The sequence below is a fragment of the Eucalyptus grandis genome, chromosome 3 (genome assembly GCF_016545825.1).
Source record: "Eucalyptus grandis isolate ANBG69807.140 chromosome 3, ASM1654582v1, whole genome shotgun sequence".
NCBI classification, from domain to species: Eukaryota; Viridiplantae; Streptophyta; class Magnoliopsida; order Myrtales; family Myrtaceae; genus Eucalyptus; species Eucalyptus grandis.
The window spans coordinates 56,974,100-57,046,188 of NC_052614.1; the positions used below are offsets into that span (position 1 = coordinate 56,974,100).

General features: G+C 39.4%; 3 protein-coding genes across 5 annotated transcripts; all 3 read left to right on the forward strand.

Annotated features, from left to right (window-relative positions):
- The first annotated feature begins 12,820 nt into the window (after positions 1 to 12,820).
- LOC104440094 (wall-associated receptor kinase-like 1) lies at positions 12,821 to 17,535 on the forward strand. The gene is made up of 4 exons (XM_039309823.1): positions 12,821 to 13,716; positions 14,049 to 14,946; positions 15,300 to 15,398; positions 16,047 to 17,535. Exons 1-4 carry the CDS (start codon positions 12,844 to 12,846, stop codon positions 17,228 to 17,230), a joined length of 3,054 nt encoding a protein of 1,017 aa, XP_039165757.1. The 5' UTR covers positions 12,821 to 12,843; the 3' UTR covers positions 17,231 to 17,535.
- A 25,200-nt stretch (positions 17,536 to 42,735) lies between these two features.
- LOC104437901 (disease resistance protein RUN1-like) lies at positions 42,736 to 48,590 on the forward strand. Of its 3 annotated transcripts, XR_005549357.1 has the most exons (4): positions 42,736 to 43,422; positions 46,189 to 47,757; positions 47,844 to 48,220; positions 48,346 to 48,590. XR_005549357.1 is itself a non-coding variant. In XM_039308609.1 (2 exons), the coding sequence occupies exons 1-2, from the start codon at positions 42,920 to 42,922 to the stop codon at positions 47,345 to 47,347; spliced, it is 1,662 nt and encodes a 553-aa protein (XP_039164543.1). In that variant the 5' UTR covers positions 42,736 to 42,919; the 3' UTR covers positions 47,348 to 48,590. The 3 variants fall into 3 exon arrangements, 1 of the variants encoding a protein (XP_039164543.1); XR_005549356.1 differs by having other exon boundaries at positions 47,844 to 48,590; XM_039308609.1 differs by having other exon boundaries at positions 46,189 to 48,590.
- Positions 48,591 to 50,002: 1,412 nt separating this feature from the next.
- LOC120291086 (heavy metal-associated isoprenylated plant protein 41-like) lies at positions 50,003 to 50,973 on the forward strand. Its single transcript, XM_039308008.1, has 3 exons — positions 50,003 to 50,233; positions 50,411 to 50,486; positions 50,619 to 50,973. Exons 1-3 carry the CDS (start codon positions 50,027 to 50,029, stop codon positions 50,738 to 50,740), a joined length of 405 nt encoding a protein of 134 aa, XP_039163942.1. The 5' UTR covers positions 50,003 to 50,026; the 3' UTR covers positions 50,741 to 50,973.
- The last annotated feature ends 21,116 nt before the right edge of the window (positions 50,974 to 72,089 follow it).

The window sequence follows — 72,089 nt, forward strand, 5'->3', positions numbered from 1 at the left end:
GAGGACGTACCTTGGATATTCATGAAGGTCTCTCACCTCCTAGTAATTGGGAATATTGAGGACGTGCCTCGCATATTCATGAAGGTCTCTCACCTCCTGGTAATTGGGAATATTGAGGACGTGCCTCGCATATTCATGAAGGTCTCTCACCTCCTGGTAATATAAACTTGAATGTAGCACGAGGCTTACCTGGATGGCCACAGGCACTTAAAAGGGGTGGAACACCTGGATAGCCACAGGTGTACAAAGTACTGGGATACTTGGATGAACAAAAGTATTTAATGATACAACCTGGGACCACTCAGTTGGGTCCAAGTATCATGATGATAAGAGAGCATACCTGGGTAACCGCAAGTGCACAACGCAGTGGAGTACTTGAACAACTGTTATATTATTTGGGGACAACTCAAGCCAGTTGAGTGTCGTGAAAAGGGAGTACCTGAACGACGGTGGGTATTTGATGATATGGGGATACCTAGACAGCAGTAGGTATTCCAAGAGATACTTGGTCAGTCGCAAGTATCAATACTCTGGAGACAACTCGAACAGGTCGAGTGTCAGGAAAAGGGAGTATCCGAACGGTGGCCGGTATTTAAAGACAAAGGATACCTAGACAGCAGTAGTAGGTATTCAACGATAAAGGATACTTGGTCGGAGTATCAATACTCTACAAGTATCAATACTGGGGAAAAGGACAACTCGAATAGGTCGAGTGTCGGAAAGAGGACAACTCGAATCCGGACGGTGGCCGCACTCAAAGACAATGGGATGCTAAGACAGTTGCAAGCATCGAAACTCAAGGGACAATTCGAATAGGTCGAGTGTCAAGAAGAGAGTACCTAGACAGTGGTAGGTACTTTAAGACAAATGGGGACATGGATATGCTTACCTGGCAATATCTCTGATCTCTAAAAGTATGTCTGCTATTTGCACAATATGCACACATGATTGTATATGTAGTAAATTCATGAGTTTAAATGGGATTCATGCATGACAATTTTGTCAGTTTTGGCATCATCCAAATTCCACTGGGGAAAATTTGAAAGACAACCTTCATTCCAAATGTAGATGTCTTGAGCATGCCAAATGAGGGACTTTCGATCCAAAGGACTTTCCACTCTCTCTCATGGAAAAGGCTATCCCGACCATTGATGCAGGATTTATAAGGACCGCACTTCTCACTTTGTCATCATGTCAACGGGGTCAGTATTCTCGTAAGTGGTACGACTTTACCAATGTGAGAGGTCTTTGTTGAAATTGTGATGAAGACTTAGTCAATGCTCATCAAATGGGACCATCGAGGTCAAGGCTCATGAACGAAGTGCCGCACGATCATCTCCGGGTTTGCAAGTCGAGAATCCTGCGAAAAGAGATAGAGTAATCTTGCTCGTACTTCTTCGAGCGATGCTTATGCACATATGAAATCCTACATTAATTGAAGTGCCCCTAGTCTGAAGAGACTTTTACAATGGGATGCAATGTAGACTTGATTCATGTGTAAAAGGTGAGAGCTGGTGATTGTCTTGGCATTTGTCACCGTCTTTCTTCTCACTTTGTCAAATGGAGGTTCTATGGACCACAACAGCAACATTTTCTTGGTTGCATTTTTGATTGGGGACATTGGCCTTGCTTTTACCGGCACACTACTTTTTCATGCCCCTTATTTTTATTCCAGTTTTTTCATTTATGGGCATTGACCTTGCTTTTACCAGGTACACTGCTTTTTTATGCCCATGTTTTTTCATTCTTGTTGCTTGAGAGTTGATCTTGACAAGTTCAAGCAAATGCCTTTGTTAGACTATTGAGTCTTCATTTTTTTGCCGGCACTTCTGATTATGCTGCTCAAATGGCAGTAGCTTCTGCTTTGCCTCCACGTGAGGGTGAATTTACAGATTCAATTGGGTTGTACAATGAATACAAGTGCATAGAGAAAGAATTGCTCTTCGTCATTCTAGGGCACTTAAATTAACGTGAGTGTTCATATGCAATAAGAACACCCGAAGATTGATGCAAGTGCGAGCAAGAAAATTTCTATTTCTCTTCTCACCTTGTGATGCTGACTTGCCTCCGATCTTGCCCCAATGTGGGGTGGTTCTTGATGGGGTATGGGAGAAACTTCACCAGTGTAAGGAGCTCAAAGGGGTGAGCAATGAAATGCCTCTCACTGTTTTGGTTATCGTACCATTCGCGAGAGAACTCTTTACCCTGCAGTCATGGAATCTTCTGCACTCATCTCACAAGTGTATAGATGGGAGGATTGTGTGTAGGATATGGCTTGCCTTTTATCATCCTGACGCGCCTCATCCAGCATGCTCAATCAATCTTGTATTCTTCACTTAGCTGTCTATTCTAATAATCCTCAGTGGAATCAGTGACTTAGACAAGCATAAAATCATCATGCAGAAATTCATCCGGAAGTGACATGCAACATTTTGAATATGATGGAGTTTGAACTCTTCAAAACAAGTGAATGGTTTTGACTCAAAAAAGACCCTATTGACAACTTTAGGAATTAACATAATGGTGTTTCCAAATATGTTAAATTTTGAACATCAAAAGGGTTATTCGCAAATGGGTGTCGATAGTTGTCCCTATTGATTAGGGATATGACACATGAATGATCGGTCGGGGGGTTGGGAATCGATCGGGCATCTCTGCTTTTGCCCCCGCGAAAGAGAAGATGTACAAGTAGATCAATTAGTCTGGCCAAAATCAAATGTGAGTTGAGGCTTGAAGATTTTCTATCATTTGCTTTGGCGATTACTCGGATGCCATTTCGCTTAGGAGAGTTTGTCATGCCTCTCATTGATTTATTATCTTTGTTTTTGATAGTCGAGATAATCCCGCAACAAACAAGACATTCTTCTCATTGATTCGTTATCCTTGCTTTTGATAGTCAGGTGATCCTGCAACAAACAAGAGGGAATGTGTTAGTCATGAACTCTTTCAAGAGTCGAATAACTGGAAGCGATACAACTTTACCCTTCACTAGTTTGCAGATGATTGGATGGACCTGAAGTGAGGTGGGGACACAAAGTCCTATGTCCCTTGCTTTGTTAGGTCACCTGTTCTCTCGTAATTTTGCAAGTGCAAGAGAAGCAAAAAAAAATTATTATTTTTTTTTTACCAAGTGGCTAAGCTGCCGCGTCGGGGATTCGAACCCCGACTTCGGACCTTTTGCTTCTTCCCGAGATACCACTCGGCTAGAGGCGCCAATGGTGTCCATAGGGCACTTCTTTTTTATTTAACCAAACCAGCTCTGGACGACACGTCCTTTCATACCAAGTTAGGTAAATCGATATGGACATTTGATTTGTCCAAATTAACTATTAAGCTTGCTTCTTGAATCCTATGCTTCCTGTCAATAGAAGAAAATATGTCAAAAGTGAGTTCAGATCCTGGGAGTATTGGAAACGATACCAAATTACTCTTCTCCAAAGTTTGTATTTGCTGACTCCTAGGGATATTTGAATATCAATGACAGCCTTTTCATCTTGGCATAGTTTGACATTTCTTTCGATTGGCCTTCCTCACTTGTGACCATGTATGCATGATTGCTGGTTGTTGATTCATCTTCAACGCCTTCCTTCTGGAATTTTCTTATGTCTTTAACTATAGCATCATTGGGCAAAAGTCATGTACCTCAAGCTTCTATGGAATCTGAGATCAAAACCTCAAATTCTTTCGATGGCAATTACTCCTCGGAAGAATCGCGTCCGGAGTGAAGTTTCTAGATTCCAACATCATTTTGAATAGGGTGGGGCTATAGATCGCTTTGACTGTCTAGATTTTCTCCTGTTGACAATAAATCACTTTAAAGGAAGAGAAAAATCCTTCTTTGTGCTTCTTGGGCTCGTTGAAGTTGGAAGTCCTTGACAAAACCACAAACATGTGGACAAAGGATCTCGCTTGTGAGCTATCATGCTATGCATGCTTCAAGTTTGATAATATGCAACCGTGCCCACTACATCCCATCCTTTGTTTCCTAGATGGAAGAGAGAGGATGTCATTTTCGAAATTATGTTCGGGAATAGACTTACCATTTTTGAAACGTGATGCTTCTTTCTGTTTGCCCCGGCTTTCTTAAAAGGTGTTCTCGAGTTTGGTCTGTTCACCGATGTGGTAGTTTCAAATGCCCCTGCCACACTAAATCAAAAGGGGATGCTATGAAGTGAGAAAGTTAAAGAGACAAACATGCTCAAATTCATCATCTTATTTTGACAAAAGCTTTTGGTGATGAAATATTTTTCATTTTCAAAATATATTTTTTTTGGGGAGAAAAAAAAAAAAAGCATAAGGAAGCCCGGCCCTCAGTATTTCTCCTTGGATGATGTTTTCTTTTCATGGTTGGATAGCATCACCGGGCTGGTTTGGAGTACCGCCTCATGCTCTCAAAATATTTTCAACTTTATTTACTAGATGGATTTACATTTTGGAAAAGTGTTTTCAAAAGTTAGTTCCTCAAGCGGAACCGATGTTGAAAATAAAAACAAGCCAGACTTAAGAAAGAGGTACAAGTTCCCACGTAGGGGAATACGAAAGAAATTAAAAAGGGTTCTACTTGAGCGGGCCTGCACCCATTTCCCCTTACGATCCTTCATTGATGGTGTCCATGAAAAGGTCTCCAAACATGGTGGTCATGTCATCTGGCCCTTCTTTCTCTTTTGCTAAGGGTGGCACTTCATTGCCTGAATAATACCCGGCCTTCACCAGCCCTTGATGAATGTCAGCAGTATGCGCTTCGACATTTCTGCTCTGACTGTCTTCAAAACTGAATACCGCATTTACTTTGTCGGTGTCATCAGGGAGCGAATTGCTCTGGAATGAGAAAGCTTTAGTGTCTAACGGGTTACGGGATTCGACTCTTGAGGGCGAAACACTCATCAGTCGAATGCCCCACTTCTTCCATGTGATAGTCGCATATCTTTGACGGGTCATAGTTGGAAAAACTTTCAGCGTTGGGTCGCTTTGGCTCAATTGAAAGGAGGTTCTTCTTCCGGAGGATTGCCAGTACTTGTGACGGAGATCCAAGAAGAGGAGTAAATTGTCTCTTGTTCTTTGTAATCTTGGGATGGGCGACGGCTGGTGGTCTGTTGTTGTCTTGCACTTGTCTGAATTGTTGGAGAATGATTGTAGGTCGCATTGACATCTACCAAGGGTTCTTTATCTTTCTTCATGCTGAACCTGCCCGTGGATGTAGGTTCAGTGAACCAACCATCCCTCAACCCTATCTCGATTTGCTCCCCTACTGGAATGAGTTGATTAAATGATTCGGTGATTGTGGTTACCATTCGATTGCGGTACTCGTAAGGGAGGGTTTTGATAAACATCTTTCTCAGCTCAAAATCGGTTGGTTCAGGACTGATTTGGGCTGCCAGATTTCTCCATCGGATAGTATATTCTTTGAACGATTCATGCTTTTTCTTTTCGGTTCGCTCAAGGTCCTCACGAAGAAGGGGTAATATCCATTATGAACTTATACTTTGCTTGAGGAATGCCTCACTCACTTCGCTCCATGTTTCGAGGAGATTCATGTTCTTTGTAATGTACCACCTCAGGGTAGGGCCTATTAGACTTGATTGGAACAACTGGATCATTAATGGTGCATTATTAACGTATTGGGTCATTCGAACCAAGTACATTTGCAAATGACCCCTAGGGCAAGTCGTGCCATCATACTTCTCAAACTCGGGCATTTTGAATTTTTCCGGCATTTTGACATTGTAATAAATGGAGAGGTCCGTCAAAGTAGGATCTTGGAGGCCTTGCAATTGTTTCAACTTCTCCTCAAGCTTTTCGAGGCGTTTGTCATGCTCAGTTTTAGACAAACTGTCTGGCCTAGCTTTCTCGATCATGGTTATGTGCAGATTATCCTTCAATTCGGGCATGTTATCTTCGATATCTCCACCTTGATCACCCCTAGTAGATGATTGTGGCAACAATACCTCGATTGAGGCCGGGGCGAGAGTGAGTTTGCCTTGGATGGAGTCTCTCTGCTTTGAAAGTTGTTGAAGCACATTAAAGACTTGCTTCATTTCACTTTCCATGACCGCAATACGGCTTGGTACATTTTCTTCAGCCATTCTTGCTCTTGCTTTTGAACGAGTCTGGATCGGCGAATGTTGACGTTCCGTGATTACCTAGTCATGAGTAAACAAGCGTGTGTGAATACAAGGCGTAAATAGGGAGTCAATCCATGATGACAACCTAATTCTACTATTTTTGTTTATTCATGAAAAGGTAGAGATTCCCTAAACATAGATTGAAAAGGGCACGTGGCATGTTAACATGAGCTAAAAAGATATTCAATTTGAAAGGCAACAAAGCATGAGTTGCAACAAATTTTGAAAAATGTTCCTATCCCTTTTTTTTTTTTAGGCAAATGAAAATTCTTGCGGAAAAGAATTTTGTAACATGCTTGAGAATAAAAACATCAATTGAAAATAATTTTTTTAGCAAAAGTTTTTTTTTTTTTTTTTTTGTTTTGTTTAAAACTTTATAACAATTACTTTCAAATTTAAATGGCCGTGATATTAAATCCTAGACTAATCATGGACCACTCAATATATACGGGAAGGTAAGTAAATTACACAAAATAAAAACTTACTTCACATGAGAAAATTGATGGCAATCACATAGACATGCGCATGATATGTGCGGCTCGATTTCTAACTCAGAAGGTTTGATGAAATTAAAAGAGTATTCGCCCGTCGCAGTCTTGCGTTAGCAGCATACCCCCTTAACCTCGACTAAGAAATTCGGGGAAAAGAAAGGCAACCTCTACATCGTAGTCTCGCGTTCGAGGTCGTATCTTTCTTAACACCATCCTAAAATCCTATGGCGGCCCAGGTCCGGCGGCCGGGTTGTGTGTGCCATGTGTAGTGCTAAAACATTTAAGGATGCACAGCAGTTTATAATCACAAAACAATTTATTTTAACAGAATAAAAAAACTTTAAGCTATTACCCTGCACAAAAGAAAAAAATCAAGTTAGCAAAGTATTTAAACAAAGATAAAATGGCCTAAGTCCTCAAAGTCCCCGCGAGTCACCAAGCTGTCGCGACCTCTCTTTTTTTTCGGCGCCCGCAATCGGGTACGAGCGCCTAAGGAGGCTAATGGCTCGGCTGAAATTAGTTAAGCCCGGACTCTCCCAAGTCCACCAATTCACGACTTAATAGTCCAAGTTTTTAACCTGTAAATCAATTTTAAAATGGAGTCGCCACTAATCGATTTGGGGTGGGTTGATTAGAAACCCAAGCGAAATATCGGGAGAAATACTCTCTGCGTAACCGAGAGAAATTAGGATCGGGGACTTGATTACACTAGTTAATCACTAATGCCCTTTCGGTACCTAATCTTGTTTAAACCTAAAGCTTTTTGGATTTTTGAGGGATTTTCCATGCATTTTGGTAGGAAAAACATTTTTTAGTCTTTTTCTAATTTTTTGGACATAAAATGCATTTTTTGGATTTTTTTTTTTGGATCTTTTTCTGAAAATATAAATCATTTTTTTTGGCTTTTTCTGACTTTTTAGGCTTTTTTTTTCTGGAAAATATGGATATTTTCGATTTTTTTTTTTTTTGGAAAATAAAATATTTTTTTTATTAAAATATTATTTTAGATTAAAATAATAAAAGCGAACCGGGTCGGATCCGCGGGTTGGGTCCGACCGGCCAACGACCCAAACGCAGACGGGCCCGCGTTGCGGGCCCGACTCGGATTTTTCTTGTCTTTTTTCTTTTAAATGTAAAACCTAAAAGCCCAAACCCACTTTGACACTTTAAAAGAAACTCAGCCCAAAGACTACCCGGCCCACGCGCACAACCCGGCCCCAGCGGAACCCTCCCCGGTTCAAACCCATGCCCGACCCACTCTCGACCCGGTTCCACGACCCGCTCCGGCTCGCAACCCGGTTCCTTCGAACCCTACCCGACCGGATCCGGCACACGACCCGACTTGCAGCCGCCCCCGGAGCGCAAACCCTACCCGATTTTCCGGGTCCGGATCCGCTTCGCGACCCGGAAAATCGCAAACCGTAGGGTTTGCGAATCCGCGGCGCCGGGGAGGAGACCGAAGCGATACGACGGCGACCATGGCCACGGCGGTGACGGCGACGATGATGGGAACCACCACGACGGCGACGCCGATAGAATGAGGTTGCGATGGGCGGCGACGGCGACGGCTTTTACCTTTTCTTGAACGGAGGCGATGACGGCGACGACAGGAGCAGATCTACGACAGTGGCGGCCACGGCGAGGGCAGACTGATGGCGATGACCGCGGCGGACGACGACGGCGTCAGTGGGTCCTGGACGGTCAGATCCGACTAGATCCGGCGCCGAGTTATCTTCTCTCTCCCTCGGGCTCGCCCTTCGAGCTCCCCGAAGTCTCTCGGGGACCCCTCCGAGCTCACCACGCCACGGCCGGCCGGAACTCGAGCTCCCCGAAGTCTCTCAGGGGACCCCAAGCCTCGGCTGGCCTCTCTCTCTCTACCTCTGCCTTCGGATCTGGGCTTGCTCGTCCTCGGCTCCCCTTCTGAAGTCTCTCAGCAGGAAGCTCGAAGCTTTGCAGCCTTCGATCGTTCTCGGCGTGCCCTTTGCCGTCGTCGGGGAAGCTCTATTTATAGGCGAGGAGGCGGCCGGTCGATGGAGCTTCGACCGCCGGTCTTCGCACGCGGAACGGCCTCCGCCGGCCGAACCGGCGTCCCATCCGAGCTCCTCCAACAAGGCGTGCTCGGCATTGAAGGAAGCTGATGATGGCGCTTGAGATCTGTCTCTTCCGGCCGACGTCGGCCTACACTCCTCGGCCGTAGGTTGTCTTCGCGCGCGTGAGTTGCAGAGGCGGAGGGGAAGAAGAGGGAAGAAGGAAGAAGAAGAAGAGAGAGGGGGCCGGGCTGGAGGAGAAGGAGGCTGGGCTTGGGCCAGCGAAAAGGAGAGAAAAAGGAGGGGCTAGGCCGGCTACCAATTTTTGTTTTCTTTTGTTTTTATTGATTTTTTTGTTGTTTTTGTTATTTATTATTTATTATCTAAAAAATAAAAGAAATTAAGACCTAATTAAACCTAATCAAAATTTTAGGTGTCAACACCCGATAACAGACATCATGTTAATCACTTCCGAAAATACAAAGAAATGTGCCTATTCAAACATATTACTTCAAAAAAGGTGTCTAGATCTAAATAATTTAAAAAGATGTTTGCCTAAACTACTTCTAGAAATGTGAAGGATGTTTCTGTACAAATGTATCGTTTCTAAGAGAGGTGTCCACTCTTGCAACTAATAAGAACATATTATTTAAAAGAAACATATCATCTAAACAATTTCAAAGAAACATGTTTTGTCATGTAATAATAATAGGAAAGACACCATGATTGTCGGAGCTATTTGTCTTAGACCCGAGGACCAAGAAATTTGAGAGTAGCATAACAAATTTTCTGTTTTAGGAAACATATATAAGCTAAACTACTATTTCATTCGAAGAGATACACCTATTTACAGCTTAAACATATTATTTTGAAATGAGATGTTAGTCCGATGAATAAACGATTCAAAACATGCGTATAATTTCAATCAAATAAACTCCAATCAATCATGTTATTTCTCCGTAGGAGTTTTCAAAGTTTAGGGTTATTTCTTTTCCCTTTAATTGAAAATACAAATTCAGATGCCAAAATTTTGCATTTTGTTAATAATCAATTTATTTTCCGTATATAGGGAAAAACGCTTTTGAGCCTCCTTTTGACAAAAAAAAAAAAAGAATAGGAAAAAACACGATAGACCGTTAACATAGAATAATATAATAAGCTAGGATTTTGTCCTGAAATCGAAGATTGATTTGGGTCAAATCTGTCATAAAAAAACATAGAGACCAATATCGAATAGTACGATAGTACAGGTACAGGACCATTTTGTAATTTGGTCAAATTATCCATTAGCGTTGAAGCCCATTTTCTAAACTCCAAAATTACATCAGCAAAACCACGTTCAAAGAATAACGTAATCCTCTACCATGGGCAAGTGGAAAGATACAAAAAAATCATGATAAAGAGACTCCATAAAAAATGTACCATAATATATACAAAAAAGAGGAGATTTGTGTTTTTTTTTTTTGTACTGTCTCGAAGAGAAGCATATGTTCGTGGAAATATTCATTGTGTTAGAATAAGTAATACTATATGTTGCAAAGAAGAATTTCATACAAATGAATGAAAGACGTAAAAAAGATTCATTGTTAAGGACATTTGCTTGCACTCTAAATTTTCCTTTGCACGTGCTTTAACCTTCTTCTTTTATTCTTCTGCACATGATCACGTTCACCTTTGCTCTGCCCCATGATAAGGAAGAATCATCCAGCAAAGCGAGTCAGAAAAGCTCGATGAAGAACGCCAATTTTAAACCCACTCGAGAGTACGAAAGTCTGCAAAAACTGGCTGGCATTTTGTCACGTTAGAGGCAGATTAATTAATGAACAGGTAAAATCCAGCTATGCTTTCTCTTCATCCCAAGCGCGCTTCACCCGAAGTCCAAAACAGAATAAAGAAATCCGCTATACTGCACACTGTTTTAATTATTCAATCCTCTCAGAATTGGGTTCCTCTTCTCCACCATTTTAAGCTACAAGAACCATATAAGAAAGACAAATCCATCTTACTGAAACGATCAGAAAAGAGACAAACAACTACCGACCTCTTGTCAGGCGTTGCCCAAAACTACATGTCAAAAATGAAAAGGAAACTTTAAGAGCGAGTTGAAGTGCTAGGAATATATATTTTAAAGATGGGTTCTTTTTGGAGAGCTTAAATTGCTACGTGTGAGGGCCCAATATGATTAGGGTTGCTGTCGCAAAATGACTAGGAGTATTGGGACCATGCACATGCATATTGGCCTTCTTTTTTCCCGTTTGTTTTCCCTGTTTCCCCTTGCTCTGTTCTAGAAGAATTGAAGACTAATCGTTACTCATTATTTGTGGCACATTCTTTCTTCTTCTTTTTTCTTTTCTTTTTCCTCCTACATTATATAGAAGCGTGGAGGAAGAAGAGACAGATGGAGTGACCCCATGTGATTGCAAAAAGTTATAATGAGGCAGGCTTATCCAGTTTGGTTCTTTGCATATGTACAACTCTTGATAAAATATTTAGTGTTTACAATATATTTGTTGTAAGGTGTCTTACTTACAACAATTAATGGTGTTAAAGTAGTCATTAAAGCTTCAAAGCTTTAGAAAATATCATTTTAAAAAAAAATTCTTGATAATACCGTGCAATTGGCCGTGTGGAAGTTGATCAAGGAGCCTCATCATATATGCACACAAAAAAGACAGAAAGGTAAAGTTACGAGGAATCTCAATTGCTCAATGTTTAATTAGGCTCATCAACTATTGTTGGTATCACAATCATCGATCGAACAAACAAGGAGCCGTGCTGACAAAGATGGCGACACAGACTGATGATGCAGGGGGATGATCTTGATTGGGCAAGAGTGAAGCATGGAGAAGGACCTTTAGGGAGTGAGGGGAGAGCCTATGGAGGCATACTTTCGGCGAGATAAACTTGCCAAATCATGATAAGATTGAGAATCAACATGCAATATACAATAACTATATTTACCATAAAAACCATAGGCTATGTTTAGCAACCATGATGCACTCTTCTTTGTTTAAGAAGAACGAATCTCCCCCAGGAAGCTGAGAAAATATGAGAATTTCTGCCGTGGATGAAGGCTTCCAAGAAATTTTCTCTTGGTCGACTAAACCACGTAAAACCTTGTTCATCTTTCATTCTCTGTCTCTTTCATCTTTGTATTAATGCACTGTATGGTATCAGAGCACACAAGATCGATATCAAGCTCCTTCTCTCTCTGCTACTTCATTGGTTGTTGCTCATTGTCTGTATAATCAGTTAAGTTCTCTTGTTCTTGTTCATTTTGCACAATGACAAGCACTTTTGTTACAACCGAATTGGATCGTTCTAGCTCGAATGAAATGAGCACTCGACTCACATCTATCCTTTTCAATGGTCGCAATTATCTCCCTTGGCCTCTGGAGGTTACAATCACTCTTGAAGGCAAATCAAAGTTGGGGCATATTAATGGCTTGATTACCAGTGATCCTAAATATGCTGAATGGCAAGCTGTTGACAATCTTGTCATGTCATGGATTTTTAAATCCATGGATCCTCAGATCTACGAGATTTTTGCATATTCTAAGACTGCGAAGATCCTATGGGACTCTCTTCGTGATATGTATGGACATCAAGACAATGCTTCCCGAATTTTTGAATTGCAACAAGAGATTGCTCATATTGAGCAAGCCTCCAGTCAATCTTTTACTGAACATCTTGGCAATCTCAAGCGGAAATGGGACAAACTCCGACAGTTATCATCCTCTAGTTCAATCAATTGATATGCATACTCAACGAGAAGAACAAGGTCGCATATTTCAGTTGCTCGCTAGTATTCGACCTGAATATGTCACTCAAAAAGTGTTCAATATAATTTTAGAATTTAATTGCATTTTTCAATAAAGGTAGAGGAATTAATTTAATCAGTTGAAAGGTAAAGTACTTAAATTGCATTGTTTACTAAAGATTTAGGACTTGATCGAAACAATTTAAAAGTTTAGGATTGAATTACATCCACATAAGATTTAGGACATTTAAGACCTGTAATGCATTTTTTTTCCCCAAGGGAAACATCTGAGAGATATTAAGAAGTAACAGATGGAATAAAGTTATGCGTACGGTACACGAGAATTTTCTCTTTTTCCACTTCAACAAGAATATAAAGGGACTCCGCCCATACCAGCTTTCTCCATTAATTGTTGGTCCATGCACTTACGAAAGTTGAAAATCATGTCGACCTCAGTGTTTCAAATTCTTCTGCTTCTGGTTTCCCTCAAGTTGCAAGCATCAGGTGCTGCACCTGGACTTGCGAAGCCTAACTGTGCTGAAAAATGCGGGAACGTCACCGTTCCCTTCCCCTTCGGAATAGGAGCCGGGTGTTTCTTGGATGAATGGTACCAGATCGTCTGCCAACAAAACAACACGGTTCCCATTCTGAAGAAGATTGGATTGCGAGTTCTCGACATTTCACTCCCTGATCGATACGAAAATGGCATGATTGACATTAGCCTTCCTGTAATTTACTCAAATGCAAACTGCGGGGGTGACGGACGTGCTGCGAGGGTAAGCTTGGAAGGAAGTCAATTTGTCTTCTCCCAGACAAGGAATGTCTTTACATTAGTCGGTTGCAACACCCTGGCCACAGTGAATACCACACAATCAGCTTTTGTCGGTTGCAGGTCGAGATGTGCTGGAACCAACACCAGCATTAGCTGGAATAGTTCTTGTTCCGGGAGGGATGGCTGCTGCGAGACTATGCTCCCCCTTAACCTTCAGGGCTTTAGTGTGGATTTCAAAGAAGAAAGTGGACATCAGGGGTGCAAGTACGCTTTCTTGAGGTCTGACTTTACAGGTTTCTATGATTTGAAAGTGAATGAGACGGTTCCAGTGGTGCTGGAATGGGGGATTGCGAACGATACTGACTATGGACGCAAGCTTATGTCAGAGACTTCTTATCCTTCCGTATGTCGCACATACAGCGTTGACAACAGTGAAGTGCTATTTACACAGTGCTATTGCACACGGGAGTATGGTGGTAACCCATATCTTATGGAAGGATGCAAAGGTAACCCATTCCATGCTATCACGTTCCGTATTTTTTATTATGATATTTAATAGGGAATGTGCTTTCACATTCCGTATTTAGGGGCATCATATAGTGAAGTGATTTGTTCATTTCCAGATTTTTCTTAGAAGAACGCATTCACGCTGTATAATGATTGTATACATGCTTTTCTACCTTCTTTTTGTTAGTTTTTTCGCCCAAGATTACACAAAGTGAACGCACTTTCAAACAAAATTGATCAAATTACATTGATAATAATTTACTGGAATTACAGGGGAACAGGACAGTCGTTTAGTTACAAGCACAGTATTTTAGCCATGGAATTAACAATTTATGAGGAAATGTGACCTACTAGTTTCCGTAATTTTACTCAAGGAGATCGGTTTCGCTGCTAATATATTTGCTTCTGGTTTCACAACCATCAGGAACTGCACCTCGACCACCTCGACCTCGAAGCCTTGACTGTGCTGAAACATGCGGGAGCGTCACCATTCCCTTCCCCTTCGGAATAAGAGCCGGGTGTTTCTTGGATGACTGGTACCAGATCGCCTGCAAACAAAACAACACGGTTCCCATTTTGAAGAGGATTGGATTGCGAGTTCTCAACATTTCACTCCCTGATGAAGACGTGGATGGCATGATTAACGTTAGGCTTCCTGTAATTTGCTCAAATGCAAGCTGTGGGGGTGACGGACGTGGTGCAATGGCAAGCTTAAAAGGAAGTCCATTTGTCATCTCCCAGACAAGGAACATCTTTACAGTAGTCGGTTGCAACGCTCAAGTGACAGTAAATAGTACAGAATCAGCTGTTTTCGGATGCCGGTCGAAATGTGTCGGAGCCAACTTCACCAGTAGCAACTATAGTGCTTGTTCCGAGAGTGAAGGATGCTGCCAGAGTTCGCTCCCCTTTAACCTCCAGGACTTTGGTGTGGATTGCGAAGAAGAAAGCGGAGATGAGGGGTGCAAGTACGCTTTCTTGGCGTCTGATTCAGGTGTTTATGATTTGAGATTGAGTGATACGGTTCCAGGGGTGTTGGAGTGGGGGATTGCAAACAATACCACGTATGCACTTGACCTTATCGAGAAAGGATACTATCGCGTAAGTAAATCTTTCACCTGTACAAGATTTAAAAGTTTGAGCAGTGAAGGAGAAGGAATTACATATAGATATAGAAGCTACAGCGTCGACAGTGGTGAAATACTATCTGCGCAGTGCCGTTGCCGTACGGGGTATCATGGTAATGCCTATCTTATTGGAGGATGCAAAGGTAACATATTTCATGCTATCACATTGGGAATTTAAGTGCACCATACACCGAAGTGGCCTATTCATTCCCAGATATTTCTCTGAGAAGAATTCATACACGCTGTTTAATGATCACATGTATAATTTTTTTTTTTTTTTGGCCCAAGAATGCACAAAGTGATGCACTTTTAAACAAAATTGAACTTATTATATTGATAAAAATTTACTGGAAATAAAGGGGAACAGGACAGTCCTTTTGTTACAAGCACGATATTTTAGCCCTGGAATTAGCAATTTTGACCTACTAGCCTCCTTAATTTTACTCAGGAAGATGGGTTTTTCTGCTAATATATTTATGATATCATTTGTCATCAGGTATTGACGAATGTAATTCATGGTGCCCCGGGATTTGTGTGGACACAGGGGCCTCCTTTCGCTGCGTCAGTGGTGGAAAGACCAAGTTCATTCTTATTGGTAAGCAGATCTTTTAACCTAGAATTTTAGACCGCTTCATGCTGGCGAATTGCTAGAAAAAGAACAGCATAGCATAAATTATGTTCAGAAAAGGTACATAAATAAGATTTACATTACCCTTCGTTCTAAAATGATTGTCCATTTGCTTGGTGATGATTATAGATAAGTTTCCATCAATAGAACCTATCAAGACAACCTCAAAACTTTCTTCGTGCATGAATACTTATATTTGATAGCTAAGACAGCACTTAGAACTTTTCTAATGTTGCCGCTTCAGATCTATCAAAAGATGACCAAGGTTCCTACTTACTCTTGTCGTATTTGAATTGGAATTATTACGATCATAATCAAGATGAATGCTGGTAGGAATTTTTTCACTTTCATCAATGGTTTTCTCATTTCCTAGTAAGGGAGATTATTTGTACAATCCATATGTATGTATAAAAATATCACCTGATGGAACTTAGCAGGAGACAAATTAATTATTCAAGGTTGTTAAGAAAAATCCACATGAAAGGAGCTCAGGTTAATTACTCTTATATAATTTCCTCTTAATCAGATTCACTAAAATATTTTATGATAAGACTTTATAGATACAAGAAGGGTGCATTTTTTGGACTTTTGCCCTTTAATTTTTTTGTAATGCAGGAACTGGGGCAGGCCTTGGGGCACTACTTTTATGTCTTGCCTTATGGGGGCTGTACAAATACATCAAGAAGAGAAAAGAAATCAAGCTCAAAGAGAAGTACTTCATTGGTCTTTTGCTGGAAAGTGAGCTATCTTCGGCCAAAGGCCATGTTGAGAAAAACAAATTGTTCAACTCCAAGAATCTAGAGAAGGCTACTGACAATTTCAACAAGGATAGAATACTTGGGCAAGGTGGACAAGGTACTGTTTACAAAGGAATGTTAACAGATGGCAAAATAGTTGCTATTAAGAAACCGAAAGCAATAGATGAGGGCAAAGTCAAACAATTTATAAATGAAGTCGTCATTCTCTCACGGATCAACCATAGAAATATCGTTAAGTTATTGGGGTGTTGCTTGGAGACAAAAGTCCCACTTTTAGTATACGAGTTTATACCAAATGGGACTCTATACCAATATTTGCACGACTCAAATGAGAAGTTTCATGTATCATGGGACACACGCCTACGAATTGCAGCTGAAATTGCAGGAGCAATATTCTACTTGCACTCAGCAACCTCAATTCCCATTTATCATCGAGACATCAAGTCCACCAATATCCTCCTGGATGAAAAATATCGAGCAAAAGTGGCAGATTTCGGTACTTCCAAGTTTATTTCCCTCGATCAAACTCATGTAACCACGTTGGTGCAAGGGACTATTGGCTACCTAGATCCCGAGTATTTCCAAACAGGTCAATTTACAGACAAAAGCAATGTGTATAGTTTTGGAGTTGTTCTTGTTGAACTATTAACGGGACAAAAGCCAATCTCGTTGCTGAGGGAACAAGAAGGCAGAAGCCTTGCGACCTATTTCATAATTTCAATGGAAGAAAATCGGCTGTTCGACATTGTGGATGCTCAAGTTTTGAAAGAAGATAAGAAGGAAGAGATTGCATTAGTTGCTAACCTTGCGAAAAGATGCTTGAACTCGAATGGGAGGAGCCGGCCCACAATGAAAGAAGTGGCAATGGAGTTAGAGGTGATGAGAAAGTTCCCAAATCCTTTGGGTATTCAGCAAAATCAAGAGGACCAGGAGGCAACTGAATCTTATGTTGCTGCATGTAAATCCAGCAAGTCAAACATCAATGTGGATGTCACTACATTTTCGGATGTGCAACCATTCTTACCTAGTGAGACGTGGTGAAGATATGTTTTGCCTCTTATACTTAAGATTTATATCGCTGCGTTTGTCATGGAAATCAGTTTTCAGAGCAAAAGATAGAGAAAAGAGGGAAGGGAGGAAAGCTTGTTAGTTTACTAATAGGAGGATTTTGGTTAGTTATTTATTGTTAATGAACTTATTCTCAGTGTTTGGGATCAATGAACTATTAAGTCATGCAAATCCCAAGTTTATTCTAGTCCTGTAATTAGCATAATGCTGTGATTTCAGTTCATCTTGAGATCTTTGAATACTTGCTATCAATTCGATTGTTACAAAACTTACGTCAATCATGCAATGGCCCAACCTTTGCGATTCAATTAGATTTGTACTTGCTAGGAAGCAACAACAAGAAAGGCATTTCCCTTCCGGGAAAGAAGGCAAACTTGCATCTGCCTACCTTGTCCAGCTCTTCCTTGAAGATCACACTGAATTGACGATGGCATAGGGGGATTGTCGCCAGCTGTTGAAGCTCCGGCTGCTTAGACCTCACTACGTGATGGATCAAACTCACCACCCAAACTACATATATCAACATCAGAGAACCCCACTAGTTGCAAAATTATCTTTCCCGATCTTAGCCAATATTTCTTGACTGAAGATTGCATGACGAGAGTGAAGGTTTAGTTTCATAGGGAACGGTGATGGATGCACACAGCACAATCAACAAACACATCAGCTTGAACAACTAAGATAAGACTAAGGTTGGTTTTGTGAGATAGTAGTGTTTGATTAAATGCCCTTAAGGAACGTAAGTAATGTTGTTTGTAGAATAAAATTCATAGGGATCATAAATTAGTTTTTTATCTTCACCATTGATGTTGACACTCAAATTTTTCTAGACATTTTAAATATCCATATATTTTGCAAAAATATAAAAATTTATAAAAAGATAAAAAAGCAAAAATAGAAATCATAAGATGATGATGATGATGATGATGTAACAGTGATAAAAAAATGCATGAGTGGGAAAAAAATGATGAAAAAAATGAATGGGAAAAGTCGAGTAAGCTGGTGTAGCACGGCCCATTCTTTTATTATTTTTGAGCCCACCCTTTTATTTTTCTTCCAGCCCATTATTTTGGCCCATCCGAAATTAAATAAAAGAGAGGCCCAGCCCATCATCCTTTTTCTCTCATTTGCGCGCAAGTGCACACACACGTACATGCACACGCAGCGGCAACTAAGAAGTATCGACATTCTCTGGGAGCTTTTGTGTCGTGTTAGACATTCTAATATGTGTCCGAGACTCTCAAACATTATCCAATACTCAGTCAATATGTGTCGAAAAATCTAATATATGATCAACTTTCTTGACACTCAAGTCGAAATTCCAATATGCGAGTTTTCAACACGTGATTCAAACATGCAAGGTTAATTCTAAAAATTTTCAATAAATGCATATCAATATATATATATCTGTGTGTGTGTGAAAATAAAAATAGAGAAAAAAGCAAAATTCTAGTTTTCTCTTTTCTTACTCTCACTTCTCGTGATAAATAATTCGCCCAAGTTTTTGTCTCTTCTCTCTCGACAAATTTGACATGCGAATCCAAAATATGAATTGCTTTTTTTCCCTTTCAAACTTTATGAATTATTGAAGTGGAGTTGAATTTGTCCAATTGAAATAAAGAATGATATTAATAAATGATGGGTTAATGTTTTTAGTATAAATTTATTCTAAGTTTTTTTTTTTAACTTGTGAGGTTGAATTAAATTAATTTAAAATGATAGTTTGTTAATTTCAACATGTCTCAATATATCATAATTTTTTTAATAAAAATAATGCATCAGCATGTCATGTCTTATTGCATGTCATGTGCTCACGTCAGTATTGCTTAGGTGGCAATGGTGCCAGTCTAGTGACCCCCGGCAGAAGAATATTCCAACTGTCATAAGAGGAGTGGAGGAAGGCGGCAGCGAGAGGGGGGTGAGCGTGGGGGGCGTTGCGCGAGGCAGAAAAAGAGGAGAGAAGGGCTCAGTTTGTGGGGGGCTGGACAGAGGAAAAAAGAAAAAACACGCAAGGGAGCCTTTCTTTCGGGGAGAGAGAAGAGAACGAGAGAGAGGGGGAGGAAAGGCTGAGGAGAGAACGTTTTTGGTTTTATTTCTAGAGTGACAAAAGCGAGGTCGCCGGAGCTCATTCCAAAGCCGATCAAAGGTCCATCCGGCGTTGTCCTTCATCATTTCAATTTTTCTTCTGTAGCCGTGGAGTGGCTTTAGCCAGAACTCTCTCGCCATCGCCGACCGAGGTCTCGACTCGTCTGATATATCAGGTAAGATTCCCCTTTCCCGAACCCCTGTCTCGTCCCGGTTTTTGGCAAAAAAAAAAAAAAAGAACCGCTGGGTTGATTCATGCTCTCGGCGAAATCTTGTTAAACCGGAGTAATTTCATGTCGAGCTTTAATGCTTTGAAAGTTAATGCGTCATGTTTATACCGATAGATGCTTCGGATGTGAACTCAGAATGCAAGTTCATTAATGAACACCAACTACTCGATGTCTTGCTTAAATGAAACGCAGAATGTTTGAGAAGCCCGAACTCGAATGGAGAATTTTAAGTGATTCGTGATAGACTGAGATGGGTTTAACATGAAAATGTGTTGATTCCAGCCTTTATGCATCATGTTAAGTCCGTAGGTTGCGATAAATTTCGCCCCACAATGCATGCTTCAAATCGCATATCAGCCGTTTGATAAAATGCCTGATAGAATGCCGAATATTGATTCATCATTGAATCCCGAGATAGATCCGCTCGTGTTCGTTTTGCGGGTTGGTTGAATCTGCTCTGATATTCTTTTTTTCTCTGTCTGGTTATGTGATTCTATGGGAACGATCGATCGCCGGCGAGCGAGCCGAGAGATCCCCTTTGGCCCAAGCTCTCACTCCACATCGGCGAATCCCGCTGTCCAGGGTAGGGGTGAGCATGGTCCGGGTTGGTCCGGGCCACCCCCTAACCCTAGGACCAACCCGTGCGTGTCGGTCCTCAATTTTTAGGACCGAGGACCGACCCTGCGAGCACGGACCAAGGACCGGACCGACCCAATGGGTTCGGTCCGGTTCCTGTGGTCAACCCGGACCGATCGATAATTTATTTTGTCTTGTTTTTATACTCCCTAAAAAAGTAAACCTACAAATTCAAATTACACATCCATCGACAATGTGGTATTGTGCAACTAAACTATAAATACCAATACAAGATCTCAAATGAAGCACAAAGTAGATATCGAAAGCAAGGGCAAGCTGAGCATTAGGGTTTCTAATTAGGGCTTCTTCTTTTTTCCTTTTGATTTACTCGGCGATAAGTGAGGCGACCGGCCTGAGTGGCGAGCGCAAGCGTCAAGTGTTGAGTGGGGTGAGCGTCAACTGGCAAGCGGCAAGCGGCAAGCGTTTAGTGATGCCAGCGGCAAGTGACGAGCGTTGAGCGAGACTAGCAGCGAGTGGTGAGTGGTGAGCGTTTAGCGAGGCTAGCGACGACAGCAAAGGGCGAGTGGTGAGTGGCGAGCGGCACAAGCAGCGCGCACGGTCAAATGTGAGCGACGCGGGCAACCAGAGGCGAGCGGGATGTTGCTACTTTTGATTTTGGTAAATTGAAGAACAAAGAAGACAAAATGGAAGAGAACGTACTTTAGGGAAGAAAGCCGTGAGGAGATTTACGGCATAAACTTCGCGCCATTTTGGACATTGCGAGTCCATGACTATGAGGAGTCCTTGGTCCTCACGGTGAAGAATGTACTCTGGAGTCTAGACTATGGAGGAGGAGGCCGTGAAGACCTTTACAACGTAAACTTCATGCCTTTTGGAATTGGATGCCATCTGTCTATGACTGTGAGCATGAGGAATCAACAACTTTAACATCATTTACTTAGGTTTGAATATATAAAAGAATTATATATAATATAATATAACATAAATTTTACTTAAGTTTGAATATATAAAAGAATTATAAATAATATAATATAATATACATGGTTGGTCCAGGGTTGGACCGACCCAAAACTCTCAGGACCGAGGACCAACCCGCACAGTGTTGGTCCCGAATTTCAGGACCAAGGACCGACCAGTCCCCTTGGGAACCGGACCAAGACCGGGGGGTTGGGCCGGTCAGGGGCTCGGTCTAGGGTCGACCCTAAACCGCTGCTCACCCCTAGTCCAGGCTACTCTAGTTAGCCATTCTCTCCATATTCGTGTATTTATGTTCGCTTGTAATTCTGATTTGCTGATTTTAGAACCCATGGTTCGCGTAGTTTTTGTTTCGCTGAATTTGTTTTGGGTCGCCGGAGTAGACGGCCGGTGATGGCGACGGCGGTAAGGGGTGGACGATAGGCCGGCGAGTGGTGGCCCGAGTGGACGACCATGGAGGTTAAGGGCTCGGCTGCGGCCTGAGGTTTGGTCGAGGTCCCCTGGCTCGGTGAAGATGAATTTGCAGGCGGTGAAGGAGATGCTCGCGGTCCGCGAAGAAGAATGAAGGTGCAGGAGAAGAAGACAAAATAGGGAAGAAGACAAAAGAATTAAAAAGAATTTAAAAAGGAAAATCAATAAAAATTCCAAAATCTAAAAATACATTAAAAAATCCTTTTATAATCCGACGCCGGTCGGATCCGGATAGACGGGTCGGGACAATGGGTCGGATCAACTAAACCCGGTCCGAACCCGTTGCCTAAATATAATAATAATAATAAAATATTAAAATTACTAAAAATTGTAAAAATCATTATAAATTTCAAAAAATTTGAAAATATTAAAAAACTCGGTAATTTTTTAAAAATTTAAAAACTCAGAAAATCCCTAAAAATTAATAAAATATTTTTAAATTTGTAAAAAATATATAAATCAGAAAAATCATTAAAAATCAGAAAAATATATAAATCATTATATATTACTTAATTAGAAAATCAAAATTTGATTTAGAAAATTCAGATAAATCTAAAAATCATAAAAAAAATTTAAAATTCTAAAAACCAGAATATTCATAAAATTTTAGAAAATTCAGAAAATCATGCAAATTTCGGAAAATTCAAAAAATCAATAAAATATTAAATATATTTTTAATAATTCACAAAATTCACAAAAAAATCAGGAAAATTTTCAGAAAAATACAAAAACTATGAAAATTGGAAAAATGTTAAAAAGTGAAAATCCAAAATTGGACAAATTTTTAGGACTTTATAATAGGGTTCTTTGTTTTGAGTTGTTTTCTCTTTTTAGATACCATTTAGGATATTTATGTTTTTTTCTTTGCGTTATACTTGGTTGTGCTTCTTTGATACCTTGGATGTTATTTTCTTTGTTTTAAAATGGTTAGGATGAAACCTAGAATTCTCCAATAGATTGCCATGACATTAGTTAGCATTCAATCAAGTTAGGCACTGGAAGGACATTAGTCTTACGATTAGTGTAATCAAGTTCTCGAATTTAGAATCTTCGATTGCATAAATTGTAAGATAGCCTCCCATGTTTTATTTGATTTCTAGCCAACCAAAAAAGATTAGTAGCGGGTCTTATGTCAAAATTTATATAGGATTAATTGATAAAAAAAATGAACGTCCGATGTCACACAAGATATGAGCTTTGAGAATCCATGTTTATGATTGATGAATCATTTGTGGTGTTAACAATTGAATGGTCCGTCTGTGGTCATCATTTATATGGACCATTTGATTCATCTCATAAGCAAGTATCTTAAACCTAATTTTACCCCGTTGGAAGGGGTCAATGGCAGCATCTTGAATTATAAATTGAGCATAAAATCGTGGAATTTACACTATGGATTTTTTTGTAGTTCGAACGATCCGAGACACTGCCTTTCGACAACATATGCTCCTTGGGTTGTCTACTTTTCTATTAAGATGAAGGTATTGGAATATCAATTTGGAAGAAATGATGGAAGCAGGAGTTCATTTTGGTGATTTTATTTTGACATGTGCATTAGATCTGTTCCATGAAAACCATCAAAAACTGTGGTTTTTCAAAATTTTATCTACTTTTCTATTCAATTGATTATGGATTCTATGTTTATTTGATAATCATCTTCAAAACTACAAGTAAGAAAGAGGGATCATGACCAATATTGGCTTCTCTTTTTTTCGATGTTTTTTTCTTTTTTAACTCTGGCATATGTTTTTTCTGTGTGAATACTTTATTTTTTCAAAAGGTTGGTTTATAAATGGAAAGTTTATGAAATGGTCTCACAGCTCGTAGTATACTTCTCTGAAACCCAAATCTTCTTCTGAAAACGTTCAATATCCATTTAATTGGACCTCTCTTGCAGCCAGGCCCCCTTAAGTCCAAATCCATTCACCGGGCGTAGAAACGACAATGAAACAGAATTGGCAAAGCGTGGCCGACCAACGGGCATAATTAGGAATCGAAATCTTAAATTGGAATACGAATTGTCCACGGTCATACTTCTCTCTCTCTCTGTTTTTTTTTTTTTTTTTTTATCCTCAAGTGCGTTTGGTTTAGTATTTTGAAAAGCCAATTAGGAAAATACAAAGCAGCACAACCTGAAGGATTTTTGGTAAATGTAAATGATGTTTGATAAACTACACTTTAAAAAGCTATTTAGTAGAAAATATATTTGAAAAGCCCTTTGAGTGATTCTTTGAGTGATTCATATTAGTTTTAAAATTTTTATTTTTTTAAAATTGAATATATATATATATATATATGCAACTTTTTAAACATAAAAATTGAGAATAATACTAAAAAAAATCAAATATATACAATTAAAAAAAAAGGACCGAGCTTTCGCCGAACGATTGTTGGTGAGATGATATGGCGACAGCGACCACCGGAGGTCGCTTGACCTCAAGCGACCCTTGGCAAGGGTCACGCGACCAAGCAATGTGCGACCTAGGCAACCTCGCTTAGGTCTCTCAAGTGTCACTCGACTAACGGCTTAGGTCGCATATCGCCTAGGTCATGCAACCTTGGTGCGACCCTCGCCAAGGTCGGGTAATGGGCAACCTCAACTGATGGCAGCCGTAGCCAAATCTAGTTCGTCGACGGCCATAGCCCTTCACCAATTTAGCGAAGGGTTTGGTCCTTTTTCAAAAAAAATAAAAATAAATAGATAACAAGGGACAAAATCGAAATTTTCAAGAATGGTTGAGAGTAATTTTGGAAGGAAAAATGAGTTTCAATATTTACTCAAATGTTGAAAGCCCAATGCTAGTTCTACTAGCATTGGGCTTTCAACATTTTCAATATTGACCTTCACTTGAAAGCTCCTTAAAAATAATTGTCAAGTGGTTCAATATTTCTCTAACAGGCTGGCCAGTGAGTTAAGAATGCTGAACCAAACACACTTTCCGAAAAAAAAAAGGATATTCCAAGAGGCCTAAGTGGGTCTTTGTGATCTCCTGAGGAAGAGAATTTTCTGGCCTTTCAAACCGGTTTGAATTAGCGGACTTCAAATTGGCTAGCAGCACCTTGCGATCATCGTCAACAGGATATAGGGCCCACGGGCTTTCTAGTTTTCCGGCTTAGGAGCTCCGCCTCAAATCTGCGGGTCTCTATCTCTACAAAAAGATGATCCGCTTTCTCCTTCTTTAAGTACAGAAGTGCTCGGAAGGCAGCTACGGTTTCATTGGTCAACGCCGTATCGAGTTGAAACGTCGAAGAAGATGGACGGACCCGTCGGACGCGATGCGGTTATCAATCTGCCCGACTCGGTACTCCTCCATATTCTGTCCTTCCTGCCCACGAGAGACGCAGTCAGGACAGTGATGGTCTCGGGGTTCCGTCACCCCTAGACTTCTACCCGCCACTTGTCTTTTGATCATTGTCCTTACCACGACTGCAAAAAAGTTGGAGACTGCTTTTGAAGTGGACAACAAATTCGTGAATTTTACCGACCACGTGTTGACTCTGCACGAGAGCCCCACGATCGATTCGTTCCGTCTTAATTTAAACTGTGCGTCTGAGATGCACCCCTATGATCCTGAAAATGAGGACTATGTAACTCCAGAGAGGAGAGAACGTGGAACAAACTGGATACATGGATTCATTTTGCAGCGAGGAGAAAGGTTAAGTTCCCCGATTTAGACTTCTTGCGGTGTGCTAGGGAGGAGTTCCCACATATTGTTTATTTCCCACTTACTCTTTACGCGCTGCCTAGCATTGTTCTTAGGCGTAGAGCTGAAGCTGGCTTCCTGTGTGGTCAGACCGGTGGCGGGACTGGTCCGACTAAGGTCGCTTAGAAGATTGCTTATGAACAAATTTGACTTAGCTGAAAACAAAATGGCTAACATCCTATCTGGTAGCCCGCTGCTGAAAGAATTGTCTCTTGATTCCTTGAAGATTGTTACGGCCTCCACGAGCCCAAATGCTGTTGTGGCCCATCTATTGAACAGTCAAATTTGGAAAGATGCGCCGGTCTTGAATAGCTTGATCTTACACGATCAGATATCAAACATTTAATGATTGATCACTATGGGGATCTAGAGCTAGTTTGTCACAATGTGAAGATTCTTGATATTGCTGGGTGTCTAGATTATGTCAAGGTGACTGATATGTTATCACTGGTTGATACATCCCTCTGCTTCAGTGATTATAAAATATATCCGCCTGAAGAATATTGTGAGTTCAGACTGCTGCTGGAAAAGCTCAGCTGTAGTACTTATTTTATGCCATGCGATTGGTGCATACTGGTATGGTTTCTCTGCTGTTGCTCTGACCTATTTTGTCTTGCTTTGAGGTACTTTTGAATGATTTGGGTGCTGATCCTTCAGGTAAGGAGTATTACTATGTCACGACCTCCCCGAAGCGGGTTGGACCACCTAAGGGTTCGGCTAATGGATTGCTAAGCCTAGACTTAGCTCGAGCTCTCCCAAGCCCATACCAATTCGCGACTTAGGTTCAAGTTCTTAACATGCAATTGATTTTCAATTAGGAATCGCCACTAATCTATTTTTGATGGGTAGATTAGAAACCCAAGTAAAGTAATGGGAGAATTGCTTCACTCCTACGAACCAGAGATTGTGAGTTCGAGGACTTAGTTACACTAGATTTCTCTAATGCCCTTTTGGTACCATTCTTTTTTATTTTAAAAAATATTTTTGCAAGCAGCTTGAATTGATTTTAATTTATCTCCCTAACATGTGAGGTGATCATGCGGGTGCGCAAACCACCAATTTAACACCCGATCAAGCAAATGAATAAATGGCAGGACTTACCTCATAGCAACGAAAGCATCTCGCAATGTTAAATCGAATTCATATCAAAATCTAAATATGATTTTTAATTAACACACAATTTCTTTTTTTTTTTTTCATTTATTCAATGAGAATCGTGCTTTATGCAATGCATGCTACTAATTTAACATGACATGACATGGTGGCATAGCCTAAACTATATGACATGCACATGACTTTTTTTCCTTTTTTCTTAAAAAATGCAATTTATCCTAGAAAATAAAACTAATTTATTCTAAGACATTTTTTGTATTTTTTCATGAAATTCGGATTAAAAAATGTGAAAATTACCTAGCTAAATTAAAATTCCATCCAATTTAAACTTAGGATTAAGTCATGCTAAATCCTAATTTAAACTAAGACGTTATTTTAATCTAGCAATTTCTAACCTAAGATGCAAATTGATCTAAAGTTAAAATGAGACATGCAATTCTATTCTAAAATGCATGATGATTTTTTTTTAATGAAAATTCATAATCAAAAACACTAAAAAAACTAGTAGGGTGAAAATTAAAGAGACATGTTATCTCTTCTAAAACATGCATTTTAAAAACCTACTATGCAACCTACAATAACTAGCATCCAAAATTAATTAATTTTCCTTGGGATTTTTTTGTTGTAAAATTTAAAATAAAAATCCCATGACGCGCACAATTCTTACAAAAACTAATATTCTGAATGCATTTTTTTGGATTTTTTTGTTTTTTTAAAAGCGAAATAACTAAATACGCTAACCCTAGCCCTAATCTAACTTGCATTTTTTTTGAATTTTTTTCTTATGCAAAACAAAAGTTAATTCAAATAACCCGATATCCAATCCAATCAAGATAAGATTAATACCCAAAATTGACGAACCATATCTCGCGCATGAGATCGGATTGGTCAATTTCAAATTAAATCGCAAATCGAATCTCGGGCATGGATTGGATTGTTGAATTTTGTAAGAGATCATGAGTCGGATTTCGGACGTGAAAATCGAACTCCTAATCCCTAATTTGAGGGATTATTTCACATTGGAACTTCAATCATGCATTAATGAATAATCACGCTAAAAAAAACTATATAAAAACAAACTATAAACTATATAAAATAAAGATAAAATAATAATAAAAAACTACCTAATGTTGCCCTTTTGTTTTTTTTATCTTTTCCTTTCCCACGCACAGCTTTGTCGTGGGTCTCCGAAGGGAAGCAGGTCGTCAGTCCGGAGGGACAACTCCGGCGAAGGTGAACCGGCAGCGACTGGTGGACTGACGGCGAAGGGGGGTGGCACCCGGCGTCGGGCTTCACGGACGGCGAGCGAAAACGAGATCTGGCGTCAACAGCGGAGCGGGGTAGCAGCGAGTCGTTGCTGGTGCAGTGGGTGGCAGCAGCTCGGGCGCAGCAACTCAGGAGGGAGAGCTGGTGGACTCGGCGGACTGACGGCAAAGGAGCGGGCAGCAGCAGCTTCCGGCAACGGTCGCGGCGAGAACGGCTTCTGGCGTTGCGGAAGGCTCGGGCGCAGCTGCTGGTGTCGAGCAGAGATGGCGGAGTTGCCGCAGGTGTCGAGGACGGGCAGGGGCGCGGGATTGCAACGGCAGCTGCGTCTGGAACTCGCCGGAAGGAGGAAGGTAGCGGCGGGGGTTATTGCAGTGTCGACACTCGGAGCTCACTAGCAGGAGGGAGATGATGGCGCGATGACGGTAGTGCAGGCGGGGCAGGGCGTCGAGCTGAGGCGTTGGGCGGTGAGCAGGATGGAGCTCGGGGGTTGCTGGTGCGGGCGGTCAGAGGCGCGACTGTGGGTGTGGGCTGGAAGGTGCTCGCGGCGTCAATAGGAGGTGCAGGTGATGGCTGCGGGTGCAGGCGATGATCTTCAGATCTGATTCGGGCTCGGCTCAGATGGGGCTCAGCGCGGATTGGCACGGCTCAGTGCAGTAGCGACGAACAGGACTTGGCGGTCCGACAGCGGGCGCAGCGACGAGCAGGACTCAGTGACGGGTGCTACAGCTTACGGGCGTCACTCGTGACTTCGAGCGGTGGGTGCAGAGGCGCGATGGAGCGGCGAGGCAGCAGCCGCAGGTGGAGAAGGAGCAGCGTCGGGTCGTCGGGGGTCGGTACGCACAGCAGGCGAGGCGGCGCGCGGCGGAGGTGGAGTTGGTGGTGCGGCGGTGCGATCGAGGCGGCGCGGGCGCGGACGCGGGCAGCCGGCGAGGCTGGGCGCTGCGGTGGTTGGCGGCTCCGCGGCTTCTTCTTTTTTTTAGACGGGGAGGAGGCTGGCGGAGGCGCGAGCTCGCGGGCGATGGAGGCGCGGCGCGGAGGTGCGGCGCCGAAGCTCGGGCAGCAGGGGTCGACAGCAGAAGAACTTGCAAGGAAGAAGATGAACAGTGTTCTTTTCTTTTCCTTTCTGTTCTGCCGCACGTCCCCTCTCTGACTTCACTTTTTCTCTCTGACAGACTCTTAATCTCTTTTTTGAACGAAGGAGAAGCTCCCCTCCCGATGAAATTTTTTTCTTTTTTCCTCTCCTGACCGAAGGAGAAGCCCCTCACAATGAAATTTTTTCTCTTTTCGCCTCTCCCCCTTTTTGACGCGGCTTCTTGTGATCTTATTTATAGGCCGTCCATTGCCTCTTGAAGATAGCCAACTTTATTGTGACAAGATGCAGCCGCAGCTTTTCCAGAATTTAAGCTGAACTTTGCCCCTTTTTTATTCTTCTGCAGACCTTTCTTTCGGCCACCATTCTGCTCTTCAGCAAGAAAATCTTCTTGTAGGCGCCTGTAGGATTTTTACGCCCCCCATTTCGTGCGTGTATGTGCATGCATTAATGAGGAGGTTTCTTCTTCAGCGAATTTTCGTTGCGTCACCAAAGCTGACATATTATATAATATTATGGGCATATTATAATAATACAATATGGGCATATTATATAATATATCATGACTGCTTTTGCTTCTTTGAAGATTTCTCTCGAATCCGCACGTCCATCGAATTTGTGCATGCATGTGCATGCATTAATGAGGAATAGACAATGGACGTGCGAGAACTTCTTTCCTCATTTTTTTTTTTTACGTGTTCAGACCAGCGAAAGAGGGACCATCCTTTTATGCATGCAATCGACCGCGAGTCCCTGCTTCTTGTTGTCCTCTTAGTACCAATGCAAATGCGACTACATGAAATGTAATTTTATTATTTTTTTAAAGGAGTTAAAGATTAATCGTTAATTTTTTATGCAATTAATTACTAAATGATTAGTCAAAATTTAGGTGTCAACATACTATTTGTTTGATAATATATTATCACCTTTCAACTGTTCTAAATTTGTATAATAGAAGTTGGGTAAACTGATTTTGGATGGGCCTTGAAATGGACAGTGGCTGTGCCGTTTCTCTGCTTTGGCTTCTTTGTTCTGTTGCTTTTTTTTTGGTAACGGTTCTGTTGCTTATTTTATGCTTCAGCTCATCGGGAAATGTCCAAGATGAAGAGTAAAAGAAAATATTATTTACTCAGGCTGGGTTCTTTTATTTATGCCCACCTAAACTTTTATAAGGTGGCCTTTCTTGCATCTGCTGGCCTATGAACTTTGAGCAATTGTAACCTATTATTATCCACAACCCACTGATGTAACCAAAAACTACAGTTTATTAGGTGTCTGTCTTCCTCGTGTCCCTGTTTGTTTTCAATTTTAATGTGACATCTATCACTTTTTTAAATGTGCATGTCCATGCTATTGCCATTTGTCTTTCTAATATTCTACATAATCTAATGAATTTCCTGGCGAGACTCTGAATCCAATGGTATCATACTAATTCATTTCAGTCAGTCCATACATACTCATGCTCTTGAGCATCCACAATGAATGTCCTGTACTAATTTTCATTTAATGTCGGTCCAGTTAATTCTTTTTAAATTAGGTATTGACTATGTGGGAGTTGACAAATCAACCATGCCCATCTTTGGCCTGGAAACATGTGACACTACAAATGCATCTGAGAAGGCAGTACGTCCCTGGCATTTGTAGCTTGTTGAGGAACTCCGATTTTCTTGAGACACTCACTAATCCTGGAAGAGATGACAATACAGCCAAGGTATAAATGCTTGAACTGTAAAATTTTGTTGGAACTTTCAAATTTGGAAGTGATGGAGATTATGAAGTTTCTTTAAATTATAGCTTACCGAAGCAGGGTGGAAGCTTGCATTTGAGTTCAATGGCTATAGTTATTGGAGTTCAGTGGACCGCACGTCCGTTGACACGTACGGTGCCGTTTGGATTCACATATTTATTTTGTTGATAAACAATGAAATCAATCGTCTTGTTTATTGTCTTCACCTTGATAGGTGAAGACAATGGGGTAAGGATTCATATATGGCTTGCTTCGGGTATGTATCAGAGCTGCTTGCTATTTTATCTTGAATTGAACAGACCCAAAAGCAATTTATAGAAGTCCATCCCCGGCAATTTGTCTCTACTGACTCTTGAGAAGTGAACTTTGTGCGTACATGCGTGTATATGAATATGTGAATATTACTGGCTAAGGGATGTTGACATCAGTGATCATTATCGATGGATCTTAGACTAATTTGATTTCTAAAAATGTTTCCTGATCATCTATTCCTAAATTGGTGAACTATTGATTGAGCTATCTAGGTGTTGCCACTAATTTGCTCATGAAACATTTCCTCTTTTCATTAGTTGCCTCAGTTCTTGTTGTGGCATTGGTGCAATGTAAAACTTAGGCTCTTAATATGAACCGTGGACCATATCACCTAATTAGAAATAACACCATAGTGGTTATACACATATAAGAAATGATTGATTGACATTCTTTAATTTACTGTGAGAATAATAATTTGTTCTTTGTTAAATTTTATAATACCACCGTCAACTGTTCTAAAAACTTAAGCTCTTAAATAAATGAGTGGTTTAATATTTTAATTATGTTAATACTCCCTCTCACACTTAGTCTGGTTTTTTGGACATTTAATTGAGGAGGTAAATGAAGTCTGGAAAGATTTGAACTTAGAACTTCAAGCTCGATACCATACGGGAATTTAGTAGAAATACAGCCGACTATTCTAAAAGTTTAAGTTGTTAGATGAATGCATGTTTTATGATTTTAATTACGCTAACAAACACCTCATGCTTTGATAGCAAATGGGATTTTGTACGACCACTGTTAGCTGTTTAAAAGTTAAACTATTATATGAATGTGTATTGTAATATTTAAATATTCTAATAATATAGAGCTTGTTGGTCAAAGAGAACCCATCAAGATTGAATTTTTTTTTTTTCCTAGTTGAACATCAAGAAAGAAATGACTTGGTCGTTATTCTGGACAAGTAGTAAATTACCAAGCATAGCTTGAGAGGTCAAACACGTATTCAAATTCAATTTTATATGGACAATTTCTTCTCGTAAAATTTTGGTTAGAAAAACTGAACTTAAGGTTCGCTAAACTTCATCGTCCTAAATTGAAATCAGATAGGAAGTTTAGGAGATGACTCTCAATGGCCAGTATCGAACACTTCTGGTAGAATTGGAAGGATAAAACAAACTTGCAAAGAAACATGCGGTGTGAAAGTGTTTATACAAAAAAATAACGGACTCTTTGTTATCGATAAATGATGGGACATGATCAGTTAATTAAAAGTTATACAAGAGCATATTTGAAGGACTTGAGTTAATCAACACCTACACCAAAGGGTAATCGATAACGAGCAGGGAATGATCGATGATTGAGAGAGGAGAAAAGAAAAGTTAAAGTACACTACCCTCGACTCTTCCTTCTACTCCCTCTTTGAACCTCGTTCTTTGGCTTTGATATCCTCTCTTGTACCATGGCTTAGCTACAAAGCAAAAGTGGTAACGCGTCATGAATTTTACCATATGTTGGGCAAAGAGAATACACAAGAGTGCACGTTTAAGTAAAATGTCGAATGACGATGCCAGCATCAAGTGGCAGTTATCTCAGTGAGATGGAACAATATATTTTGCTTATGGATATAGGTTATTTGGTATGGAAATAGAGACTAAAAAATCAGAGAACGCAATTGTAGTTATTATTGGGGATAGTAACCGCTTATAAGTAACCATTACTTTGTAGATTATAAATAAATACCCATTATATGTATTGTAATATCTCTCTCCGAACACCCTAACACCAAGTCAATTAAGGTTATTCGTTTGTTCTCAGCAATTCCGTTTTGTTCTTCATGCATTTACTTTTTCTGCACCTTAAATTCATCTGCTCTAAAATTTCACGCCTACTAATTCCTTGTTCAAGATTGACACGAAATCCATTTCACAAAAAATCAAGATCAATTTTTCAATGAAAGATATTTCGCTTCTCAGGTGAATTCCCATTCTCGGTGAAACAGGAAGTATTGCCTTTTAAGGCCCGGGAATATGAACTCTCCCTGGGGGATTTTAGCGCTTACTTTGATTTTTCACGAAAATATCTGGATATAGGTTTAGTTTTAATTTTTTTTAGCAAAAATAAAAAGAATAAAAAGTGCGGCGTGTCTCCTCCCAGTACTTTATCCTTCTCTCGATTTCATTCCCAGCGCATTCGCATGCTCAAAGCATTTGCGTCTTTTGTTCTTGCTTTTCCCGAATAGATTTCCTAATTTCGTTCCCCGGTGGAGGATTCGGGCGAACTTTCGAACTGCACATGGGCGGATCGGGTCTGAAATGCCTGTCGCTGCGTTCGGTGTGCGGGGTATGCTTTAATGGGGAACGCTGGCGATCTATTGATTGAAGGACATTCTCGTGGAATGCATATATATGCCGCGGTTGATTCTGTTTTTGCCCGTTCCGTGCTCTCCCCGTGGCATTTGTTCATCGATTTGATCAGAATCGGCCACGAGAGATTTAGAAGGAAATGGCGGGAGGGAAGCTCCATACATGGGAGGTTCTACAATGAGTGCTCTCAGGCCGGGATCATCAGGACAGGCGTGATGAGGCAACAGACATTCAGCTTTGCATCGAGAAAGTATGGGCGATGTTGGCTGTTGTTTTTCGCTGCAGTTCGATTTTTGGGTCGACAGTTAAAATTTATTTCCATGTCTTCGTGGATGAGATGGGTTATTGCCATCGAAGAATCCCACTAAGGCTGATGCTGAAGAAGCACCATTAGTCGAGTTTTAACCAGCTTTCTATTGCTATAGGACTCAAGCTGCATATTTACTGCTTGTCCCGGCGAATGATGATTGGGTTTCCGTTAATAACTTCTCAGCTCGGTTCAATAACAATTAGAGCATGCGAATTCAGCCAATGGCGAGGGGTGCATATTTCTCTGGTGGTGTTCTACGAATCTCCAAATGGGGTGCCTCCAAAAAGACCATCTAGTTTGCTGCGACTGCTGAATGAGATACAGGTTGATTTTGTATGCTATGAATTGATTTTCAAGCGTAGAATGGACTTTAGAAAGAAAGCATCTCTCCACGTGATTTGTCAATTAATAGTGTGATGGGGATGGTCTATGATTTTCTTCTTGATATCTATTTATCTGTCATAGCCAATTCCAAGTTCCAGATTTTGCTTCTAACTCTTGATTGTTTCTATGAGTGTCGAGCAATAGACTGAATCAAAAGCCATAAGAAGAAGCAGGAAGTAATAAGGACAGGGTAGCGAAATGAGCGTTGTATGTAATGTCACGTAGTGCATAATAGCGCTAATACTTGAAAGAAGCATTTGGCGACATTACTTAGAACTTCTGTCTAACACTTAACGTAACAGTATTTGCTTGTCATTTGGGTTTTTGAAATCTAAGTTTGGCTCAACCATCAACGAATTCTTTGCCAGGGTCTTCACTTATGCTTTGATTTGGAGTTTCATAAGAGGGAAAATACTGACAAAATGGAGATGAGATGGATGATCTTCTGATATTGGTTGTCTTGGAGGTGTGGCTTGACAAGTACTCAATCCAAGGAAACCAAGAATGGGTAGTGAAGCTCAATTCTTCAACTGAAGGTAGCTGACTTTGTATCTCGCTACTTCTATTAACTATCATTGCATCAGTAGTCACAGGTGGTGTATGCAATACACACTCACATATTATGAGCTTCATCTTTATGCCGTTGGATATCTTGACATAAATTTTTGTAGACACCCCCATCAAGTGAAGGCTGTCTTTTTTTTTTCACGGCGCCTTCCAGCTACAAATTTCCATTGTTCCTCTTGAGATCTTTCACATTTGATGCGAGAGAACTGTGTTAGGTTTGTAGAAGAAAAGCAGCTTTAAATGAGCTCTCTGACACTTGGGTGTTCCATCTTTGTTTGAGTAGTGACTTACCTCAACATTTCGCTTTTGAGGCATATTGCACTTAAAAGCAATTATGACTTACCTTACGGCATCTTCTCCATTGATGATTTTCATTCAGAGCTAGGCAATGCTGAATGTTTTGAGGCCATGGGAAATGGGAGGCAAATAAGGGACAAAAGGATTGGGAACTATGGCAGTGTTGATGAAGGGACAACGATGAGTATGGAAAATAGGAACAATGACAAGGATGAGATTGGAGAATCTGCTGACCAAAATGATGTTGTCTGGTTTTGTTCCCTAAGCAACATGACTATTAGCATGGAAGGGGCAGGGACTCTACTTCAGGAAAGGGCACAATGGTGAGTTCAGGAAGGGGCATGACTAGAATGGGCACGAGTTTAAGATAAGGGAAAAACAAAGGTTTAAATTTGGCCAAGGCTGAGCCTCAAACATCGAGGTCATTAGAAGAACAATAAGACAAGCATGAACAAGCACAGAAGCAAGCGGTAGATCTAAGGTAATATAACATATTTAGTGGATGTGCACGTTCTTCGTTCTTTGTATGTGCTCACCCCACAGGCAATGCAAGGTTGCAAACTCCACTTTTTTGGGGAGATTCGAGACCAATATGTCATAGTAGAACCCTATTTTCCTTTCATTTCTCTTAAGGAGATCCAAATCCAACAAATAGTGACAGGACGCGGATCATCTGTCTCCTTCCATGGAAAAATCTTGTCTCCAAATCTGCTGTCTCCATACTGTTATAGGTGTTTCCGGTTCTTCTTTTCTGACCTCTTCCCTAGTTTAACTTTCCATTCTGTTAAGTAGCAGGTTTAATCCATTATTCTTTCTTGCCACTCGTCATTTTATGGTGATGTTGCAGTGTTCTCTCCTAGTTTTAATCTAACCACAGGAGGATTGGATCTTTGGGGTTGCATGTAATTGTCTAAATAATTTTCTACGCATTTTACTTCCTTGTTTTACTCTATGTAGAATTTCAGATTTACTTTCTTTTTGTTATTTCTAGATATGATTCTTCTTGGCAAAACTTCATTTCACATGGAGTGTATATTTCTGCAGGCTATTTTATTTGGTTTTCATTTTCTTTTGAAAGGAAATCTTCTTTTAAGGTGTTGCGATCTATTTTAAAGGAAGTGCTAATAAGTTTATTTGGAAATCTAAAAACGTGAGGGAGGTTGTCCTCGGGTACCGTACATTTGTTGGGATGAATAGTCGCTTTCTCTGGCAATTTAGGATCATCCTATAAGCAGCAGATATTATAGACTCTACTGCTCAATTTTATCGATCTACATTTGTTAAATCTAATTTCTGTTTTTCCTTCTTTATATTTACTATAAAAAAATCTTAAAATATATCTATTGTAACACAAATACTTTCAAAAAAAAAAAAAAAAATGCACTACAAACCCCAATCTTATATCCGCGTAACACATGATTCTGTCACTATGACTTATGTGGACAACATAATGCAGACAGCTTGAGAGAGACCTGGGCTTCATTATTAGACATATATCTTGCCAGAAGATGGCCATGAAAGTTATATTCTGATTTCGAAATTAAATATTAGCTCCCTTTATAAGATATCTCATTAAGTTGACATAGGAAATCCATTAAATTTGTGGAACACTGTAAATCATTGATTAATGAGTTGCCGTTCAGTAGTCGGTGATTCTCAGAGCTGCATGAGTTAAAGTAAACTCCTTTAAAATTCTGTAAGAGCCACTTCATATAACCATAAGACTAGAATCTGAAATAATTCGAATGGTACACTCATAATGAAGGCAGAATTTGCCATCTGAGGAAGTCAATCAAGACGTGGATTAAATTATCTGCAGAACCTATGCATAGTCTCTGTTTAGAATTTAAATAATTAATCAAAAACACACATCACCGATATGACGAAATAAAGTCTATGGTTTTTCTTCATAAGTCACGGCGTAAATCTCATCCTACTTTGTATAACACTGGACCTTCATAGCTCCTTTTTGGCTATTGCTGTCGTATCTTCGTACTTCAGTCAACATACTAGAGCGATTTGGAAGATCATTGGCGTGGAAAAGTTGCATTGCTGTCTCTAGTCACTAGGTGATCAAAACCAGATGAATAAGATATGTGAAGACTATATATAAACCTGCTACCATGAAAGTTCCCATAGATAGGCCTAAACCTAGATAGACCTTGCCTCCAAACTTATATTTGTAACGTTGACAATAGTTGTTAAGTCAAGTCTCCAAACTTATATTTGTACAATTAATCCTCCCAAGGCTCTTCACTTCATGTGGAAGTCCGATTGTTATAATTTTCCTGTCCGCTTGTTTTTTGGGGAGCTTCTTATGTGGGCTTGGATTCCAATCTTGGGCTTGCATTGTACAAAATGCGCCAGGATCCAATGGTTTGTTGAAGCACTATGTGCACTCGGAATACATTCAGTTGGGTTCCGTTTTTGATTCGTTTAGAATGTTGAGTTTTAATTTTTATTATATTTTTTTATGAGTGTTTCTTAAGCAAAAATAACATTTGATTTGGCCGAAACATAAATGTTCATTAAATATAGATGTTACGGACTTGTTTGTTTAATCAAGACAGGGCATAAATGTTACATTAAATTTTTTATTTTTTATTTGATCAGGACTTCCTTCTAGGGAAGTTCCCTAGAAGACTTGTTTGTTTTGTCTCCTTGTGATGATGATTGTTTGCGGTAGCAGTAGCTGGATTGGGTCATGGATGGCGGTGCCTCATGTCTTCCACCCCACGTGTTGATTTTTTTTGTGTCTTACAAGGCGCGAGATTATAGTTTTGTGGAGATGGGCAATTCTGATGTTGCGAAAATTGTTTATGTTCTCTAGAAACTAGCTTGGGCAACAAACTAATGCTCGAGCATGTGAGGCAAATTCCAGACATTCGGACGAACTTGATTTCTACCGGAAATTTAGATGATGACGGATTGAAAAGTCGGTCCAAGGATGGGAGTTGGAAGCTTGTCAAGGGGCGTCTCTCACTAACAAGGAGGAAGAAGTGTTGCAACTCTTTACCGCACACAAGCTAAGGCGTGCAAGGACCAAATTCATGCCGCGGGAGAAGAAGCAACACCTGATCTAATGGCATATGACACAATGTATACTAAAGTTGCTTTGAAAAAACAAATTCAGCAACTTATGCTTAGTTGAATCATTTTTTTGAAAATATATAAAAAGGAGAGACAAATCAAGAACTTATGCTCCAACGTACTCACACAAATATATAGAAGTTTAAAAGGAAACACAATATTGAAAATAGCGAGAAAATGGAAGTATTAACAGATTATTTAAGGAATAAAATTAAGTTACTCAGAGCAATTCCACCTATCAAAACATGACTTCTTATGGCACTCAAAACCAAGTTAACACACCATGCATCATGATGCACTAGGTATACAACCAGACAAGTCCGATCATCTAGTCCAATCAAGCATCAAAAAACATGTTATGATGAAAGGGATAACGAAAGGCGCAAATTTCCGTCCTAATACGTAAGCAACATAAGAATCCACTTTTTGCATCCAAGCTCATGAAACAACAACCGATCGAAAGTGAAACTCACGAGAAAATAGAAGTATTGGCGGCTTGGAGAAGAAGACGACGTCCCAAACCCTTCCACTTCTGTTTATTGACTTGGTTTCCTTGTTATTCAGATATCGGGCCACTAGAGAAAGGTCAAAACATAAGGCCTGCAAAATTCATTAAAGCCCACAAGCAGAGCTCGCATTTTCGCGCATGCTCTCTCTTTTGAAGCTTTCACTCGGACAAGTGTTCATGATTCTCTCGCATATGAGGCTCGATGTGGCTAATTCAATCTCCAATAAAGACCTAAACTCACCGACCAGCCGAATGTCCCCAGGCCCAACCGGCAAGCGATTTTTACTGCTACCGGAACGTGAATTCTTTTGTCCAAAAAAATTGCAAGACCCACGATTAAGAAAAACCCAATTTACTTTTTTCTTGTTTTCTTCCAGTCTTGTTACCTTAGGAGACAGTTCATAGCTACAGACCAAAAAAAAAAGGCCTCCGATGCCATAAGCACGAACTCCTTCACCGTCACTGTCGGATCTCTTTAGATACTTCTTGACTGGGGTCGAATTCATCGCCAGATCTCTCCAGGGAGTCGCCGGGGAAGAGGTCGCCAAAGTAAACCGGATCTCCTTCAGCCTCCTCAGCACCTTCTCGCACGAGATCCTCGCCAACCTTTCCCAGTCTTTTTATCTTCCTGTCTTCTTCCTTGCTTTACAATTGCTGCGTATCGACCCCACCACTCTCTCTTTATTCGTAATTACACACTCTCACACTGAAACAGTGGTCTCTGCATCCTAACCGTGTAGTTGAATGCTCTTACGTCGGTAGTTTCGGTAGTTTCATTCTGCATTTTATACTAACAAGTACCGTAATTTAATTTGAATGTGGCTTTAACCGATTTGGCTCAAGCATACCGTTTTATTGGCAGCGTCTTTGACCCGAACACCTCTGGTCATGTGCAGAAACCGAAAAATATGGATCTTATGGACGTCGAAACAGTATGTGCTCTTCTGCTCTTCCTACTTTTGGGAAGTATTCCTTGGTCACTTGCTCTACCAGGAGTTAAGGCTCTGCTGTAATCCTTAGAACTAGTGTCCTAATTGATAATTGAACGGCTTCAGAGTTTTATATGAACTATAAGACCTTTAAGATTTAGTGAGAAACAGCTAAACTGTGTGAATTGGAGGCTAAGCATTTTCGGTTCAGAGAACCCAGGCGTGAGCATGGATACTGGGTCAGCTTGACAACAAATTGTCTAAATCGCAGTCTGATAGCTGAGGTAGGGCAGCAATCAGCGGCCACAGAATTAGACAGGAGACCCCAAGTCTTAACCTTATTTAATATTCCTTCCTAATTTCTAGTTCACACTAGAAAAGTTGGTGCTACAAGTGGTTAAAGGAAAGGCTAGGTGTGATTCTTTGCTTTTCCTTTTTCTTTTCTTGGTTCTTTTTTGTGATAAAGACTCGATGCTTTAGTGCGATCAAGTGGGGCAGGGTGCAAGTATCCGTCAATTATCCCAATTTATTAGGTGCACGAAAATGACACTCTCTGCTGAAATTGAATCTCAATATATTTATTATGGCAGAATGTGCCACCCGTGAATGATCCAAAATGATGCACGAAGAATAAAATTCAAGCATCGATTAGAATCACATATAGAAAACAGGATATGGATTTGACCTCCAACCATTGTTCAAATCATCTCTCTAAGAAAAAGTTTGGAAATGCTAAGAAATCACACGAGGCGTGTCAATTTTGAATGTCTAAATAATTTTCAAAAGGTTGGAAATAATAGTAACACCAAAGAATAGGAACTCGATTTTCGGTCCTGAAAAATGAAGTCTCAAAGGAGTGATAGACATGATTTCTGATCAATGGTGTTTATGAGTACTAATTCATGTTTCAAAGCTTTAGAAAATATCATTCCTAAAATATTTCCCACTAATGCAACGTGTTGCACCGGGTATTGGCCTAACGTAAGTTGATCACACGCCTTATCATTTGCACACACACCAAAAAAAAAAAAAAAAAAAGTGGGGGAGGGGGTGGGTTTAAGGTACATGGGGTCCTTAAACTAGCAAAATGTACAAAAAGTTCCTGAATTTTTTTTTTTTTTTTTTTGCATAGAATGGATCCCTAAACTATATACTTATTTTGTTTGAATTGATTCTTCTGTTAAAATTACAAATGAAGATGCTAATGTGGTCATTAAATGCTGACATGGCATTTTATGTGTCAAAATTTTTTTCGCAGATATACTAGTTTGGGATTTTTGGTAATCAAAAAATTAATTTGGAGTAAATTTATTACAATTATATAGTTTTGGGTTTTTCATGGTATTAAACCAATAAAATAAGAAAAATCAAACATTATTTCATTTTGGAGAAACGCATGCATCTCCATCTAAAAGAAGTTTTGTAGTGCATTCTAGATTGCATTCGTTCTGCTTAAAGATGAATTCATTCTGCAATAAATGAAATCAACTCACGAAATTCATGAGAAATGCATTCGTATCCTTTTAGTTTTGTAGACGATGGCACTCTTTGCTCGCTTTGGTCCTGTCCACTCGCACATGAAGCTCCTGGAGAAGCGGGGGATTGTCCTCTTCGATCTTCTTCAATAGGTTATCCACGAACACACGCCTCTCCAAGTCCCCGAGCATTCCGACGTCCACCACCTCACAATCCGGTATAGGCACCCTCTCCGATCTTCTTACAGGTACAAGCGATGAGGGACACTGACCCTCGCCTCAAAGTCGAGGGACATGATTGAACATTTTCCTAACAGTTTAGGGACTTGATGTCTTATTCCAAGAAAAAGAAAAAAGAAAAAAGAAGAGCTTCTGATTGGCCTTTATGGTCTCCCAAGGAATCTTAAAATATTTCCTAGAACTCGTTGAAAAGTCTTGGACGCCTTCGCTGGTGTCCACTTGCTGCTGCAGAACGTTAGGTGGGATATGGACGATTGGATTTGATATTAAAGTGAGCCAGCCAACTTTGTTTCTTCCCTCGGACCAGTCCAGAAAAAATCTCTGATCTTTTGAGAAAGATTCTCGCACTGACTTGACTGTCGCATTGAATTAATATAAATTTTCGAGGATTTATATTTAATACAACAATACAATACCCTCAAATGACATCATGTTATCTTAAGAAATTAAATCTACCAAAAAAAAAAAACGGTTGAGCTTGGGTGACTTTATGTATTCCAGTTGACTAGGATAATGCAATATAATCGATGTCTAATTTCCTATTTTCCTTACAACTATCACCTTAGTATCTTTTACAAACATATCCCAAATATATCCCAAATACTAGAGTCAGTATTTATGACTTATGAGATTATTTATCCACAGAGACATCCGTATAAAGCTACATATAATTCTGATAAGGTGGGACCTCGGTTCATTTTCAGGACATACAACCCTGGGCCTATGGGTTTGCACATGTATCTTATCAAGCCAAAAAGGAAAATAATTGTGAACTTATCTGATTAGCAGCAAACTTGACTTTACGTTTTTTCAAGGAGTCCCAAAAAAATTTTCACTTGCTGAAAAGTCCGGGGCACTTTATTTAAAAAGGAAAATGTCACAAATGAACTTTTCTGTCTTTTATATATCGAAAGAAAATTTCTTTTTCTGCACCATGTTTTGGGCTACCAGAAGTGATCCATTCCGCATGGAAGGTAAATGGTCGCAATAGGAATATCGCGCAAATCAAAAGTAATTTTGATTTTTTTTTCCTATAATATGATACCTATAAAATGTCTAGTTTCCTATAATATGTGCATCTGGAGATTTTCTTTCGATATATAAAAGACAGAAAAGTTTAAGTTTCCTTCTTTGTTTTAATATTAGATATTCGATTAGATACTTTATCATATTTTAATTAACTAAGCCAATAAGTCAATGTTATGCTACAGGACAGTTAAAAGTAATTTATCGAACTAACAAATAGTTTATGATATTTGGTCAAATGTGCAATTTGATCTCTGAACGTTTAATTTATTTAATGTAGCTCATGCACTTTAACTAAATATGTAATGTGATCCTTGAACTTTAAATTTATCCAATAAAATTTATGAATTTTTGATACATAATTAATACAATTCCTGAATTATATGAAAATATTTAATATAATATTTTCATTCATAATTCAGGATATATATAAAAGTGGCTGGCCCTTTCGCTTTAGAGGAACCAAACGACGAGGCATGTTGAGCGGACAAAGAAACAGCGCGCGTGCTTGGCAGTGAATTCGCTGAACCTGGCTATACAATTCAAGCTGCTGCACTGTCTCTACATGCTCACATGCCCCATCTGTCATTCAAAATCTCTCTCTCCCTCTCTCTCTCTCTCTCCACGTGCTCTTCCCATGGGTCGCTTGATTGGAATATCCTTCCCCTTCGTTTCCTGATTTTTTGTTTTTGAAAGGATGAGAACGTCTGACTGGCCTCTAGAAAATTTCCAAACTTGTTAAAAAGTCCTAGACACCTTCGCGTTGTCTCTTTGCAATTAAATTTGGTTTGAAAGCGAGCCGGCCAAGTATTTTAGGTTTGGAAATCACTTGCCTCGTTCATATCCGAAACCTCAGCTCATTTCTTAGCGATGCCACACAACACCAGCCTTTTATCTCTTTAGATGAGAGAGAGATCTGGAAGTAACAAGCTTCCTAGCCATGGCAAGCTCAGAGGCTGGAACGAGTAGTGATGTTGCACGAGCATTAGAAGGTGAGTATCAAGTATTTCTGAGTTTCAGAGGACCCGACACTCGTCATGGATTCACAGACTTCCTCTATGACGGCTTGAAAGAAGTTGGATTTCGCGTATTTAGGGATGATGAGGAACTCCGTGTCAGCAATGTGATTGGAGAGAGCCTTCTACGTGCTATCAATGGCTCCATAATCTACATACCAATCCTCTCCAAGACATATGCTGTCAGTAAATGGTGCCTTCGTGAGCTTGCACGCATAGTAGACAACGTGTCTAAGTCAGATGGTGAAAAAAGTATCATTCCTATTTTTTTTCATGTGAAACCTGATGACGTTAAATTTAAGAATCCATTGTATACCGACGCTTTACTGGAACACTCGAAGGAGTCTCCTGATGAAGTCGAGGCGTGGAGAGCGGCTCTTGAAAGGGTAGCTAAAATCATGGGATTGAACGTGACAGAGGACCAAAGGTATTACTTTTTGCAAAGCCCTACTTATTCCTTTTTAGTTTGCCCAAGACAACGTGACCAGTTGCTGCTCTCATCCTCCTCTTTTAACATCTTCCCTAAAAATTTCCCGTATGATGTGGACAACTTTAATTCGATCTGCATCCTCACGTATCAAAATAACTAGTTTGTATCTACAGAAAAAAAAAATTAACCTAAAATATACATGTGGCATCCCAAGAAACACCAATTACACAAGGAAACTATGATTGGGTGACGAAATTTCACTTCTAAATATTCAAAAGAAGCGAGAGCATCTTAAGAGCATGTAAAGAATGATGGGCCATCATCCCGGGGCCTCGAGTTTTGCAGAGCTTACTGGAGGTCTACATCGAGGTTTGGGCCAAGCTGGAGGCGACCACCATTGCTCCGCGATGGCGCGGAGGCCTCCGAGTGTGGCGTGGCCGTGCGCACAGAGGGTTGGGGGTTGGGGGACTTAGAGAGAGAGAGAGAGAGAGATGGCACTAACAGTGTAGGGGGTGTGAGAACTTATTAGTTATTATTACCCATTGGATTAATAAGTTATAGTAATGAATGCAATTTGAAAAACAAGAGTGAAAATGGGGAATTTGATTTGTGGACATGCAATTTGATGTGTGTGGACAATGACTTTTTGCAATTTGTCCTTATTATTTTCCTTTTCACCTTTCTTCAGGGTTGTCTCAGGCAAATTAAAATGACTGGATAAAGTAATCAGTAATCATCCGTTTATTTTAATCCAAAGTAATAAAGGTGGAAATGAATAGGGGGCCAAATGGCTCGAAAATGAGCCTGCATGGCATTTGTATTTTTGTTTTGGGGTTATCGCATGGCATTTACTTTGACATCTTAATATGCTCATCATCATTCATCATAACAACGCATAATTTGGCAATTGATAAATTTAAATGTAACATACGGTAAATTAACACTTAGTATGCATTATTATGGCATGTGGACGGCCATTAACTTCTCAAATGTGAATGAGCTGTTTTTGCACAATTTTTTAGAGTGGGCCGTCTCTTGTGCTTTTGGGTTATTTAGTCAATATGACCTACATGCCGCTTGAGAGTTTTGGAGCTTTAACTAAAAGACGGAGTTACTGGAAAGCAAACTACGAGAGTCTCGGCATTTTGTTTTAACATCAATAAGGAAGTCCACTTTGGGTAGGTAAATCACCAAACTATGACCTTTGCTACAAACTCCAAGTAAAGCCAAGGCCCAAGTAGGTAGGCCCCATTTGGTTCAGCATTTCCAATGGGCTTTTAGCCCCAAAAGCTCATTGGAAAAAAATTTAGGTGTTTGGTCTGCATTTGAAGGTGTCATTGGTCAAATGCTGGCCTTTAAAATGCTGAAAGCCCAAAGCAGGTTGGGACTGCTTTGGGGCTGTCGGCATTTTGGAAATGCAAGTCCACTTTTACTATTCATCCGTTGATTTTTTTCTTTTTTTTAAAACCAATCATCTTCCCCACACCTCAACCGTCATTGATCGGTAACGGAGTTTCATCGGATTTTATTTTTATTTTTTAAAATATAATAAAAACCCTTTGCAAATGTTGGGTTCAACTTTTTTTTTTTTTTTTTTTTTTCATTTTTATCTTTTAACAATCAATAGCCCAAATTTTTATCAATATACTATAATGATCATTAATTAACAAAGATGATTAATACTACAATAATTAAAAAAATTATTCAAAGTTGAAAACAAACCTAAAAGAACCCTAGGCCAAAAGTTGAGCTTTGCATCTAATCTATAATCAAATTCTTTTAATATAATTTTTAAATAAATTTACTAATATATATATATATATATATATATATATATATATCTTTACATTACTCTCAACATGAAAATGTAAAAGGTTATATAGTCATTGTTTCTTTTTGCAATTTTAAAAATACTAAAATTAAAAAACTTAATTTGGTCACACTAAAGGGTTTTCAAATATATGTTTACCAAATAGTCTTGCATTTCTCTAAATCACTTTTTAGTTATAGTTTACCAAATGTCCAGTATTTCGGAAAATCCATTTACCTCCAAGGTATTTGCATTCTCCTGAGAACAATTTCCCAAAACTGTACCAAACGGGCCCGTAGTCCAAACATAGAATTGTATGCACTTGATGGTGTAGAGAATCAAACGAGCGATGTGTGCCTAATCCACACACATTTCTTCATTTCTTAATCATCAAGTTAACCCCATGGGAGTCAGGTCTCTCAATCTTAAAATTTGAACAAATATTACTGTGACACGGCTCTTTAAATGCCATTACATCTGACATAATCATATCCATAGAAGACTTACATGCATAGGTTGAGGCAAGACACATGTTTCGGGCTTGTTTTCTTTTTGTTTTTCGGGAATACATTTTTCTTCACATATCACGGTGTTCGATGGACGACGTTGCATTTGTCTACACTATCTCGGTTCATGATTTTCCTATTACGAGTGCTGAACCTTTTTTTCCAGGCTTAGCTATAAATGCTGAAATTTTGCTTATGCACGATATAGTAGCCACTTCGTAACTTTTGCCATCATGTAAGCCAATACTATAGTCTTCATAAATATCTCCACTCGTAAATGTACATAATATCTAGTAATTATATCAAATTAGCCTATAATAGTTATTCAGCGTATCGTATATCGCTCATGATGACTTCAATCTAGTTAAAATTTTGACAATTCCACGTACAATGCGTGGGTGTGAAATTATTTTAGTCAACTAATGAAAGCACTTTTATGCGTGGCAGTCAAGTAGAGATTGTCAAATCGGTTGTTGAAAACGTATTGGAGAAGCTGGAGATAAAGCAAAAAGAAGTGCCTCGACATTTAGTTGGACTTGATGATCAGGTGAAACAATTGACAAGGTTATCAGCTACCGACCAATGTGATGTGCGGCTTATTGCAATTTACGGAATGGGTGGAATCGGTAAAACAACCATGGCCAAGGTCATCTTTAATCAATTGTCTTCCCACTTTGGAAGGCGTTGTAGCTTCCTTGAGGATGTTCGAGTAAGCTCATCAACCGAGGAGGGCAAAGTCCGGCTGCAAAAGAAACTACTATATGACATTGCTGGTTCAAGATGTGCAAAACAAGTCAAGGATAGTGAACAAGGGATGAAGAGGATTAGAGAAGTACTCCACATTGAGGAGGTCCTTGTGGTTTTGGATGATGTTGCTAAAGAACAGCATATTGAGCATCTAATAGGAAATTATTCATTACGTTCAGGATCTCGCATAATCATTACAACAAGAGACAAAACAATTCCATCAGATGAGGGATTTCATGGTAAAATTCGACGGTATGAGATGCTAGACATGGCTGCTCCTCACGCACTTCAGCTTTTTTGTCGACATGCCTTTGGTACCGACTCTCCGTTGAATGATTATTGTTGTATTTCAAATAAAATTGTCTCAAGTGTGGGAGGGCTTCCCTTGGCAATTGAAGTGATAGGTTCATCACTTAAAAGGAAAAACAAAGCAGTTTGGAAGGAGATGTTGGACAATTTAAAGAATGTACCTGAAGAAGAGATTCTTAATAAATTGAAAATTAGCTATGATGGCTTAGACAATAATCAGAAACATATTTTTCTAGATATATCATGCTTATTTTTCAATGAGAAGACGACCAATCCAATTTACATGTGGGACCATTGTCAACTAAATCCCCAGAGAGGAATTGAAGTCCTTACTGAGAGGTGCTTGATAAAGATTTTGGATAATGATAAGTTTTGGATGCATGATCAACTCATAGCACTAGGAAGGAAAATTGTCCGTGACAACAGCCATGGTGAACTTGGAAAGCAGAGTAGGTTGTGGATTGCAGAAGAGGCCTTGGATATTATAAGAATCAAAGAGGTAAGCAAGAAAAGTTCCATTTTCATTTTTCAAACAGAAGTTGAATCCTGAAACTAAGGGTTCCTTTGTTTTCTTTTGTTTGGGATTTTTATCATTTTTTTCTTGCCCATTCGAGTTGTGAGATGTGGTGGTTGGAAGTTGCTGAAGTTACTCACATTATTGCAAAATTTGACTTGCAGAGGATGGACAAGGTTATAGCACTTGACATAGATGGATTTGATTACTCCATAGAGATTAAAAATCAGGAATTTGAAAGATTACAAAACCTAAGATTCCTCAAGTTATGCAATGGAACCTTTGTTGGGGACTTTGCAAGGTGTCGTTCAAAGTTGACATGGATTTATTGGCGTTGTCCTCATCGGGATTTTAGGGCGGACAATATGTATTTGAACCATCTTGTTGTTTTCGAACTTGGCTCAAGTGGCTTCAAAGATGATTCAAAAGTATGGGACTTGATCAAGGTATTACATGATTTAATTCTAGTCTAATAGTCCCAGTGTGTACTATGCAATGGATCTTTTACTTAACATGCCATTGATTTTTACAGAGGGCACATAATTTGAGAGTTATATCCCTTACAGAGTGTAATGGCTTAACGACAATCCCGGACTTCTCTAAATGCTTGCATTTACAAAGGTTGACTCTTGCACACTGCAGCAGGCTAAAGAGGATTCAAAGCTTCATTAGACATCTACAGTCATTGATTGAATTAGATATTGAAGGGTGCATTGGTCTTACAGACTTGCCTGAAGAACTTGGGGCACTAGCCATGCTGCAACACTTCTCATTGCAAGGATGTTCTGGGTTGTGTGAACTTCCAAGCTCTTTTGGAAATTTAACCTCATTGATAGAGTTAGACTGATCAAATACAGGCATTGGCAAATCAAAGAAAATCACAAGATGCAACTTAAGGTGGATTGAGAGGTTATCTAGATTGAAAAAGTTAGATTTAAATTTGTCAAACATCTGTGCACTTCCAGAGTTGGCTTCTCTTTCTCGTCTGGAAGAGCTTACTGTGTCTGAGCTTACTGTGTCTGAGGAATGGGTAGAATTCAAGAATCATCCACCCTCTCTGAAACACTTGCGTATAACAATGGGGACGTCATCGATAGAGTTGATTGCTCCATCAAACTCGGTGCGTCATCTTCTTCATTAATATACAATAGACTACGTGAGTGCATAGGCTTGGAAATTGAATTGTTCTAATTTCTGTTTGATGCTATAATTCGGCAAAACTACAAAAGAGTAAAAAGTCAAATATTATTCTGAATTTGGAAGAAGATAATTTTTTTAATCCAACGACAAAAATATATAAGAGATGATATTTAAAAAATTTAAATACTTTAGTGTTCCTTCATCATGTTCTATTTAATTTGAAATTTTTTTCTATAAATTAAATAAATAAACAAATGAGTGTTGGATATTTTGTAATATGGTATGTTTATTTCGAAGCCTTGATGTTTAGCAATAATTGCTCTCTTCAACTTTGGTACTGATGCGCAATAGCTTGCAAATTGTGAGAAGTTTTAGATTACCTTCTCACATTTGCCCCACCCAAAGAAACTTTGATTTATGTTGCCTCCATTATCTTTTCAGCCATCGTAGACTTTAAGTTTTACCTAAATGGACGAACTCATTTTTCTTTTATAATCCATGCATCGTTCTGTGTTTTGTTAACTTCATAACCCATGTAATGGACGTTATTTTGTTCAAGAAGAGCGGTCCATTTTTAGTGGCCATACAAACTGAAAAAGTAATGGCAGAAACACAGCCGAGAGTTTGTTGAGTAATCTGCAACTTTTCAAAGTTTGCATGCTATCTTGCAGTAGTGCCAATTTCACGAGGGTAAAATGGTGTTTATGAAGTATGGTGCTATTGTGCAAGGGAGCTAAAGTTCAAGGGGACTTTGAGCAATTATCCCTAATGTATGATATAAGGCTGACCATAGGAGTTAATAGTACGGACATTGATTAGATAATTAAGTACTAGTTTAATCTGGACTGCCATAAAATATCTTTACTACTTTCAGAAATAGATGACGTGATGTCTTTTGTTAAGCATTCCAAAGCCTCTAAAGAGCTAGACATAAAAAAATAAATTTGGTCCAACCTAGACATGGTTACTTAAATACTATTTAAAAAAGAAGATTTTAAATAAACAGTAAAAAATGTATGCGGAATCCGGGCTCTTATATTTTGTTAGTATCTAAATAAATCAATACCTGCAACTAAAATGAGTGGAATATGAATATGTAATCTTGTGCTAGTCAAGGAAGGAATCCAATTTGAAAGGAAGTCTTATATATTAGAGAAAGCTTTGATTCCTTTCTTGGCCAAATATCCTTTCTTTAGCCACTTATTTCTACTTCCTGTTCTCTTGTTGGATATTTGCGGATCCTAGAGCAATCTTTCCTCCTCTTTTTGAGGTTGCCATCTTCTTGTACTTTAAGCTGCATACTTTTTTTTTTTTTTTCTATTTTAGTTAATTTTCCCTACTTGACTTTATGGTGTTGGATAGCGTTCTTCAATATTGCCAATGAACTCATATAAATCATTCTTTAAATATTAATGCATAAAACTTGCTTCATATATAAGACATTATATGAGATTTTGCAAATAATAGATTTCAAAAACAAATCCTGAAAACGACTGCGCTCAGTCGTACGAGACGACTATGAGTTGCAAAACCTTGACCAGGGCGAAATTGACTTTGGCTGACTAGATTTCCTAGATGACTCTTAACTCCGCAACGTCCCCAAGATTCTCCCCACACGCACTCGTTTGCTTCTTCCTCTGCTCGACTTATTTACTTCTCTCTATCTCTCCCCATCATATCTCTAATTATACGAGAACAGAAGAGAAAAGCCTGCAGGATTCTTGGACCTTTCTCTTTGAGAATTCCAGTTTTCAAATTCCACACACCTACGAAAACAGGCTGGTAAACTCTCACCCTCAGGCGTTCCCGTAAATATGCGGAAACGAATATCTAACTTTTATCCCTTTAACCTTTCTTTAAAGATCCAGGACTTTTACTTATAGTGGTTGAAGAGAAAGGGTTCTTGTGGGGCTAAAAGGGTTTATTTTGACGTTGCTCTGGTTCTTGTTTTGGTGACAGAAAGCGGTGCTCAAGCTGGATGTGTGCGACAACAAGGACAAGAGGAAGGCCATGAAGATAGTCTCTAGATTTGCAGGTATCAATCAAATAAACCCTTCTTCTCATATCTGTCTCCCTACTTCTATAAAAAGAACAAATCCCAGATCTTAATTTCTGCAGTTAAGAAATCCGAGTCAAAACAGAGTGTGATTTGGCTGCATATGTGCAGGGGTCAAGTCAGTCGAGATAAACCTGAAGGACCAGAGGCTGGTGGTGACAAGAGATATTGATGCTGTGGAGATGATGAGGAAACTGAAATGGATGTGTAAGACGGACATAGTCCCAGTCTGACAGGCCAGCGAGGCTCAGAAGAAGGATGACAACAAGAAAGACAATAGGACAAGAAGAAGGACGGCGGTCATTCTGTTGTTGTTGCTGTTGTTTTTATTTTTATTTTTTTCTTCAAAAGTAGTCGATGTTGAGTGACAATCGTTTTGCTATTCCTCAAAATAGCAAAATACCTTCACTATTTAATTGAATATTTATTACAAGTATACACGCTTGTTATAGGCTTGCTTCACCGACATACTCTTGTGACAGTGGAAGATGCATAGGCCACGCGTTCTCTATTTAATCCCAACTCTTTGACTATTATCCAAGTCATTTGATCAGATATTATTTCTAGGATTCTCCTACGCACTGATGTGGGCTCCTTTTCTACCTCTATTTCCAACTACTTCAATAAACGAGATATTTGTAAAGATTATTCTACCGAAATATCTAGAAGAGAGAGAGAGGCGGGGCTTTCTTCAGTCGAAAGACTCAAAGGCCGAAATGCCCAACTCTACCCGTTTGCATACGGGTATTATCAAGTTCCTGGCTAATCCCAATTTTCTTTTTCATGCCAATCCCAATCTCAAGTTTGATATTTGAGTTTTTCGAAGACCTCAACTTTTTCACAAACTGGTATATACAAAAAGTTAAAAGATCTTGGGTCCGTCAGTTCGCGATCATTAGTTATCAAATTCTGTTCGTGTAGATGGCTCTATAATATTTAGATGTCGAGTGGGTCTTGATGTCCTTGAAGGCATGTAGGGTCTTTTATTAACATGACCTGAAAAAGCACTTGCGCGCATCTCTTTATGCTTCACATCCCAAATCCGTCAGTAGAGACGATTAAACATTAGAAAAAGTCATATTAAGATGTTAATGGCCTCAAAAGTAGTTTGCCAAGCCGATCTAACTTGCACGTTCCCCATCATATCAACTTTGGTTACTTGCGAAAATTTTCCGCACGAATACAAATCATTTTCTAAATGTGGATCCGCATACTTCCATAAGCTTTTGTGAGTACGACCATGCAAATGCGAGTGGCGGTAGGCCGAAGAGATCGAGGAGGAGTGCGTGGACGAGTGTTGTGGCTTCGAATGTAAAAATTATAGCATAAGTATCCTTATTCTGGCCTTCGATCTTATAGTCATATGATTTCGTAGACATTTCTCAGTTAACCATAAATCAAGTAGGTTAGGACTAAGTATGCTAGGTCTGTAGCTTATAAGTTACAACCTTGAATTTGCTATTTATAAATTGAGAAAATTACCAAAAAAGTCATAAACATTTTGCAATTGTGTCAATTTAGTTCTAAACTTATTTTTTTGATCAATTAAGTTTCAAACCTCTTATAATTGTGTCAGTTCAGTTCTTGACACCGGCCGGCTAGCACTAGCAATAATTTTGCAATAATATATTTATTTTTTTAATTATTTTATTAATTTTTTAATATTTTTTTACCTTTTTGTCTCTCTCTCTCTCTTTCTTTTCCCTCCCTCTCCTCTTTCCTTTGGCTCCAGTGGCCGAGTGAGCTCGCCTCACTTTGCTTGGGCGAGCAAGCTCCTCACCATCGTTGGGTGAGGGCAAGCTCGCCACCTTGTTGGGCAAACCTCGCCTCACCGTCGCGAGCTCGACAGTGAGGTGAGCTCACTTGGTCACCGGGCCAAGGCGAGCTCACCTCCCCGGTGCTGGGCTAAGGTGAGTTTGCCCAATCAGTGGCAAGGCGAGCCCTCGCAAAATCCAACAAGGGGGCCTTGCCGTCACTAGTCGCCGTCTCTAGGTTTGGCTCACCTCACCAAACCCAGCGACAACGAGGGGGCCTTGCCAATGGTTAGGCGAGCTCGCCCTCGCCCAACGACAACAAGGCAAGCCCTCGCCGATCCGACAAGGGTGCCTCGCTATCACCGGGTCTAGTGGGGGCTCACCCAACGACCACAAGATGAGCCTAGTCCGAGATCGAGAGAGGGGTAAAATTCAAAAAAATTCAAAAATAAAATATTATTAAAAAATTATCGCCGACACTAACCGATAGTCACTTAATTTTGGTGGAATGATTTGAACTATCACAATAGTAAAATTTTAAGACTCAATTAGCCAAAAATAATAAATTTAGGATTAAATTGATACAATTATAGAATATTTATGATTTTTTTTTGATAATTTTCTCTTTATAAATTTCTATCCTTTATTGAAATCATCGAGGCCAACAGGACCAACAACGATGTTTTATAGTCGGTACTCGATAGTAGTTCATTCCACTGATTTCCTTTCTTTCTCTATTCTACAGATGAAGTTAGACACTGATACGTTCAGCTCGTACGCTGATTTTTAATTTTTAATTTTTTGGGATCTAAAGTTACGCTGATTGGGTTGCCTAGCTTTGTATTGTTGTCCTAATTATTCAGCAGAGGAAGCTTGCTTAATTATCTTCCATGCATGACCCAATTCCACTGCTCCCATTTTCGCACGATGCCTTTAACATTACACCGGCCGCAGTACAATGAGAAGAATATCACTAGCTAACACATGCCACCAGACTTCTCTGGGGCAATTCATATATCGAGATTTGTTCTTTTTTATTGGTGGTCACGCAAATGCTAGGATTTACAAAAAAAAAAAAAATGTATGAATGCCAATTTAGTTTTAAATATTTTAATCTAGCCAATTTAGTGTCAAATTTTATGATGATTTATCAATATAATCATTCCAATCAAATTTGGCTGAAATTACTAACGTTAACGCAATCATCCCACATAACGTGACCAACGATGTGAAATTTTTTAATGATTTTTTTGGATTTGGCCCCACAATTGATATAATGCAAGCATGTATTGGCCAATTAGACGTATCTTATAGGTTGACATGAATTGATAAGTCTACATTCAATTAAGGGAGGATTTGGTTCAATTTTAAAAATGGGGCTTTGGGTGTACATGTAATGCAAATACTGAAAATCAAAACCCTTTTGAAAAATAGAAATTGTATTTGGTGAAACTCTTTGTAAAACAACTTTAGATTTAAGTAGTGTTTAGCAAAACAAAAAGCTTTTGCAAGGTGTTTTGGTTCAATTTTTTATATTTTTTTTAGGGAAAATGTCACAAATGGTCCCTATACTTTTGCCCAATGTGCAATTTCGTCCCTGACGATCGGCTCAATTTGGTCTCGAATTATTGATAAATGTCCAATTTAGTCCTGAACTTTTGATCGGCTCAATTTGATCCTTAAACTATTCATAAATGTCGATTTAGTCCTTCGTTACTGTTTTTCCTTTTTTTTTTTAATTTTTTTAAAATTTTTTTAATTTTTTTAAATTTTTTTGCTTTTTCTCCCTTCCCTCCGCCGGCCGGCGGGAAGCCGAAGGCCCGGCGAGGGTAGCCCTCGCCGGCGTCGGGCGAGGGCCGTCCTCGCCGGACGCGAGCGAGGCGGCCCTCGCCGTGGGGCGAGGGGCTCCTCGCGGATCCGCGAGGAGCTCCCGCGCGCGAGATCCGGCAAGGGGCTCCCCTCGCCGGCGTCGGGCGAGGGAGCACCTCGCCGGATCCGCGAGGCCGTCCTCGCCGGACGCAAGCGAGGCGGCCCTCGCCGCCGTCGGGCAAGGGAGCCCCTCGCCCGACGCCGGGTGCTCCCTCGCCGGCGTCGAGCGAGGGGCTCCTCGCCGGCGTCGGGCGAGGGCTCCCTCGCAGACTGGGCGAGGAGCCCTCGCGGATCCGGCAAGGGCTCCCCCTCGCCGGCGTCGGGCGAGGAGCACCTCGCTAGATCCGCGAGGGCCGCCCTCGCCCGACGTCGCGAGGGAAGCTCCCTCGCCGGATCTGCGAGGGAGCCCCTCGCCGGCGTCGGCGAGGGAGCCCCTCGCTCGACGCCGGCGAGGGAGCACCCGGCGTCGGGCGAGGGGCTCCCTCTCGCGAGGGAGCCCTCGCCGACACCGCGAGGGTCGCCCGCTCGCATCCGGCGAGGACGGCCCTCGCCCGACGCCCGGCGGGCGACCCTCGCCGGACGCCACCCCTCCGCCGGAACCGGCGGAGGGAAGGAGAAAAGCAAAAATTTTAAAAAATTTAACAAAATTTTAAAAAATGAAAAACAGTAACGAAGGACTAAATCGACATTTATGAATAGTTCAAGGACCAAATTGAGCCGATCAAAAGTTCAGGGACTAAATTGGACATTTATCAATAGTTCAGGGATCAAATTGAGCCAATCGAAAGTTCAGGGACGAAATTGCACATTGGGTAAAAGTATAGGGACTATTTGTGACATTTTCCCTTTTTTTTAATTAAAAAATCAAACCTTTCGCCGGAGTCAGCAAAGGGCTTAGGCCGCCGTGAGCTAGATTTGCCTCCAGCGGCCGTCAACTCGAGAAGCCACGTGAGAATCTCCTCTCTCTCCTCCCTGCAATTAAAAAAAAAAAAAAACTAATTTATTGACTTCGAGGCCATATCTCAGCCCTCCGATGACATGGCAATCGATGGCTGAGAAAATCGTCGTGGCTCCATGATCGTGTTTTAGCTGGTTGAGGTTTTGTCCAATAATGAAACTCATCAAATCCAGACCGATAGTTCGGCAGACTCCACGTTAGTTAGATTGGGCTCCCGCCGTTGCCTCGTAAGATTCAATAATTAACATAAATAAAAGAATATGTCACACTTGTTTTAAAATGATTTCCTTTTATCAAAAACGAAAATGTTTTTTTTTCCAATTTTATAAAAGTATTTTTCTTTAATCGGAAATTAAAGTGTTTTTTTCTTTTACCACCCTTAGTGACGATTGCCTGGGTCATGTGGCTCTTTGTTGTGACCTACCCCTTGTTAGGAGGAAATTAGGTTTAAGGGTATTAGATAAAGGACTAGCCTACGGCTTATGTTAGGCGCGGGCTCTCCTAAGCTCATACCTCGCTTGACATTGTGGTGTTTATGAAAATTTTCTAATAAGGAGTCGCTACTAACCTATCGAGGTTGGTTATAAATCAAGTGAGGCATCAAAGTATACCTCACTCTTTACATAACCATAAAGTCTAGGGTTAGAGACTTGATTATACTAATTAAACAATTAATGCCATTTCAAATTCAAAAATATTTTGTGTTAGGCAATTTTGATTGATTTTAGATCTGTCCACTAACACGTGAGGTGACCATACGAATACACAATCATTAACATAACAATTAGCAACCAAAGTGACATCGAATAAATTGCATGGAAAAGTAAGCATTGAGTGCTAATAAATAAATAAATACCAGTCCTAACTAAGCAAAGGGAGGCCATAATCATCATATTGAAAGCATGCAATCAAGAGTGTTCATTTCTAAAAGCAAACCAAATCCTAAAGTAAAGCCCTAAGGGTTTGTTAAATTTTGAGCACAATTTTTTTCAAAAGATTTTTCAAATTTTTTTATAACAATACTACTCAAAAACTAGTTTATAGCTCTTTCATAACTTTTGGAAAAATAAATAAAATTTTTTGACTTTTTAAAAATTTTAGATTTTTACTTTAATTTTTTAATAAAAATATTTTTTAATCCGAAAATAGGGACCCGGGCCGGACCCTAGGGCCCGATCCAATCATGGGCTGCGGCAAGCCTACGGATCGGGCCAAGGACAAAAATGATCCATTGTGAAAGGCCCCAGCCTTAATTAGAAACGAAGCCAACTTGCTAACAAATAAGCCCGATCCGAATCTAACTATACCAAAGCCAGCCCGCACTAACTAGACCAAACAAGTCCAAGTTCATCAGCCTAAATTAGCCTGAATATTATTAGACCAATTAAGCCCATGCCTCCTCTTCTTTTCCCCACGCCACCTTCCTTCTCTTGCTCAGTACAAACTGAGAAAAGAGAACCCCCCCGCACACCCATGGCCGAGGCTCACCACACCAAACCGTGGAGTAACTTTTCTCGTTGTTGACCGGTACGACCATCACCGGACCGCCATAGCAAGCGACTCCCGACCACCGGACAGCCGTCCGTCTCCGCCACTATTCGCTCGAGGCTCACGCTCGCAGCCAAACAAGTCCAAGTACATTCACAGGAATATTTCAAAAGCACAAGACAAACGACAACCAAAATTCTGGGGGATTCGGACTTGGTGGGAATGAAATCTGACTAACAAATGTATTCAGGAATTAATAGAAACTTCATACTGGACACAACGCATCTATGGATCCTCAGAACAAATCGGAATCTGAGAATCCGGGAATAAAATTAACAGTTTTAGTTCGGGCATTCCCTCGAACATATGGTGAGCACGGAAGATATCGAACATTTTTAGAACTCGAACTCGGGTCCAGACCAAAAAATCGCCAGGAAAGGCTCGACATCGAGCACCAAAGCAGTCAAAACAAAGCGCTCAAGAGCTACAGACACCAAGCTCAGTTCTTCCTTAAAACAGAACAGGGCGAAGCCAAAAGGAGTTCATGGGAACGAGTTTCGACCGCGGAAATCCCTACCCGGCTCGGAGAAGGCGGCCATAGGGCGAGCTCAAGATCAGTCGAGCTATGGCCGACGGCTTCACGATGTATCCGACCCGAGATCCTCGGGAAAAAACTGGATCGAACCCCAAAGAAAACTCACCAGGAATTCGGTCGCCGCGGAAGAGGAGGCCGCGGGCTCGCGCGTGTCGGCTAGAGGTCGTCGGCTTGCGACGGGGATGGTCGGGTAACGCTCAGTCGATAATGAAGCTCGGCTCCCTCTCTCGCTTTCTATCCGTCCCTCCCTCTGCTCACTCTCTAGTTCGTTCTCTCTCGGCCAAAACCCAAAATCCCAGCACTCTAAAGATCCCCTCTCTCACCCTTTTATTCCAACCGAGCTCTCCTCCGCGAACCAACGTGCTATCCCACTTTTAAGCGGCGACCCAGTTGCTGCCAGCCTGCCCCGAGCAAACGTACCGCGCGCGACGTTCTCCGCGGCGCCGTCCTCTCTGTCCTTCGCCCTGTACGCCGTCCTTCTTGTCTTTTGTCGTCGAGGCTCCCGTCCAAAACCAGAGAACAAGAGGAGGAAGAAGAGAAATGGTGCGTGGGCCAGGCTGGGGAGGAAATAGGGACGGCCCGGCCTCGAAGCTGGGGGAGGAAAAGAAGTAGGGGCCGGACCGGCCCAGCCCTGGCCCGGCCCTACTTCGTTTCTTTCGTCTTTTTTGAAATTTTTTAATAAATTTTAATTTTTTTTTCAAAAATTTTAATAATTAATACTAGTAATGCAAATATTCCTAATGTTTATATATGATTCATTTTAATGAGAATTATTTTTTTTTTACTTAAGGTTAAAAATTAATTCTTGATTTACGTGTGATTAAATCCTAAATAAGTAACTTACCGGCAAAAAAAAAATTTAGATGTCAACATTTTTGTCACTTCAGATTTGGCCTTATTGGCCCTCACCGACAGCCCTTGCAGTTGCGCGAAGAGATGTACAGCAACAATGAGGGGCAAAGCCGAAATGCTAAATATTTTGTGAGGGTAGTTTTGAAAGAAAAAAATAGATTAATCCGAGTCTCGGCATTCGACAAATGTTGCTTTTGAAGGTTGGTCCCTACTTGCTTTAGGCTTTCAATATTCCCAAGGCTAGCATATGGTTGAAAGCTACTTAAAAATACTTGCTAAACACTTCAACATTGCTTTGAAGGCTGAAACCCACTATAAAAGTTGAACCAAATGCATCTTAAAAAATTCGTTTATCTAAGTTCAATTCAATAGGAAATTTAGCGATGCATAGTCAAGAAGCAATGAGATGTGCTATTTTTTCTACTTCCTCCCTAGGATTCTCTCCTTTCCATCTCATTTTCACATGGCTTTCTTCTTCAACCTCTATGGACGGGAGGGTTTGAACTAGATCTTTCTCCCCTCCATTTTCCTTTCTCTTTGCTTGATTTGGTTATCTATTTTCTTTTTCGTGCATTCCTCCCATTTTGAGGAGCTTTTCTCTTATGATTTAGTCTAGATTTGGAAGTTTCTCTCTCCTGTTTCAGGAGGTTTCATTCCAATCTAGTCTAAATTTGGAGTTTTTTGCATGTATATTTTTAGGTTTCACTTCCCTCAGGTTCTACTAGTAGTCCAACTCCAAAAGAGATTGGAGAAGTTTTATGGAAGTTTCGCTATCATAAATGTTAGATCTGTGCTCGTTCAATCTTGTTACTTTGAATGGCGATGGTGTTTGGGATGTCAAATCTAAGTGCGCATCGTTGAAGGGTAATGCCATAACAACACATGAAGATCTCAATGTTTACTCATTATTAAAGACAGATTCAATAATTGTTCCTCAATTTTGGTTTGAAAAAGTCATAGATTTGCTCTCTAAATGTGTAACCTCTAACCTTATTCTAATGATTCATATTGTTATATAAAGCTTGTTTTATTTTAAAATTGTTTAAAATTTGTGTTGGTTTGCTTTTTCTCTTGTATTTCAATGGAAATGAATAAACATATGTTGTTTTGTTCTTTTTTTAAAGGAAAATTACCAAAAAAAACCTTAAATCTATAGTGCTTGTGTCAATTTAATTTTAAACTATTCAATTGTGCACATTCAGTTTTAAACATTTTGACGATTTACCCATATAGTTTTTTCGGTTAATTTTGATTGAATAATATTGACGTGACAATCTAGTGAACATTGACCATTCTATGTGCCGCAATGGCTCAAATGTGGATAACTTTTAATTTTTTTCTGCTTTTTTTCTATTTTTCTTTTTTTATTTTCATTTTTTTCCTTTCCTTTTCGTCGGTGGTTGGTCTTAGGCCATCGTCTAAGACCAGTGATAGGCAATGGCCAGAGAGGACTAGGTGAGGTGCCCTCACTAGATCTAGCAAGGGTCACCCTTACTGGCTACAAGTGAGGGATAGCTTCAATGGGGCAAGAGTTATTTCAATTGTGGCGAGTGAGAAGGAAAAAATTCAAAAATTCAAAAAAATAAAAAAATTCCAAAAATCATTCATATCAGCGTTAATGGTGCCACATAAGATAGTCCATGTTCACGTTAGTGTTCATTCTAATTTCATTATTTCTTCCATTCCTTTTTTTTTTTTCAATGAAAACGCCTGTGTTGGTGACTTTAAGAACAGAGGACCATCGCCTGCTCTTGAATTCCATTTCTTGATCACCTCCAATCAAATTTAGTTTCCTGTTTCGGCATATGAATGTTAAAAGCATAATCTCTTCGGTTTACGATCCAACGTGCACTAAAATTAGGTCTTTTTAAATGGAACACCGAATCCAATATAAAAACTAACCGAATATATAAATAAATAAATAAAATATATATAATAGATGATATACCAAAACAACAAGTGAACTGGAAACTTAGTAAAAGGACAGGCGCTATATTATTACATCTCGTCAAACCCTACCTCATCCACGTAATTATTGCACAAGTCATAGGCATCTTGCTCACTCTTGAACGCCACGTCAAAGGCACTTTTACATGACCAAGAAATTTAAAAGGGTCAAATCAGCCCAGTTGAATCACAATTCCAAAATGTCTCAATGAAAAATTAGAGACAAATCAAGAACTTCTACTCTTTCATACTCACCCAAATGAATAGAAATCTACTTCCGTTTATTGACTTGCTTCCTTGTTAGCAAGATATTGGGCCACTAGAGAAAGGCTAAAATATAAGCCCTGAAAAATTCATTAAAGCCCACATTTTTGCCACGAGCATAGCACATAGCCACATGAACGCCCAACAATATCTTCGCTACTCCAAGATGACCCTTAGCTATCGCGAGGTGCAAGGGTGGCAATTTCTGAGAATCCAGCTCTGCTGGAAGCTCGGGATTTCGATCCGGAATCCCGTCGACGCATTGCTCACGTCCAGACACTACTGTAAGTAATGGAGTCTCATCGTAAGACCTCACCTTTATACCTCTCCAGAATCAGCAGATCGTCCTTGATCGAGAGAAGAAGTCGGGTCTCCTTCAACTGCTGCTTTGTAAAGCCTACTCTCCATTTCACTCCGGAACGAATTCAGGCTTCATAATTGCGTTTTGCTTTTAGCATTTGACTTTAAGGGTGCGCATGACAAAATTTCTAGAATATAAATCAATTTATATTCTCTAGACGAGTTTCTAAATAAAGAAACGCGTTCGATAACGTCTCAAAATTTTTATTTCTGGAATAGAAATTTGTTTGATAACTGAATAAAAATTTCTATTTCTAAGAGGGTGGCGACCGGCAATGGGCATCCGACATTCGGCACCTGGCTGCAAGCGTTGGCTATAGGTGACTGGCCCTCTACCTCCTATGGGCGGCGGGTGGGTGACGGGTGGTGATAAGAGTGAAAGATGAGAAGAGCCTTCATTTCTCACTTTTATTCAAGAAATAGAAAAGCTAAAAATTTTAACTTTTGATTTTTGCTCCAAATCTATTTCTAATAATAAAAATCTATTTTAAAATAGAAAAATTAAATTGTGTTATCGAAGGGATTTATGTTCTAAAGTTGTTCTGGAGAAAAGAAAACAAAAAAATAGATAAACAGAAATTTTGTCATGCGTGCCTTAAGATGACAACAAAAGTCAACTCCTTAATCCAATGTCAACATACTCACCAGGAACCATCTTTTTGTAGACATTTGAAGAATCTTTAAATTTGTTCACTGAGTCATTAGCCCAAAAAAAGAATATGACATGATTGATTCATATATCGGCAAAAATAAATGTGATTTTGTTTGGTGTTCGTCATGCTAAGATAAAAGCTTATACATATTAGGCCACTGATGTGCTGTTACCGGCGAAAATATGTATACTTTTAAAAGTTGTGTATGTACTGATTTATACGCCGCTTTCCTCTTGGTATGGACGTATAAGATTCTACAATCCATAGAACATGTCTTTTAGCTTAATGTCGTGGTCGGTTATTGGTAACAATACCAGGTGTGTTTAAAAGTTATGTCTGTGCTGATTTATATGCGGTTCTTGGCTTGGTTTCTGGATCCATCATCGGTTGTGTGCTCATAAGCATGAGAATTGATTATATTAGGTTTCGGAGTAGATCAATTGATGTTATTTCATCTACTTTCGTGCTTTTTCCGTGGCTAACAGAGAACAACTTTCTGTGGATGGTTGGGTCAAAGAATAGGCTTGGCGGCTCGACAGGCCCAATAGACATGTCCATTGCTCCCGAGGAGGAAGAAGGCGAATCGAGAATCAAATATGTGCGACGCACGCGTATGGGCCGGCTAAAAAGTTGCCAATTTGCCAATTTAAAATAGACAATTATCACGTCCACCTTAAACAATTTTTTTTTTTTTTTTTACATCTCAACCTTTAAATTGGTGATATATAAATAAATTAGATTACATAACTATCTCTAAATACATATATCACACATCCAATGAAAAATATATTAAAAAAAAATCCTTTACATTGACATTGAAGACGATATAAAGGGAGAGTACGACTGAAAATTCCAAACAATACACCTTAATTTTTTTTTTGTTGATTTTGTGGACCATGTATTGTATATTTGGAAGCTAGCACGTTCTTTAGAAAAGTTTCGCATGACGGTTGATTATTTATTTGCGCATTTGCCTTTATGGTCTTCCAAGGAATTTGAAAAATTTGAACTTGTTGAGACGTGTCAGGCACTTCATTCAAAGTAATCCTCAATCTTAGTTAAACAGACCTGTTTGGTTTGAACATAACGGCCTTCACCGGTTGCTCCTTTGCTAATAAAGAGCATTATCTTGAAAAAAACAATAAACTTTTGACCTTAAAGCGTGCCAACCATGTTCATGGGCACTGGTTGGCTAGTTCATACCGAAAACTTCAGCTCCGTTCTTAGTTAAAGGCACACCACATCCACCTTTTTCTTTGATGGAGAGAGAGAATAAACGAATATATAAGCTTTGCTTCTCAAAAAAGTGAAACAGAACCACTTTACCGCGAACAAAATGAGAGAAAGTAAATCAATTCCTGCAATAATTGCAATTAATTATTGGAACAAGAAGGAAAAAGAAATGCGGTCACTAGACTGAGAAAAGATATGGAAATATGATGAAGACATCTAATGACAATCAAACAAAGAAAGCCATCACAAACTTTTAATTCATTGGAGATGAGAGGTTTATAAGTGGTTTCTTCAAGATTCCCAAATCACTCATTATATCCTGAGACTAGCATCTATATTTTTGTCTGTCAATGTAACAATTAGCAACACTTTTATGGAGTTGAAGACATAGCTACATATGAGAAATAGAGATAAAGTTATATATAAAGCGTATGATAGAGAGAGTGCTAACAATCTTGTTAGTGATGACAAAGTGATTTGATAGAGATAATAAGTTCTCTGCACCATCAAATTATTTTGTTTATGCCGATCTACATGCGGTTTGCGCTTGGTTTTCGGATCCACATCGGTTGTGTTTGCTTAAAAGCATGAGAATTGATATCATGAGGTTTCGGATTAGATGAGTTGATGGTATTCTCGTCTACCGGCATGTTTCATCTGTGGCTAAAAGAGAGAGACCGGCGCTTATTATGGATTATTGGATCAAAAGAATTGGCTTGGCGGATCGACAGCCACCTGTACATGAATTTTGAACTATCAGGACCGGGTCCATTTCACGGAAAATATCAATTCGGGTTGGCCCAAAAAGAAAAAAAAGAAGAAGACTTTTTGGACCCTATCCGCTAGCCTTGATTGTCTTGCGTGTGTCATGAAATTCAGGTCCTTATTTTCGTTAGGTGGATTGACTTTGACAATTCTTAGAAATTAGACCACCAGCCAGCCACCCGTCATAGTATATTCAAATATGCTCTGTCAAATGACAATTATTAACTTGCAAATAATCCATTGATTGCGTGACTGAGTGTGACCCATGCTGGTAACGGTTCAATTTCGTCGGTACTAAGTAAACAAACAGGTTTTTTTTTTTTTTTTTAACCTCTTTCAATGAAGAGGTAAAATGAGCGACCCAGCGGAAATAAAGATAACGTGGATTGCAATTCCAACACAGTGCAAAACTCACTAACACATGCAAAGACGCAACATGTTGAAGCGGATATAGAGAGAAACTCTTCACATTATTATTAGAGTTCAATAAGGCTTTGAAACTTCGTTTCTTCCCTAGACCAGACCAGTGAAAATCTCTCTTATTTTTCTAAGAAAGATTCTTGCGCTGACATGAACATTTTAGGGTGCCCATGGCCATAAGCATCGAGTGGATTTTTAACTCATCATTGAATGTGAAACTAGCTGCGACTCGCAATCTATATGGCTTAGCTAATCATGTGCATAAACAATTTCGATAAAACAATACATTCAGCTGATGGCCTGCTATCTTAAGAATTAAATCTACCAAAACAATTATCGAGTTTGTGTGACTTTATGTATTCTAGTTAACTAGGAGAATACAATGTAATAGTTGTCTAATTTTTTGTTTTCCTTCCCTCTGTCACCTTGATCTCCTCTGTAAATAGTAGAGTCAATAGTGGCCGCTCGGGGATTATTTATCTACAAAGATCTCTATAGTACTTTATGTATAATTCTAAGAAGGTGGGACCTCAATTCATTTCCAAAAAATGCAACCACGGATCTGTGGGGTTGCATATATCTAATCAAGCCGAAAAAGAAAATAAATTGAAAATTTATCTGAATAGCGAGGGATTTGTCTTTATGTCTTCCAAAGAACTTAAAAATTTTGAATTTGTTGAAAAGTTTGGGGCACTTCATTTGAAGTAATCATAGGTCTTAGTCGAGTAGTATAGTCCACTTTGGCGTCATGACGTGAGAACTTAAAATAAGATGATAAATTGTTAGTGGATTAGTTGGCACGTAGAATGATTACGACCAGAAAGAATTGTAAAGGAGATAGAGGACATTCATGACGGCCCAAGACAATAACACCTTAGAAAATTGTTCCTTAATTAAATGTCCATCAAGCTAAACAGATGAGCACTATCTTCTAACATAGACATAGTAAAACTAAATAACGACAATAATCATTTCTTGACCGGCTTTTCCCATTTCCACTAAACTGACATATAATATTTGCGTGGCAATGCCTCGAACCAGCCACTGTGTAGTCATCTTCTTCATTTTATGGAATCCAGACACGCTTGTTAGGTGTTCCGGATCATGGTAGAGCGAAGCTGAAGTCAAACTGTTGACGGTTAAAAAGAACAGCGTGTTAATTTTTCACTGGAAATAGAAAGATTTCTCCTTGCGATGGTATCATATCAAACTTTGACAAAAGTAGGAAGAGAATGGCTTCTAATTCTTATGAAATCATTTCAGGAGCAAAATGATTTTCGAACATCCATTTCACGTAGTGTTTTTACATATTGTAGTGTTTTTATATGTTATTTTTGTTAAAATATTGTTCTACATTACTTGACAGTGAGTCTTATATGCTTTTCATTTACATATGATCTCTCCCCATCTATCTACTTAAGGTTTTGGGTAAGGCTTTTTAACAGTCACATTTACAAGGTTGCAATACGATTTTCTTTACTTTAATCCTCCCACTACCCAATGAAATTGTGAACACACAACCCAACCCCACCCCCCCCATGGAATCCAGACACGCTTGTTAGGTGTTCCGGATCATGGTAGAGCGAAGCTGAAGTCAAACTGTTGACGGTTAAAAAGAACAGCGTGTTAATTTTTCACTGGAAATAGAAAGATTTCTCCTTGCGATGGTATCATATCAAACTTTGACAAAAGTAGGAAGAGAATGGCTTCTAATTCTTATGAAATCATTTCAGGAGCAAAATGATTTTCGAACATCCATTTCACGTAGTGTTTTTACATATTGTAGTGTTTTTATATGTTATTTTTGTTAAAATATTGTTCTACATTACTTGACAGTGAGTCTTATATGCTTTTCATTTACATATGATCTCTCCCCATCTATCTACTTAAGGTTTTGGGTAAGGCTTTTTAACAGTCACATTTACAAGGTTGCAATACGATTTTCTTTACTTTAATCCTCCCACTACCCAATGAAATTGTGAACACACAACCCAACCCCCCCCAGGCAGCTCTCTCTTCCTTTCTAGCAAGCTTGGCGTCTCCACAACTTTAATGGAGCTCTTGATGCGGCTGCCGCTTGATGTGGAACGGTCGACGGTCGACGGTCATGCTTCCAGGCAACCTCGATTTTCATGTCCCAGCTCCATTTTACCACATATGCACGCACAAAGAAGATCGAGAATGAAAAGAGGGAAAAGAGGGAAAAGAGAAAAGGAAAGAAAGTGGGAAGAGTTATAACATGCCAAGTTTTTAGAAGGTATAAATCTAAAATGTAAATTTATTCTGTACTTTTTAAATGATCTCAATATGCGAAACATGCCTATCTAAATTTATCGTTTTGTAGACAGCAAATGCAGGTGGGGTGAGGGGCAATGGATTCGCACCCGACAAGAATCAGTGAACTATTATTTGGAAGAAGATTCGTAGCATCAACTACGTCCAACTGATTCACCGATGAATTTTGCACCCTTCCATCTGAGGATGTTACAGATTGTATTCACGGACGAGACGATGCCATGGATCACGAGGAAAAGATATCATATTTTGAGCTCTCATTTGAGAAGACATTGCCGATGACACGTAAGTACCCTCTAATCTGTAGCTAACTTCCGCAATTGACGCTGGAAAAGATTAATAGTATCAACAATCTAACATCATTTAAACAAATATCTCTCCAATTGCAAAGTCACGGTAGAAAAGCGAGTGACCACATTTTTCTTTGCTTCTAATTTAAAATATATTCTCCACCATAGTTTTGTCCAAGACGACCATTAAAATTTGTATATAGCAGCTTATGTGGACAATGAGTCGTGTAAAATTTGTTATTTACGGAGTCATCCGTCGAATCATTGGCTTTTTTATCATGAAAGGAAAAACACTCCATATAGAGAGATAATAATAACAAATGAAAGATGTATATGTGCAAAAATCTTAAGAATCAACATGCAGGTGGAAGTGCAGGCGACCAAAGGCACCGACCCTCGCCTCAAATCTATGCAAGGGGGTGGCCCTTGCTAAGATTTGAAGCAAAGCAAAAAATATATATAAGAATCCAGTTACATGAAAAACAAATTGCGGGGTCTGATTGAACATTTTGCAATAATTTAGGAATTCGATTCCTTTATCACAAGAGACAAAAAAAAAAAAAAAAACACTTTCGATTGGCCATTATGGTCTCCAGGAGTCTTTAAAAAAAAAATTAGGCTTGTTAAAAAGTCTTGGCACCTTTAATGGTGTCCAATTGGTAATGCTGAACATTAGGTGGGAAGTTGACAATTATATCTGAGTTTAATGTGAGCTGGCCAACTTTCTCTCTTCCTTGAAACCACACTTTTTTTTTTGGTCAGAACCTTGAAACTACACCTTAAAGTTGTTCACTTGCTAATGCGGAACATTAGGTGGGAAATAGACAATTATATTTGATTTTAATGTGAGCCGACCAACTTTGTTTCTTCCATGAAACCACACCAGAAAAATTCTCTTATTCTTTTGTGAAAGATTCTGACCTGTCCTTAATTGTGGGCAGCAGTCATGTGGCGGTGGTCATGTGGTAGCAGGCGGCATTGGTGGCGATGGGCAGCGGAGGGTGGTGTCGGTGGAGACGGGCGGCGGCGGGCAGCGGTCTGTGAACAAAAAGAAAAAAAACGAATAAATACAAAAAATAAAAACTGTACCAAACGCATTCCTATTCTCTTTCTATTTCAAGAATAGAAATTTTGTGTAGTTACCAAATGTCTTATTTTACTCAGAAATTGTTCCAGGGAGTAGAAATAGAAAAGAGCTATTTCTCAAAAGAAATTGTTCCCCGAACAGAAATATTACTATTCACACCCTAAATGCCCCGGCATTACATACAAGATGATACTGCCATTGCTTAATTGGGAGTCTAGCCCAGCAGCAGCAGTTCAAAGAGAAAAAATCTATTGACAATCTGGAATACATATTAAAATTGAAAGAAAAATTAAAATTTTGTATCCTATAATTTAGACATAATTATAAATCCCAAGCCGCCGTATTTCCCAAATTACTCTTTGCATCTGGATACAAATATCTTTACTTTTGTTTGTTAGGGTGACATTTAGCAAAGCGTTTACTGAGTTGAAGGCAATCATAAATAAGAGAAATAAAGATAAAGTCATTTATAGAGCGTGTAATTGAGAAAGTACTAACAATCCCATAGCAATGACTACACAATTTGGTAGAGATTATTTCGGTATCATAAAGTCATTATCGCCGCACACCTACTAAACACTATTCATAAATCTCTCCTCCTCAGTCGTATAGTGTCATGTCCCTATACTCTAGTGATGCCAACCCACCGTCGAAGCCAAGATAATCACCACCACCACAAGTCACTAGGTTGGATCAACCGCTCATCCCCGTCCCTCCCTCTCGCTTGCACATTCCACTTCTTATTTTAATTTTTTGCGAATAATGCCATCATGTAATTGTTATGTCCACTACGTGGAAATGAGAATGGTAACAAAAGCGTCTTTCCCATATTTTTGACGATGTTAAGCTTAAGACTTGGTTGTCCAGGATTCTTTTCTGAAGCTCAAGGAGCAATTTCCCTATGAAGTCAAGCGTAGTGAGATGCTCTTTCTAACGAAGGTGCAATTTTGGGATGGAACTTAAATGACCTTTGGTAAAAAATGACAATAAGCTATCTGCCACGTCATTTGTAAAATCATCGGTGAGAAAGAGAAACACTCACTAGAGAGAGATCATAAAAATAACAAATAAATTAAAGACAAATTATAAACAGAACAAAACGAAAAGATAAGCGCGTAAAAATCTTAAGCATTGACTAATTAATTAAGGGTTGGATGGTTTTTAGAACATTACATGTGAGGTAGTTTATCACTACTACATATATTTGATAGTAAAACTCAGCTATAAAGAAAAGAGATGTTGATAGAAATTTTTATTTGCCCTATTACCAGTCGAAAAGAATAATTTGCACCTCCCCAGATAGTTAACATCTTGATGGTTTTTGTTGCATGGTTTTTGTTGCATAGCTATCTTGAAGCATACTTGCCACATATTTAATGGTAAACGTGTTCGAAAAAAAATCTACACTAGTATCGGACATAATAATAATCCTTAGTGAATTAGGCAGATGCTCATTCAACAATGAAATAGAGAAAAAAAACATAGTTGAAATGAAAAATGTCATGAAGTCAAAGGTTTGAGATATGAGCTTCGTCTTAAGAAGGGACTTTCGTGTATGATGATGTGATTGCAATGTATTTAATTTTAAAAAGAAGAGGCAAAGCAAATCGCGTGGCACATACTATTTAATAACAAACACCATCTAAGTTACTATTGAAAATATAAAGACAAGTGTTTATTTGACATACTGTTTCGAGAAGGGGTATCTATGTTTATTTTATTTAAAAGGAACTTTCGTCTAAGCTACTTCTAAATATGTGAAGATAAATGCCTATTCACATGTAATCTTTCGAAAGGAGGTTCTATTCGTGTAGATATTGAAAACATGCGATTTCAAAAACACATACCATCCAAAGAACTTTGACGAAAAATATATTTTTTCACTCAATAGGAAGGTAACATACCCTTAAATATAATCTAAACCGCTAATAATTGCGAAGCGATGTGTATGTTCAAAATTTAAATATTTTTTTGCATGGAGGTGGAAGTCCAATGAATAAACTCTTTCAAACGTGCGTGTTATCTCGATGAAATAAACTAGCCTCTAGCTACTGTGCTTCGAATTTCAACTGAACAGTGAGCAGTAGGTTTGTTTTTCTCTATGAGTTGAGGGAAACCAGAAATCATGGCAAAGAGTATTGTCCTGAAGAGAAGCATATGTTCGGTCAAATATGCATTTTATGTTAAAATGAGTAATGTTATGTACTGAAGAGAAGAATTTCATACAGATATATGGAAGAAAGATTATGTGTTAATATTTGACAATAAATGCATCTTCTATTATATTCATATTCACGATAAAAAAAAATGTTTATTTTTCCCTCGTAAAAGATGGTTGATGGTTAGTAAATGATGATGGTTGATATGAAACTGAATGACCAAGTTACAGAACAACCACAAATATGAAGCAAGAGAAAGGAAAATTCTATTGGTAAGTTGTACATGCTTATTGGCCTTTTTTTCTCTTTGTATCCCTTTCTCCTGTATTGGGAGATTTGACATCGAACGATTAATTATTATTTGTGGCAGATTCTTTCTATCTCCTTCGACATTACATATATACGTGGAGGGAGAAGAGAGAGATGAACTAACCTTATATGATTGCAAATTGTTATAATGAGGCAGGCTTGTTCAGCTTGGTTCTTTGCATATGTATAATTTCTGACAAAATATTTAGTGTGTACAAAATATTTTAATACAAAGTGTCTACAATAATAAGTAATGGTTACAAGTAGCCATTAAAGCTTAAAAGCTTTAGAAAATATCATTTCTGAAATAATTCTCAATAATGTCGTGTGTTGTACAGGGTAATGGCCTCGTGTAAGTTGATCAAGGAGCCTTATCATACGTATTGAAAAGAAGAAGAAGAATAAAGGCATCGAGGGTCCCTATTGCAAAATGTTTAACAATCATTATTACTAGGAGCCTTGACAAGGCGGGACTGAGGTATGGAGGAAGAGGATGAGTTCAGAGGTTAAGGCAAGAGCTCGTGGAGGCATATGTTTTCTCCACGAACACCGTCGATGTTGCATTTGTTTGAGAGGAGCAACAATTATGACCAGCCAAGGGGGCTGTTATTCGACCCCAAAAAGAATAGGGACTGTTACGTATAGCTTTTCTTCTTTCTTTTTTTATTTTTTTTCCATTTTCCTTAGGCTTTTTTTTTTTTTATTTTTTTTTTTTTCCATTTCCCTTAACTTTTTTTTTTTCCATTTTCCTTTTCTCTCACTTTCGCAGGGAAAATTGAATTTTCTCGGGAGAATTTGGTAATTGTTGGAATTTGGGCGGGTTGGTTTCGGTCTTTGTTCTCCACCTGAAGATGCTATAAGATTTGCGTGGTGTGTACCGTGTGGGGGTTTTTTCTTTCATTTATTTCTTTTGTTTAGGTTTAAGTTATTTGGGATGAGCTTTGTTGTGATTAATGTAAGCTGACCAAACCATTCAAGTAAAAAAATAAAAAATAAAAATTGGATGCCAAGTGAGTCTCTATAGCACCACTTGGTATCTACTATATTGGAAAATCAAAAAGACTTTGTAAGAGCATCTAATGAAACTAGAGTTTTTGTTTTTTTTGGGTCGAACTAGAGTTTGATTGTTGGATATAAAGAAGTTTTGATTCCTTCGTATCATTAACATTATCATCTAATTAAACCGATTCCTATAACATTAGCAACTTCATACTTCATATTTTGTGTATCCCAATGTCATTGGCCAAATTAAGAAACATCCCAAAATTTAAGGACTACAACAGTACACTATCACGGGTCGGCAGTCCCTTAGCTACGGAATAACCCGTCAGCGCTTGGTGAGCGAAATTCACCAGGCCAACCTTCGTTTGCTAGTTGTTCCAGAGAACAATTTGGCAAATAGCTTCCTTAACCAAGATCGTATCACACCTAGCTTAGCTTAGGTGTCTAGTCCATCAAGCGAGATAACAAATTAATTTAGGCTCAAAAATTGGTTTCGGCTTGCCATGACCTCATTAGGAAAGTGGCATCAACTCCCAATTGGTTTGTGCATAGGAGGCCAAACCCGCATTCAGAGTTCTTAAGAGATATATTCATTCTATCTTAGAACTCCTAACACTAACTATCCTGACACCACTCTCACGGATTGATTATGTTCATCCCCTCTACATCATTCACTCCTCACTCAATAATCCTAAGCTCCCCTTACAAGGATCACAAGCACAGGAGAATCACGAACCGTCACATTCTCCCCTATTGATTCTCCCTCACTCAATTCCATAGCGTCCTCATTGTGGGTTGTTCTGTCACTTCCTAGTGTTTTAACCATTGATGTGCCACTTTGGATTATACATTGAATGGCAACGCTCACTTAACACAATAGGCCGCTCCATTGGTAGCTTCATTTGATTGTAGTTACTCGGGCCCTTTTCGATCACTTGCACTTTTCTTGGTGAGTGTGGCATTTTTCGCCAACCTCACCTTTTGGCAGCATTCTCTTTTGCCTACTAAGTGTTTCTATCCTAGCAGACTAATGTAGATTCTTTCCTTGTTGAAACCATGGAAGCAAACATATTTCTAAGATTCGTTGATCGATCCATGAATGTTTTCCCCATTTAATGAGGAAACCTATCATCTTCATGCCCTTATTGCCATCTTAGAAGTTGGTCAAGAGCCACACTTTGTTCGAGCTCCTTTTTCCATGGTTATTCACTTGCCGCCCTTGTAGGACTGGGTAAACCACATGTTCTCTTCTTAAAACTTATCAAATTAGTGCAATCGAGTT

What these genes read in the sequence shown, in the direction of transcription:
- LOC104440094 (XM_039309823.1), top strand. Translation starts at nt 12,844, where the DNA reads ATGTCGACCTCAGTGTTTCAAATTCTTCTGCTTCTGGTTTCCCTCAAG. An exon ending in TCACGTTCCGTATTTTTTAT is followed by an intron (nt 13,717 to 14,048) that starts TATGATATTTAA and finishes CCGTAATTTTAC; the next exon opens with TCAAGGAGATCGGTTTCGCT. An exon ending in TCTTATTGGAGGATGCAAAG is followed by an intron (nt 14,947 to 15,299) that starts GTAACATATTTC and finishes ATTTGTCATCAG; the next exon opens with GTATTGACGAATGTAATTCA.
- LOC104437901 (XM_039308609.1), top strand. Translation starts at nt 42,920, where the DNA reads ATGGCAAGCTCAGAGGCTGGAACGAGTAGTGATGTTGCACGAGCATTA. An exon ending in AACGTGACAGAGGACCAAAG is followed by an intron (nt 43,423 to 46,188) that starts GTATTACTTTTT and finishes TATGCGTGGCAG; the next exon opens with TCAAGTAGAGATTGTCAAAT.
- LOC120291086 (XM_039308008.1), top strand. Translation starts at nt 50,027, where the DNA reads ATGACTCTTAACTCCGCAACGTCCCCAAGATTCTCCCCACACGCACTC. An exon ending in ACACCTACGAAAACAGGCTG is followed by an intron (nt 50,234 to 50,410) that starts GTAAACTCTCAC and finishes TTTTGGTGACAG; the next exon opens with AAAGCGGTGCTCAAGCTGGA. An exon ending in GATAGTCTCTAGATTTGCAG is followed by an intron (nt 50,487 to 50,618) that starts GTATCAATCAAA and finishes GCATATGTGCAG; the next exon opens with GGGTCAAGTCAGTCGAGATA.